This window comes from Quercus lobata, chromosome 12 (genome assembly GCF_001633185.2).
Source record: "Quercus lobata isolate SW786 chromosome 12, ValleyOak3.0 Primary Assembly, whole genome shotgun sequence".
NCBI classification, from domain to species: Eukaryota; Viridiplantae; Streptophyta; class Magnoliopsida; order Fagales; family Fagaceae; genus Quercus; species Quercus lobata.
This window is the reverse complement of record NC_044915.1, coordinates 11088614-11149561: the sequence shown is the minus strand read 5'-3', so window position 1 is coordinate 11149561 and position 60948 is coordinate 11088614. Positions and strand designations below refer to the sequence as shown.

The window sequence follows — 60948 nt, the reverse complement described above, 5'->3', positions numbered from 1 at the left end:
ACCAAGGCCTAGCCTTTCAAACCCATGCTCTACAAATGATATTGTTTAGGCCTTTTTTACGTGCGAACCCAATATCATTTTGGGTCGTTACAAATTGTGTCCTTACATTAATTTTAGTAAATTAAAAAATATTGTTGAGGTACAAATTTTTGGACCTTAATTTCATTAGCCCACTCACAAAAATACCCACACAAGCCCATAAATTATTTTGACCCCACAAAAATATCTCCCACATATTACTCAAATATTTTCCATATTATTGAGCTCCCACAAATATTTCCTATATAAAACCCCACAAATTACCTTGGGCCCTCTGACAAATATTATCCATTATATCCCACATATTATCCAACTTGGGTTTCCCACAAAAAATACTCACCATGTTACTACCAACATTGGGCCACAAAATTATGATATCTCCACAAAAAACCCAAAATCATTCAACTTGTGGGCAAAGTCCAAAGGCCCAACAAAACCTTCTTACAAAGCCCGCTACGATGCAGCAACTCTAAAGCCCGCTATAACGCAGCATCTCTAGAGCCCATTACGATACGGCAATGTTTTACAAAATTTTACAAAACCCAAATGCTAATTTGGCATCTATTTTCATAAAGCCCAAATGTTAATTTGACACTTATTTTACAAAGCCCAAGCATTAATATTTGGGACCTATTTTACAATGCCCAAATATTAATTTGGCACTATTTTACAAAGCCCAAATGTTAATTTGACATCTAATTTCATAAAAGCCCAAATGTTAATTTGACACTTACTTTACAAAGCCCAAACATTAATATTTGAGACCTATTTTACAATGCCCAAATATTAATTTGACACTATTCTACAAAGCCCAAGTATTAATTTGGCAACTATTTCATAAAGCCCAAATGCTATTTTGGCATATATTTACAAAATCAAGTATCATTTCAACACTTGCTTTACATATACTAAGTCCCTGACTCATGGGAAATATAAATTACTCATCTCTTAAAAATATTTCTTTCGCAAAATTTATGGGAACTATACCTATTTTTCCATAATCAACTAACTACAAAAGCCCATGAATATTACCCATGGCAAAACTCTTCATTTTGTAGTGATAACCAAGCCTAAAGGAGTTCAACTACAATGCCCAGCTCAACCGGCCCAGCCCACACACAAATCCTAGCAACTAGAGGTCACGTGAGCTGACTAGCCAAATTTCAGCAACTACTGAACAGCTAGAGCCCCTTTCCATCAGGTCCCAACTTGTCCAATCAGATCAGAAGAGGACACGTGTCCCTCAAGGGTTGAACCATTCTTTCATAAGCTGAAATCCCATCATTTCTCATGTGACATAAAGTTGAGAGGGATGTGACAGAAAGCTAGAAAGTTTCAGCCAGCTGTCCCTTCTTTCTTCTCCAACCTAGCCGATCAAAAACCAAGAGCAGCAATGACCAAACCATTAAAGCTCCTGAAACAACATTGATGGAGATCAAGGCATCGCTTCGAAGGATCTCGTTCAAGTACCAATTGGGTCGGTTACAAGAGCACGAGCAAAGAAGTTCAAGGATGTACTCAACGGACTCATCCAAGAGTTATGGGCTCAAGCAAACTCGTGAAGGCCCATTGAGCATGATCCACGTGGGCAACAAAAAATCGCCACCTTGATTCAAGTTCTAGAAGGATCCGGTCAAGGCTAAGAATTGGCATGAAATATTTTGAGTCTATGTAAAAAACGTTATTCTAGATTTAGGTGATTTATTTCCTTATTTTTAGGTGCATTTAATGCTTTTTAAGTCAAACTTTATTCCTAATATGGTTAGGTATCAATTAGGAGTTATTTTAGAATATATTTTCTTGTCTGTCAAGTTTTAAGGAGCCCTTAAATAGTCATCTAAGTCTGTAAACGTTTTTCAGACATTATTGATAAAACTTGTGATGTTTATTCTCTTTGGTTCTTTGAAGAACTACTCGAACTTATCGGGAATTCCCATGGCGTTCATCTCGACTTATCAAACGGAGTTTCCACCACCGTTTGTGGCGTCTTTCTTATACCGAGGTTCTTGTTTGTCATAAACAACGGGTCGAGGTCTCCCATTTGAATCTGTCCATAGAACGATCTTGGATTCCCTTTCGTTGTTGGGTCTTGTTATTCTTGACGGGGTTCACATCAAACATGAAATCAGCTTATTTTCATACTAAAAATGTGTATTTTCCAGTTCATGGACCAAACACATGAACCTCAAATGGGGAAACTTAGGGAAATGTGGTTTGGAAGACACCAAGGCTATCCTGGTAAAGTCCCTAGCAAGGGCTCTAAGGTTGACACTTGGCTTAGGGTGATCTAATTTGCCCTAGGGAGCTCTAATTCTAGTTGCATCATAATCAAGATCATTAGCCTAAAGCATGCTCTAATCCTATCAGCCAAGGCCAAACAGCATTCAATATTAAGTCAGAATCCCAACTGTTATTACCTAAAATAGCAACAATCTTCTAAAAGTTGAGCTTACCACTATTAGCTAAAATTCCAAGAACGATTCTCTAAGGATTTTCTGAGGATTGGGAAAGATTTAACAGAGATTATTTGCTAATCACCCCTTAAAAACCCAGATATAAATGGAACTCTCCATTAATGCTGAACCAACACACTAAGGAGACCAAGATACACTAAGACATATACAAGGGAAGACTTTTCCTTAACCTCTTTGTTTAAGCCTCCTCCAAGCTCATAACCATGATCATTAGCCTAAAGCATGCTCTAATTTTATCAGCCAAGGCCAAACAGCATTTAATATTAAGTCAGAATCCCAATTGTTATTACCCAAAACAGCAACAATCTTCTAAAAGTTGAGCTTACCACTATTAGCTAAAATTCCAAGAACGATTCTCTAAGGATTTTCTGAGGATTGGGAAAGATTTAGCAGAGATTATTTGTTAATCACCCCCTAAAAACCCAGATATAAATGAAACTCTCCATTAATACTGTACCAACACACTAAGGAGACCAAGATACACTAAGACATACACAAGGGAAGACTTTTCCTTAACCTCTCTGTTTAAGCCTCCTTCAAGCTCTGAAAAAGTTGTTGAGTTCTTAGTTTCAAGCCTAGAAACTAAGTTCCCCCAGCTCCTAACTCACAAACACTCCTCATAACTTTACTCATAAATACTTACTTACCCCTAGCAGAAAGCTCTAGCAGTTTTATTGTACACGTTCTCTCTCATTACTCATACGACGTAAAATATCCATCATTATTCACTATATTAATGAGTATGTCATGATACCATAATGATCTTGCTGCGCTAGCTAGGATCTCTCTCTCTCCCTTCATCTCACACTAAGTCTTCCTCATTATTTATTATAATGGAACCCACAATATTTTTACTTATTCTTTTACTATTAATGGTTATGATGTAACTGTTACTATATAATTTTTCTCTCATATTGTTGTATTAGAAGACTCTTCTCCAGATCTAACGGATAATGAGTCTGAAATGTAGATAGTTCCTTTAGTCTGTGAAATAAATAACAGCTGGAGATTTATCCTGTTTTGTTTTACTTTACCGCTGGGCTATTTTTTGTAGAAACACCTTACTGTTGGACTGTTTTCTGCAGAAATATTTTATTGCTAGGTTATTTCTTCCAGTATGTTTTTTAATCGTGCTGATGTATCCGCTGTAGGTATTGTTCATGAGCCACTCTTGTCAGTCTCAATCTAAGCCCAAGGCATAAAATATAGTGGATTTCTTGGATTTTCACCGATAACCTTTGAGTTGTGCATTAAGCCCATTGTCGAGTTTCAGTTTAGACCTTCAACCCAATATAAATCTTATTTGTCAAAAGGAAAACTTTTTCGCCCCCGACAAATATTAAAATTTTCATGGCTTATATATACTCCATTGGCTAATTCAATGAACCAACACTTTAATATAAACACAAACTTTGTTAAGGTGGAAGCCCAAATAAATAAAATCTTAATGAATGCACCGTATGGTAAAACATCATGCTCTTTTACATAAGATCTCTACTGTTATATATAAAAATATAATGCAAATCTAACTTCTTGACAGTTAATTTCTACAAAGCGGCTAATAAATCTAGTAAAATGATGTCGTATGAGTGATAGTTTTAAAAGTGACAATACATGATGCACCAACTTGACCAGAATGTTAAAGTTCAAAGGCTTAATGACCAGAAAAAAAAAGGCTAGACTTGAAGTAAGAAAATGATAATTCACCCAAACTTTGTTTTTTTTTTTGACTGAAAGAGGTAAGATTGACCCAAACTTAAGTGGGTCTAATTTGTATTTTGACCAAAAGTAATTACAAAATTAAACTTATGGTTTCAGCAAAAATGTAAATAGTATTGCTTTCCAAGGTTCATGTTAATTGCTCCAACATCTACCACCTGGATATGATCTAAGAAATTGTAAAATGGTTAATGTTGGGTTCTCAGGAATAGAATTAGATTTGAGAAAATGAATTTATAGCATCTCTAGAGAACAAAAATAAAGATCTTGTGAAAAATGGTACTTGGTTTGCATTTATCAATTGAATGATATATTAAAATGAGTTCAAACAATAAACTGAAAAGGAAATTGTATTTGTTCAGAGAGCTTTATAACGCTGCACTGTTAACTTTCATCGAAATACATAAATTTACCCCCCAAAAAAATAGGGCATGACATATAGTGAGAAGGATGTCATTTTAATTACAACAATGCAGAACTGAAAACCATAAATAAGTCTGGCCAAAAAAGAAAAAAACATAATCAAGAAGATGCAAGTTTAATGATCATCAACAATTCCGGTGCAATTGGCCATTACACAAATGTAAACCATGCAAATCTCTGTATACCATACCAAGAAAAGAAACGTAAAACAAAGGGAAAAAAAGAAGGGAAGTTTTTTAACCCCTGATTTGAATCCATCCTATTGAACTCTTGGGGAATGAAGGATCTTCAATTTTACCTCGAAGACTTTCTCTTCAATTGCCCGCTCGATCTCTTGATGGACTCAATTCTCTGAAGCCTAATTTGCTCTCTGAATTTGGCAATGAACTCATCAGCCTTCTTATCCACATCAGGTCCTCCATAATTGACACTGCTTGAAGCAACTCTCTCATTGTTTGAACTTGCTCCATTGCTTGAACTTGCTCCATTGCTTGAACTTCCTCCAATACCAGTTTTGATAAAACTCTCTCTAACATCTTCATCCTCACTTTCTGTGTCTTCATCAGAAACCATGGTCACTGTGTCAACAAAATCTTCTTTCTCTTCCTCTTCAAACTCCATGAAAGTTGGCTTTGACATCACGGGTCCACTTTCACGGCTCAATTTCTCTGTCCTGAATGAAGTTTGATCAAATCCCATTGTCTTTCTGCCTGATTTTTCCACAAAATTTGGCTGAGCTTCCTTTGGCCATGTCTCCAAATTTCCATTCATTGCATCTTCTCCGAAATCTCCGACGTTCCAGGCCCCCGCCATTGCTTCACCAGCTCTTGTTGCTCTGACTGACTTTCCCATTGACAAACCATCAACCTGGCTTCTAGGCATCGATTCCACCCCTGAATTCACTCTGCTCATCAATTTTTCACCTCTGTTTCCATTCAAGTCCTTTGGCACACTCGTGAAGCTTCGCCTTATATCCTTCTCCAATGAAAATTCTTCATTAACCGAACTAGAATACAGCTTCATCGAAGATGCTTTAGGAATCATTGGTGGGGGCGGTGGAGGTGGAGGAGGGGGAGAAGACTTGTAAAAGCTCTTCTTCTTCACCGAATCCTCTGCGTTCTTAGCTTGTGACTCTGTTGACATAGAAGGCGAAGGAGATAACTTCCTTGGCGAAGAAAGTGATGTTGAAGGAGACAGCTTTGCTGAAGAAGTAAAGGAATTGGTTCGCGATGAGCGAGAGCTTTGGGACCTTGAAGACCGAGACTCAAGCCGATTAAATTCCGATTCGTCCATTGAAGGGGGCAGAGTATACAAGAGAGGACTATCAACTTCTTCTGTCATTTCCATTCTTCCAGACCTTGATCGCCATGGAATTGGTGAAGGAAGCACATCATTTTCCATCATTTCATCCTCCAAGTCTACATGAGTTGAACCTCCAGATTCCCCGTTTCTACTTCTATTATTCGAATTGCCCGAAAACCTGTTCGAACTCAGTTTTGAATTAGACCTACTAATTGAACCTCCAGAGGAGCCACTAGATTCAAATTCATTACCAGATTCAACGACACCTGGGTCAGGCACACGTGATTTTAAGCTCCTAACAGGCAAAAGTAGTGGCTTTTCGCCGATTATTGAACTTGTACTTCTCTGTTCATCAAGAACAGAATTCTCTTGAGCTACAACCACCATTGGATCATTCCTATAGTACTGAATACTCCATGTTTGAACCTTGTTCTCATCCGACCCAGATGGAATTTCGGCCTCATCATCAAAAACCGATGATACCTGAAGGAATCTAGACACATACGAATGCGCATTATCGAATTTGGAGTTGTTAAAATCTTTCTCTGTTTCGTCGTTTCGCCGGCTAAATAGCCCGTAAGAAACGGCTATACCGACAAAAACAAGGTGTAGAAGCTCCCAGCTTCTGGTGAATACAGTTTGGTTTATGAATTCAGGGGCTTGGGAAGGAAACAGAGGAAGAATGACTAAGAAAACTGTAACTATGAGTGCTTTGTATAGAAACTGTGAATAATACTTACTTGGGTTTGTTTGGTTTTGCTCTGTAACTAGCTTTTGGTGTTTGATCATGTTGTTGGGCTCTGTATCTGCCATTGAAGAACACATATAAAAGCTTTTGTTTTGGATGCTCTTTGTGTTATATAAGAAAGAAGAAGAAGAAGAAGATGAAGAAGAAGGAGGAGGAGACTTAGGGGTTAAGGAAAAGCGAAGAAAGTGGGGGATCAAAGTTTTTGGGAGATGTGAGCAGATTTCAAGCTTAGCTTTGCTTTGCTTTTAGCGGCTCTTTCAAATTACATTTATGGCCTTTCCTTTATGCTTAATTTGCCAAGGAGCTTTTCTTTTCTCCCATTTTCTTTTTCTCTCTTTGGGAGGAGTTTGTGGCTTTGTGCAAAACCTAAATGGTGAACAACCTGGACTACTAATCCCAACTAAGAATCTGAGATTCCTGTAAGATGTGACTAGAGGCAAAAATTTCAAACCTCTTGTTTTCACTTTTCATAACTAGTCTCATATTATTATGATTACACTTCCTCAAATAAACTCACACTTTATTATAACATAACGCAGGAGTTTAGGAGAGATGATTAATAATAAGTCTGACTCTCAAGTTTATTTATTTATTTTTTTTGGAAAGGCTATTTTGTGAACTCAAAAACCTACAACTCTCTTTTAATAGAAGACGCTTGTTATCGCAACAAGATTTGACCTCTAAATTCACTAAACAAAATGATTCACTAAAAACATTTTCACCATGAAATAGAATTGCAAAATTGAAAGGATTTTGTTCGGAAAATGGCAAAATGCAAGAGAATCTAAATTGGGAATTTGGGACATCTTTGAAAATGCAAGGGGCAAATAGGTTGCGTGGATGTGGTCAGGATTCTTCTTTTGGGCTGCCTACGCTAGCTTTTTGTGGAGGTTATTAAAAATTCAAAAGGATAAAAATAAAAAGAAGAGTATTTTCATATTTTACAACTTTGGAAGGACAGCTTTTTTTTAAAATTTTTTTTTTATAGTTTTCTTATCACACTTCTTTCTCTGTTCTTCAATTCCCATATTTGTGGTGATTTTAGAATTTAGATGCTCTTAAGGGCCACGCAGTAGTGACATGGATTTGCTTAATTTAATATTTTTCTTTTTACAATTAATGGAAAAGGAATAGAGAGAGTACCATGGTCTTAGTGATTTCTACATCAAGCATAATTGGAAGATCACAACAATCTGATCCAAAAATTTGCTGACTAAGAAAGGTCTAGGTTTATTATATTCTTATTAAAATAGAATCATGCAAGCAAACTTGGGCTTTTTATACCCATGGTCCATGACAAGAGGCAAGGTATTTTGCTTTCTAGCAAATTCTATACCTTGCACCTGCCAGATGCTACTCTTATTTATTTTTGAATAATCATATTCTCTTTTCTGAAGAAAGAAGAAGAAATGCCATAACCGACAGGATGTGTGCCCAAAATCATTCGGTTAGTATTTTCTATGTTTTAGAGATAGAATTGAAGAAATTCCAAACACTAACAAAGACTGACTGGAAGTCTGGGAATCTATGTAAAGGGTAGCTCAAAACTCTAAGCAACAAAGTTCCTTGGCATATCTGGTGGTGTTAGTGTTGCATTTTGTTGCACCTTGACCTTTTCAAGGCCCAAAAAAAAAAAAAAACAAAAACAAAGCTGGTGGCCTTGTCTTTTTCTGAATTCCTTCTTGTCATATGTGGGGGTGCAAGATGTGAGGAAGTGAAAAAATAATTTGTGAGCTTATCTATGGAATTGGATGATGCTAAACTTACCTCATTGTTTATGAAATGAAAATAACCTGATTTATTATCATGAAAATAAATGTCATGTGATTTTTTTTTTTTATATACATCAATGGTTAGGGCTGAAGGCATATGAAGTTGAATGTCTTCGTTGAAATGCAAATTAGTTGAGCTATATAAGATTCTTGACATATCATATAAAAATTGACAATTAGGGGAAAGCCTAAGATTTAGGAGGGAGAGTCAAATGTTAAAAACTACCTTCTTGTTTTGAAAGAATAATTAGATTAGTGTATAATATCTATCTTATATTAAAAGAAAAATGTGGTTAAGTGGTTATTACTTATTAGTTTAGTACCAACCAACCACCCAAAAAAAAATAAAATTGGACGGGTTTATTTATCGAGAGTGTTATCACAGCTTCAATAACTGTTTCATTTATCCTAGGGAATAGTTGTACCTTAATGGAGTAGTGAAATTTCGATTCAACTCTTATATTCAACAAAAATTCGATTGAGTTTAGTCTTGAATTATATTCCACTGTTTCAAAGTTGTTCGATTAATGCAAATGAGTTATGAGCTCCTTTTGTTATTGATTTCTTTTGTAATATTTTTATAATTGTATCATGTTTTTTAAGTAATGTAACTGTATTTACATTGTTAAGAGTTTTGCAGTTTAATTAGTACCTTTTAGAGCAACCACATCAATCCTTCCAAAATGCAAAAAGGTATGAATTTTACACATTTTAACCTAAAAAACACCCACATCAATGGGTGCAAAATTGTGTATATTTACGAAAAGGCTACAGTAATTGTGCATATATGCACGGTTACTATAGTTTTGCAAATAATATTTTACTATTTTTTTCTCTCTCCTTCACCTCACTCTCTTTTTCTATCTAGTGCTTCCACTCTCACCTCTCGCTCTTTTTATCTCTGGTCCCTCACTCTCACCTCACTAATCTCCGAAGCAAGCTCGCCGCTGCCAATCGCCGCCGAAGCAAGCTCACTCGCCGATCAATTTTGGGATTTCTATTTGATCAATGGGTTTTGGAATTTTGATCTTTTTAATTCTTTATTTGATCAGTTTTGGGATTTTTTGTTTGATCAATGGGTTTTGGGGTTTTGATCCTTTTTTATTTCTTTGTTTGATCAGTGGTTGGTGATCGTGCTTGATGATGGTGGTAGGGTGGGTTGATGGTGGGTGTGGATCAAGGTCGGAGCTATCGCCAAATTTAAAATAAAAAAAATTTATATTATATATAAGTATTAAAACTTTAAATATTTAGCTACAAAAATAGAAGTTGGCCCCCCAAATGTTTGAGTTAATCCAATAATACTCTTAAAAACCAATAGATTTGTCAATTGGTATGGTAGTTATAGAGACAAGGTAGTTTTTGTTTTCTCTAATTCGTTTTTTGTACATGTTTAATATCAAACTAGACAGTTTTTGTATACTCATTGGAGTTTAAAAAATGATAAGTTCCTCTAAAAAATTATCTTGCGAATATATATATTTGAAAGTTGTTAATTTTATATACAATATATTTATAAATTATGACCTACTCTAGTATCAAAATATTAATGTTTATATTTGTGTATGTACGTTTACGCATGTGTACAATGGTTTGTCTTGATTCGAAACTAATATATTAATACCAAAATTTGGCTCCTCCAAACAAAAAATCCTTGCTCCGCCCCTGGTGTGGATTGATCGTTGATGGTGGCTTGGGTTGTGATGGGTTTGTGAGAGGGTTCTAGAGAGAAGTGTGAAGATTAATATTTTATTGAATAAGTATATAAAATAGACAAACTGATATGGGTGTTTTGTAAAAATAGGTATGTAAAATAGAAAAAATTGGTTTTTTTGGAAAAATTTACAAATTTTTTACATCTACTGATGTGGATGCTCTTAGTTTTATATATATATATATATATATATTTTTTTTTATATAAAAAATTCAGGATTTAAATCTTTTATCTCCAATTGTAACTATCAATTATAAAAATTAAAAAAAAATTATTATTTACATCAATTTTAATTTCTTTTTAATTAGCTCGAGAAAAATCTATTGGGGACGCTCCTTCCCAAATTAATTTAGTTATACTAACGCTGAGATCTGATCCGAATCTAAACCTTCGGCAATAAAAATATATTTCCACCAAAACAAACACTACAATTCCGACATATATTCGATAATCGCTATCAAAACACGGTGGACTGACTTCAATCCCACGTAAAAAGCACGATGGATAACTCAAAAGTATTGTGTTTATAGTTCGAAATATGATAAGGTTCCTCTAGTGCACTTTGCTTATCCTGAAAATTTGTAAATTTATAGGATATCTTTAACATATACCTACCTTTCTTTTCAATTAATATAAAAAAAAAAAAAAGTTTTCTTGAGAATCATCCATGCAGTGCAATGCGTTTGTTGGTGACTCACTCCTCCATTAATGCTTTAATTTTGAGCATGCAAAGAAGAATGCGAAGGGTCATTGAAAAAGAGTAATCTTTCTTTTCTTTTTCTTTTTTGAGGAAAAAAAAATGTATCTCTTTTAACAATAATTATACCAAATCACTCGTATAACAACCCAATGAATGAACCATGTAGAAAGGTTAGTAGACCGATACGTGGGACGTTTTTTAATTGCAATGAATGTGATGGTTTGTTGTAGGGCATAATAAATATTTATGTGAAGGGAGCTAGAAATGCATAGATTTTGTAAATAACTTAAATGACCAACCGAGGGAAGGATCTGCAAGTCGACAACCAAGTTGACTAAGATGACTGCATAGCTCGATCTAATTCGGTCTAAGGCCTGATTATCTCTTGACCAACTCCCACATGAACCATTCTCATAAGGGAGTATAAATTTATATTATATGACATTCTCTCATTGGGATTTTACAGCGATAATTAATTTGGTATAATTGTTACAAGTGATACCACTTTCTCATGCCTTTGCTGAGTCACTCCATTAATCATAGGTGTTAAACGGACAGTTTGGAGTAGGAAAAGGAAGTAAAAGGCAAATTAAGAGGACAATCCTCATAAGATGATGAATTGAGAAGGCATCCTTCTTTTCTATCATTTGTGGCCGAAAGTATGTAAGAAAGATTTGTAGCCAATGGATCTGATTCCCACACTTTTAAATGTTTCAAAATTTACAAGTAAGATTTAGGTATACCTTTTTTTTTTTTTTGGAGAAGATTTAACTATGAAAAGGAAATTACCTGCGTACTTATGAGGCCATCTTAATTAAAGTTAATGACAATGGTCTACTGGTTGGGCTTCTCTAACATCGTTGTAAAAACGCACTTATTATTACTTTTGTTCCACACCCATTCTATAAGAGCATCAAGGACAAGGAGTGAGTAGCATATATTATATATATTTTAGTGGTTTGTGGTTGTGATTAATATGCCTTGTACTTAATCCTTTAGTGAGTAGGAAGACGCAGAAGGAATTTATTCATCCATTGCTAAACCATTTAGGGCTTGTTTGGTTTAAAAAAAAGGGTCACTCATCACTCATCACTCAACTTTCGTCACTCATCACTCATCATTTATCACTTAAAATACCCCAACTCCCTACACCCCACCCATTTGGCACCATCACTCACTTGTCATCACTCAATATTTTTCAACTGTTTGTGGGCCTCATACCTATCACTTGGTGCAGCTTTTATTTTTTTTTTCAACCCCTAATTACCAAACTCACTGAACCTAGTGAAAAAAAAAAGAAAAAGAAAAGTTTTGGCTGACTTGACTAGTGGGTTCCTCAATGTATGTTTAATTACAGAAATGCCATTGAAAATAGAGTTATGGAAACTGAAAACACCTAAAATGTGTTTTCAGTTTCCATAACTCATCACTAAAAAATCAAAGAATTGAGTGATGGAAACAATGATCCAAAACTCATCCAAACAAATGCTCATCTATGGGACCTACACGATTTGGATGATGGAAATAGAAAATTGAGTGATATCACTCAAAACTCATCCCATCCAAACAAACTCTTACTTTTTAAAATATGACCCAAGTCTCGCTCTCTCTCTCTCTCTCTCTCTCTTGAGTATTGGTTTTCTTTTTTTCTTTGGTCAATTCAAGAGGGGGAAAGAGGTATTAAAAGTAGCAGTGATATTTATTTGTTCTACATTAGGACATGTATATATCTAATACATGAGATATGGCTTCATTAACACAATTACACATTGACTTGTGCCTTGTTAATTACTCTGGAATTTTTAAAATAAGTTTTAGGTCACACATAATTTTACTCGTGACTTTTTTTTTTTAGAGAATTTTAACCTATAACGTTCGTTCCTGATGACAACTCTCTATCATCAGACCAAGATACCAATCAGTTTTTAGTGTAGGTGGGAATTGAATTCTAAATCTCTTATTCAACTATTAGAGAGTTTACCAGTTGAGCTAACTAGAATCCACTACTCATGACTAATGTGTCAAGTTATCTTTGGTGCATTATAAAAAATATCTAATGAATATAGGAAAATAAGGTCTCCAAAACATATGGACGACCTTCTTCCCTCAGATACCCAGCATTAAGCCCTATATTAAGTAAGGAAGTTCTTCTCAAAAAAGAAAAAAGAAAAAAAGGAAAAAGTAAGGATGTAACCGATAAAAACATTCAGTGCTATAGTGGGTTACTCAACGGTCACTAGGATCCATTAAACTAGCACACATTACAGACAAGACCATAATTATCCCAATAATGGGGAGAGACATAAATGACTTCCAACTGTCATTCACTCATTCATATATAATGCCTACCCGCCTCACTAGCAAAGGGTACACAATACTATCAACAATTCTAGAATTACTTTCTTTGAGGTATCCTTACTCAAGCATTGGACACTTTTAAGCCGGTACCACACCAATACCCTCAATTAGTTTCATTTTTCATGTTTCTCAAAAAAAAAAGTTTCATTTTTCATGTTTACAGGGTCAGAAGACCTTCGACTGTAGTCTTTTTGGACAAGTAATCCAGCTAAAGATTCCTACATCAATAGTATCTGTGGTAGACCTATGTGAAAGGAGCAATGGTACATTATCTTTCAAAACAAATTTCATAATTGTTGAGTTGTCAAATTGTTAGTGATTTTTATCTAGTTATCTTAGATATTACTTTATTGTCTACCATTTACAACTCGTCATCTCAACAATTATGAAAAAAGTTGTGACTCTAGACTTATTAATGTGGAAGTAATGTTGCTCCTATCATAGGTTAACAACTCATTTCAGCAAAAAAATATATAAATAATAAAAGTTAACTACTCAAGTGGTGTAAATTTAAGTGTATCTGTAAGATTATGTAATTCTTAGGGTAAATTTTGAAGTACACTTTTAAAGTTCAGGGTTGTTTAAATTTTATATCTTAAAGTTTGAAAATTTAGATTTTATACTCTGAAGTTTCCTCCATTAGCAAAAGTAGCTCTTCTATTAGTAGACTCACTTACATGAGCGTCAAGTGACACGCTAGCACCCGAAACACACTCGAGCCATCCGACGTGTAATTTTTTGCAACGTCAGCCATCCCAAAACATCACCGTTTTACACCAAATTCAAATCCACTGCTGCCAGCCCAAGAACGACGCCATTTAGCAGAAGGAAAAAAAAATATAATAAAAAATCCACGCTAGAAATAATACTGGAGTAATTTTATTTTAGGCTAAGCTATAAATTATATACTCCGATATGTTTCCAATTAATACTTCAAGTTTTATTTTATATTTTGATTTCCGTATGAAACTTTAACAACATGCTGCCGAATTGTTACGTCTATACGTCTGATTCAGAATATTTGTAGTTTTAGTGAGAAAGATCGGCCGAAGGAGATTATAGAGAAGCTTTTGGCCGTGCGTCAAATGCAAGCTAACAATTTTTTGAACCGTATATGTTAGATTCCAGAGTGGATAAAATCAATTACAATTCAGAAAACGATTTTTTTTATTTTTTTTTCTTTTCACGAGAGAGAGAGAGATACTGCATCTTTACATAAGATTTTCAGGAAATATGCTCATACTGATGATAAGCATTTTGGGACACCTGTTCCTGTTCCTGGTTGCACTCCCAGTCAGTGTAAGTGAATTTTTTGGAGGCACTTAATCATGTTCATGTGTGAGGAGACTCGAGTAATTTGTGATTTTGTGGTTCACAGCGCTCCTAAAACTGTAGGACCTTCTGATGATTACATTGGTGCAATCTTCCACGATATCATCATTTATTTATTCGGCTCATAATGCTCAACTTTCTTACATTTTTCATTCAAGAGAAAAGTAACAACTCAATTTACATGGGAGAAAAACCAGAGTTTCAGAACTGCCTAAAGTAAAAACATTATTTGCCTTTTTCTGTACGCAAGGGGAAATGTTAAAAGGACAGAAAACTTTATCAAACATCTTCTAAGCAATTTCAGAGGTTTGTCTCAGTAGACTTGGATATCCACACTAATTCCTCCCAGATGACCAGCCCTGATCGAGCAGCTACTCTCGCTGTGCAACTTCTCCCCTGAAATCCTCTCTTGTGCACGGCAGCCGACCCACATGCATGAGATTCTTGCCAGAGCCGCCTGACCGGCAACTCGAACTCGGTATATCACACTTAAATCCGCCCATATCTCACTTCCCACAGCACCTGAATCAAGACTTGAGTCATACCCTTCAAGATCTGATTCAGTTACAACAACCACAGATCCATCATCAAATGCAATAAGATCTTGTGAAGCTGCTGATCTTGGGGCTTTCATTATTAGATCAGTCATGTGGGTGTAGATAAAAGCTTTTTTCACAATAAGATGATAATATTCCAAGACAGCCTGTAATTACAACCAACAAAGAGTTGCTTAGGAAAACAATAATTATTTTTCCCCACCTAAATATGGATTAAATTACAGAAATACACAAAAAAAAAAAAAAAAAAAAAAATGAACATCATTAATTCATAGCCCAGAAAGAAAGAATATCATTGGGTGAAAAGAAACATTTTGGTAATTCAAATCCTTAAGACCTACAGTCCAAACAAAAATTAGTTCACCAATTTTAAAATATATTTTCAAAAAGGATAAAAACTGGTTTTGAAAATATTTTTTCCAAAACATTTATACATACATACATACATACATACATACATAGATATATGTGTATATATATATATATAGATAAATAATGTAAGAACTTTATTAAAAAAAAATAGCCAAACCAATTACACTGGAAATGTACTACAGTGGCAGAAAACCCTGTTTGGTTTAAGTTATTAAAAATTGGATTTTAAAATATGAAACAAGAAAAAACCTGTTTGACTTAATTTTCTTAAAACTTTATTTCATGTCCTTCCTCACACAGCAAATCCCTCCTCGCAGACCCAAAACTTCCACACGCAACAACACAAAGCAAATTCCTCACACCCAAACCAACAACAATTACCAACAAAAATTGCAGGAAAAAAAAAATGCTTCCAACAAGCACATCATCCACCCAAATTTTTTCCACGAAACATTGCAAGAATCAGAAAAATAATAAATAATAAATAATTGAAGAAATACTGGTGTGACAGTTCAATTTGCACTGGTTGTGACTGATTTGACCCCGAATCACAAAATGGCAAATGGGTTGGATACATTCAAGTCATGACCTGTTGATCAATTCTGGGAAGAGAGAGAGAGGTGAAAAAGGTGGGGGGGGGGGGGTAAGCAATGTGCAATGGCAAGCGATGGGATTTTGCAAAGAGAGACGTATAATGAAGAAGATGATGAGAATAGATCTAGGTGAAGAAAAGAAAAAGCCCTGTCCGATGCAATTTGAAGGCATGATGGCTTTTATTTTTAAAATTGCCACTGTGCTTTTGTTAAAAATACAAAACTAATCTAGAAAACATCTACAAGATGTTCTGTTTTGGTGTCTGCAAGTAAAAAAGTGTCACCATTTTTAAGTTGTGTTTTTTGAAAACATCTAGACTAACAAGTTTTTTTTAAGTGGGACCCACACCAACCAAACAGCCTGAAAGCATTTCTTAAATGATTAACCTAAATGAAGCTTAACAATAACATGGTTCAGTTACCATGTGAGGTCAAGCACATAGTAAAATGGAAATTTAGCAGTCTTCTTCTAAACAAAGAAAAACAAGAATTCCCAAGTTTCAAAAGTCAATTCTCAGATAATGACCCAGACATCGGATGCAAAACCTTCACCAAAAATTTAATAAATACCTGCCACTGGGAGGATGCTAAAAGCACCCTCGGCCGGATTGATCTCACATAGTCATATGCAGCATCAGGTGTCATCTGCTTGTGTTGCACCTATAAAATAAAATTCAACCTCAGGATATGAGGAAAAGTTTCAATAGATTAGCAAAAAGAATTTTTCTTTGGCAGGGAACTGACCAGGTAGCATATTACAACAGTAGTGCTGCGTCCCCGTCCGGCTTTGCAGTGAACATATGTAGTTCTTCCACAAGACGCATTTTCTGCAAGATAATGACATGAGAAAGCTCAGATATTCATAGGAAACATCTTCTGGAAGGAAATTTAAGTTTTATTTATTTATTTATTATATATTGAGAATTAAATAACCACATCCCTGACATTTGGAGACAAATTTCTGCCAAATGATAAAAAAGCTGATATTGTTCTACATAATCTAAAGCAGGAAAAGGATCGTGCAAAGAATGCTTACCATGTATGAAGTTTACAGCATGGCATATATCATTAAGTGATGGGGCAAAGCAGTAGTCTCTTGTTGGTATCACCAGATGGTCAATACCATGAGCCTGCAACAATTTTAATAAATTAGATTGTAAATTATATAGAGGAACTTCATAAACATCCTCAAATTAGGATTAAAGCCTAGGATGGAAGTTTACAGATGTGCCTAGGAAAAATTAAATGATTATCAAACACATCAAAGAGAGATTTATGCCGAGGAAAACTTAAATTATCGGCATCCCACCACAATAGTTACCAGATCATATATTCAAGGTGAACAAATTAAGTTTGTTGACTATGCGTTAAACCCCTAAGGCAAAATGTCAAAAGATAACCTATTTATTTAAGTGGAAAAATGCTTGATTGAACAGGATCTTCTTTAATTGAAAGAGAATATTTTTCCCTTTAATATTTAATACTAGAAAAGAGTATTAAGAATCAGGCTGGATTATATTGGTGACCTCATCCACCAAATGTTGTTTACTAGGGGAGTGGATATGCCTTTAAATTAGAGAACGAATGGCTCTTAAATATTCACTAAACCGTCTTAAGATTATTTTCATACGGCTTTAGATTCTTCCAGAAGCAGCACAGACATGAGAAACCAAGTTATTTCTCTTCCACACAGATTTTACGTTCACATTTAAACAAAATATAGTTAGTTAAACAAGAATTATGATGACTCTCCTCAAGTATACAGGAGTACAAAACTGAATCAGCCTCTTTTGCCCTTATAATGAAGGCATTAAAGAGTACAGAAGTATCTAATGCTCATACCAGCCAGAAAGTTTCATCATTGATTAAAAAAACAATTATATATATAAACATTAAAATAAATAAATAGATAAATAAACATTAAGCCTAGTAAAGTTGATGAGCACGTTTAGGCCCCAAGGGAAGAGGGAAGGGGAGATTCAATCTAGTGACCTCTCCTTTGTGAGGCACGGTCCCCAGCCAATTGTTCTACCCCTTGGTGTTAAATTCTAAAAACATTTTAGAATTTTAACATTTAAAATTTAAGAAAAGGTATCCAGCTGCATACTGAACAAGGATAGAACACTCACATAATATAGAGATCTTGGAACCAGAGTCTCATAGGGCTCATTTAGTGTGACCACTCCGCAAACACCAAGCTCCTTTAAGCGGGGAACATCAGTAGGGAATGGAACAGCACCTAACAGTATAAACTGAAAATAGGAGCATTAGATCTGGTTTCTAACAAATAAGTACTACTCTCAAATACAAATAAAAATAAATAAACACCACAGATACCCAAAAAATAGTCACCAGTGAAACAAATGCATATGAAACTTGTAAGGAAAAAAAACTGTTTATATAATTAACAAAAACATGCATCCATTTCCCATTACTTACATATAAAAAGAAAAAAGTAGTTAACAGCAGCTAGCAGAAGCTATGGAATTTAAATTTGCAATAAAGGACTGGAAAACAGAATTAATCAGCACAGTACTTGGGAGATTTTTTTTGTAAAGGAAAAGAATACATACAATGTATAGGAATGAAAAATTCAATAAACTGCACAGCTCATACAAGAAATTCCATGAATATCAAGTAACAAGGATAAAAAAATGAAACAATTTTAACAGACCAATAATTTAGGGGAAACAACAAGAAATAAGCTGCCATATGAAGTGCAGTGAAATAATATATCCTGATAGAGACCACAAAAAATGATCATAATGAATGGTACAAATAATAAATCATAACAATTAAGGAATTTCCATTTTCTTTCAATTATACTTGATTAAAGATAGGGGCGGCCCTATTCATGAAAAGATAAGGGAGAGTCGCTTGAGATGGTTTGGTCATGTTCAAAAGAGAGTGATTAATGCACTGGTAGTGGCAAGAAAGAGTGGGTTGATTCAAGTTGAGGAAGCGAAAAAAAGTAGAGGAAGACTAAAATTAAATTAGTATTAATAATATAAAAAAGGACATGTCAATTAACAAAATAACAATGAGTACGACATCAAGTAGAATAGAATGAAGGAAAGTAATACATGTGACAAACCCAAACTAATTTATTAAGGATCAATAGCTGACCCCAAAAAAATTGGGGCTAAGGCTTTGCTGCTGTTGTTGTTATACTTGCTTCTCTGCTTTCCACTTACTAAAAAAGGACTTATGATATGTGGTCCCCATTTCTGCTCAGATAAAATGTCAATCAATTTTGAAGGAGTAAGGGGGGAGACAGATTTTGAATGGAATCAAAAGGAAAAAGTATATTTTGCATATCATAGTGGAATGATTGGCTGTAATAATCAGCCCTATATTCCATTGTAGATCTTTATAAAAAGAAAACACCAACAAAATTCCTGGCTTTTGAGCTATTTCATCTTCCTTAACATTTGGTATTAAAAACCTATGGCCATTGCTATACATTTTTTCACAAAAACAGAAATACCCACATAAAAAAAGCTAAAAAAATGCAACTCATACTCATTCAATTAAAATAAATCACAACAAAATCGTCATCACAGAAAACAATCTATATATCATTCAAAATCAATCAACAAACACTAATATGAAAAATACACCATTCATAACATTCTTCACAAAATTGCAACTCATTGCAACACACCATCCAAAATCAATCAACAAGAACAGATATCATATATATATATATATATATATAGCACATCGTATAGTGAAACAGCTATAAGGAATAAACAAATTCAAGAAAATTATACCTCAGCGACCCTATCCCACCACCTGAACTCGGCCTGAATCTTATTCCTAACAACATTGTATAGCAAAGTTGGGTAGAATAGAGCGCGAGCCCCAGCTCCGATCAAAACCCGCTTCGTATCCGAAACAACAACGCCTTTGCGCCCAAAATCGATACCTAAATCGAAACCACTATCGCCAACACACCTATTATTCACTTCTTCACCACTTCCCACCTCCCCTCCCCCCTTCAATTCCTCAATATACATAATAATATCCACAAACAGATACACAATAATCAATCACTGCAACACCGAATTCTGACACGAAATAAACCTAATTACCTCACAACATAATTACAATTCACATCACCTTAATTTTTCACACCATAACCCTAAAAAAAAAAAAAACCCTAAAATTTTCTTCTTCTTTTTTCTCTAAATTTGTGGAAGAATTTACTGAAGTAGTAGACGGGAACTGGAATTTCTACAAGGAATCGAAGAGCGGAGGATCGGGATGGAGTTTGATCTGGAATCGAGAGTTTCTGAAGGAGATCATCACCATATTTTGCGAAAAGTGGATCGATCGGACGGTGAGGATGGGGAGGATTTGAGAATTGAAAATTTGAGAGGGATTTGGGATTGAGAAAACCCTAACCCAAGGCTAGAGTTTTGCTTGGATGAGAGGATGGCCTGCGTTCTACTCCACCTTTTTGGCTCAACAAACTCTGAGAAAGAGAGAGAGAGAGAGAGAGAGGACAGAGGGAAAGGAATGGAAAATAACGTGGAGGGATTGGTGGGAAAAGAAGGTTAAAGTGTGAAAGGCGGTGAGGGAAATAATTGTGAAAGTCAGTGATTCAATTGCCACGTTGGTGAGGAAAGCAACAATGACTGAGTATTTTTTTTTAAACCAACAACGAAAGTTCTGGTTTTGTCCTATATATGCCCAATGCTGACATGGCAATAAGTTTGCGTAAGATGAGATGCAAATTTAGACAGTTTGGTAGATGAGTTTAAGTAACGTTGTTTGGGTATTTTTGATATATGTGTGAGTTAAAAAGCGTGTGAAAATATATGTAATGTTATTTAAAATGTGAAAATGTATGTTAGAGTTAATCTACCAAATAGGCCGTAATTTTATCAATTTTAAAGATATTTGTTAATAAATTATTTATGAAAAAAAAGTAGATATCACTTTTATATAAAATAAAATAAAATAATTTATCTAAAAAAATCAGTTATCTCATTTCTTTTCCTATAAAAGCTTTTAAAAGTATGTCAAAAACGGATGTGTTTAGAGCATACTTTAACAAAATCTTTTAATTTAATGAGATCCACAAGAAATTTAAGAGGAGTTCCGTGTCAACGTGCTTCGAGATCACCTCATAATTGCTCTTGGTTGTAAGAAAATTATAGGAGTGAATAAATTATTCACTGCCCTCTTCTTTAGAGCATTTGCAGTAGTAGAGTTAAAAAACTATAATGCTATTTTAGCTCCACCAATATAGCAAAATAAGCTCACAGCAGTGGAGCCAAAGCCATAATATTTGGCTAATTTGCTATAGTGCACATCTATAGATAGATGTGCACTGTAGCACTCATCTAAAAAAAAAAAATTTTTTTTAATCAGCAGCCTGATTAAAATAATCACTCCACTCAGTTTTTTTTTCATTCTTTTATTTTATATCTCACATTCTCACCGTCACTCTCAATCTCCTTCTCCCTCACTCTCAACTCTCAGATCACTCCTCCCTCACTCATCACCGTCGCCGCCACAAACCAGCCCAGCCCACGCCTTCCCTCGCCGTCCCAGCCCAGCCCAGCCCACGCCGTCCCAGTCGCATCTCCCGCACTCATCTCTCTCACCCATCGCACTCATCTCTCTCACCCATCGCCGTCCCAGATCAGCCCAGCCCACGCCGTCCGTCGCCGTCCCAGCCCAAACCAGCCCACGCCGTCGCCGTCCCAGACCAGCCCAACCCACGCCGTCCGTCGCCGCATCTCCCTCACTCATCGCACTCCAGCTCATCTCCCTCACTCATCACCGTCGCCGTCGCAAGCTCTCATCTCACTCATCAAGCTCTCCACGCCGTCGCCGTCCCCGTCCCAGCCGATCCACTTCAGGTCAGTGCTCTCTCTTTTCTTTTGTAGTGAATTTTTTCATAGCTTAATTTTTCTGGGTTATTGTGATTTTGTGGTCTCTGTATTTGGAATTTTCTGTTTGGGAATTTTCTGTTATTTTGTTGCGTGGATTCTGTGCTCTCTGTATTGGGAATTTTCTGTTTGCAGGAATTGGTTGTGTGGATTATGTGGTCTCTGTATTGGAAATTTTGTGTTTGGAAATTTTCTGTTATTTTGTTGTGTGGATTCTGTGCATTCTGTATTGGGAATTTTCTGTTTGCAGGAATTGGTTGTGTGGATTATGTGGTCTCTGTATTGGGAATTTTCTATTTGCAAGAATTTGTTGTCTGGATTATGTGGTCTTTGTAATTTGTGCGGGAAAGTTTTTATGTTTTGTTGTTAGTGTAATTTGTTGTGTTGCACAGAGCCAGAGTTACGTATGGGTGGTCTCTGTAAATTGTTGTATTGCACAAAACCACACTCTGTAAATTGTTGTGTTGCACAAAACCACATTACTGTGTTGCATAAAACCACATGAATGTATTGGGTCACTGTAATTTATTGTATGGTCTCTGTAATTTGTAATTTGTCTATAAATGTAATATAAATGTCTCTGTAATATAAATGTAAGTTTGTTGTGTAATTTATCTATGTAATTTGTTGTGTCGATATAAATGTTAGTTTGGAAATTTTCTGTGTGCAGGGAAGTTTATATATATATTTTTTGTGGCGGTGGCGACGGTGACGACGGCGGTGGAAAAAAAGTCGTCGGCGATGGCGGCAGTGGTGGCAACGGCGGCGGCGACGGTGGTGGCGGCGGTGGCGGTTGAAGGTGGTTGTGGTTGTTGTTTATTGTATAAGATATATTATTTTATTGTAGTGGATATATTATTTTATTGTAATGGATATATTATTTTATTGTAATGTTTATATTATTTTATTGTGTTAAAAGCTAAAATAGATCCACTGCTGCAGCATGTATGTAGGTAAAATAGATAAAGTAACTTTTGGTGGAGCTAAAAAGCTAAATTTTTAGCTCCACTGCTGTGGATGCTCTTAGAAGGGTTTTTTTTTTTTTTTTTTTTGGTATAAGATGATATCACATAATTTGTATTAAAATCTAATAGATAAGATATGTACACAAAAATAACCATCCACTAACATCCTTGTGAGTAACGATAGAATGTTGATGTGGTTATTTTGTGCACATGTCTTTCAATTATTGGTTTTGATATGATTATTTTATATTAAATAATTTTTCCTCTTCGTATGCATCATGCATATGGTAATAAAAAGTAAAAACTCAAGAAGTTTAGAGACATGACAAAATTTGTAATAACTTTCACAACAGTTTACCATGGCAAGTTTAATAGAGGATAATAAAATAGTCTCAGTGTGAGTCTATATATGTTAATCAATAATAACATGCTACCTTATCAGTAATAAAATTTGTTGCGTTTAAAGCCTAGCTCAATAAAAATATGTAAAAATTATTCATTTTATCCTTAAAATATAGTACATGTTTTATTTTCATCATTATTTTTTTTTTTTTTGAAGTTTTACTTTCGTACCTAAAACAATGTTTTATTTTGTGTGAAATATTTTACATATCCAAATAAGTTGTAATGCAAGTTTGATCACACTTTAGTAGTGGAAAAGTGTTGTTATAGTTTTGAAGAAATAGAGTGAAAGAGAAACTAAAACAAGTGAAAAATACATTTGTTGTGATTTCGTCACTCTTTCGTAAGACATTAGCTTTTTTATTATTTATTTTTTTGAGAATCCGTAAGACATTAGCTTGAGCGAGGGGCTAACATTCATTAGTATTTCTATTAGGCACTTGCTCAACTGAGTCTGAGTGTTAGGTGAGATTAATTATAAATTCTGTAGATTTTATTGTCAAACACAGTTGCATCACTTCATATTTAAATGTTTGTGGACGTCAAGAGATTGTCTAGACTAAAGCGTTCTTCTAAATTTCTATTTGTTATAACATATCATTTGTGACTTTTCATGGTCTATATATAATTATATATTGTTTAAACTATCATTATTAACTGGATATTGATTTCACTTATGAAAATCATAAAATTTTTAAAACACAAAATATCACATGGGAATCTTCAAAATTGCTATTTGTAAGATCTAGTAGGTTTGTATCACTAAGAAAAATTTGTATGGGGGCAAATATTGCCTAAGGACAGCGTCCATTAATGCCTTTAAGCCATTGTTCTTTGTTTATTTTATTGTTTACTCCTCTGTTCTCCAAAAATCTTCAATAATATTTCATAGAAATGGAAAGAAGGATATGAAGAGACTTTCATAGTGATGCATCAAGCATTGTGAAGAACATTACGAAGATCCAATGGAACAATACTTAAAGAAAGAAAGATTGATCAATGGCAAACGAAAAATGACGCCTCTTTTTAATTGTATATGCATCGGAGGAAATGTTCATGATTGAACATTATAGGTATGATATAGAAGCATTTTTAAAATGTTAATAAATGTTCTTAAAAGAATAATCTAAATAGTCTCAAAGGCTGTGTCATTTGTTGAAAGAATGACCTGAAATTCATGAATGCAGATTCTTAGAATCAAAAGAAAAGGAATAATAGCAAATAGCAATGCAAGTGTGGCAAATGCTATTAAAGAATTAGTTCATGTAAAATGATGTGTGCGTGATCATCATGGTGTTATATGAGTATTTCATGTGTCAAAAAAAAGAAGAGTATTTCATGTGTGATTTGATTCTAGTGCAACATTGCATGTGTGCAAAGATAAGATACAATTCAAGGATTATGTTGAATCCAACCGCTGAACAAAAGATTAATGGTAATGAATTGTGGATTAATGGCAATGAATTGTGAATAGTGAAAAAAGTTAGTTTCAACTAACATTCTTTGTATACCAAGAAGTTGAATTCTTATTGTGAAGGAATGTGAATCTTTGAAAAGGATTATTCTAATCTTTGTTTGTTTACATTCAATGTTATGAGATTGCAAAATATGTTGGTATATTTAAGTCAACTTTTATGGCATGAAATCATCATTGTTATGTTCAACATATTTTAACTTCGCTAGTTGAAACATAATGGGGAATTGCACCATGTTAATCTTAAGAAGCACTTGGAGTGGTAGATGGCTCAGTATGCAAGCATCGTTTGCACAGCTGATAATTTAGAAAGCACAAGGCAGGAGTCTGTGGTTGCTACTTGCTACTAAGAGTGGGGAGCTCAAGTATGTTTTCTAACTACATATACAGGAAGTTGTGTGACTATCGTTTGCACCACATCCATCAATAATGAGTCTGTGTGCATGTGTTTATGGTTTATGTGCTCTATGATTTGAATCTGTTTATCCATCAAGCATTGTAATTTGAACCTTGATTAATTAACTACTCATATTAAGAATTGAACTCAATCAATTAAAATTTGGTAGTTAAGAGGATCAAAACAAAGTTTTTCACATGCAATAGGAGAGGTTCACAGAAAATGGATAGCATGATTACAAGCATATGTTCAAGAAAAAAAGTAAAAAACAATGGGCCTTATAAATTTGCACTTGTACCAGATATGAATTATCCCTTAACCATATGAATGCCAATAATGATGCTATGTTTTCATCGTTGTATAACAAACTTTGTTCTTGCATATGGAAACATGTTTCCACAACCATAAACTGAGTGCTTCAGCAAGCTTCAACCAGAGATGTCGAGGCAAACGTGGAAAAAAAAAAAAAATACAACTGTACATGAAAACAATCCCCACCAAACGTATAGATTGATTTATGACTTAATTAAACAGGGTAATCTAAATCAAGTGTGAGACACTGACTCCTCCGTGAGCCCAAGAAGTTCATTGATGAAGCTCTTAATTGATGAGGGCCACGAATAAGATGATGATCCTTAAAGAATCAGTTAAGTCGATGCAATTTGCTCTCTCTTGTTGCCTTGCACAACTATGCCATGGACTCTGCGCACCCTAATGTTACTATCCTTTTCAGAGCTGTTCTTTCTTGATGCACTACCGTCCAAATAAGGCACAACATACTTTTGCATATCACTTCTGGAGATTCCAAGATGATTTCCAGGAACACTAATGTACTTGACCCTTCCAGCTTCATCTAAGGTTTTCAAACCAATCCAATCCTCTATGTAAAGCGGTGTCTGCACAACGAGTGACAAAAAACTAAGATACCACATAAGCTTAAAACACAAAAATATGTTGTAGCACATATGAAGTTTTATATTATAGTGCTTAATTAAGGTGATAAAAACTTCTTTATGTTCCAAGGAAAAAAAACTGATGTCTTTATCATGCTAAGCTCATGTTATACACTGCAGAACTATGTCCTGGCCCTTGATTGTGCCACATAACTCTCACAGCCAATGGTTTGCATTGTCTGCTACAAATTTCTTCTAAAGAGTAGGACAACCCTTAATTAATTTTTCACCTTGAGATTCAATGCCATGTATCATCAATTTATTGTGACAAATAATCTAATTGTTTCCTTCACATTCTCAATGGTCAAAACAAAGTCATCCCTTGCTTCACCTAAATGCACTGTTAGCATTGTATTGTTTTTCCAACATTGTAGTAACCAACGTGTCTTTGGTCATGCTTTTGTCATGATTTAAAAGTTGCAGCTGTCGTTTACTCTTAGTAAAAGTGCTAATACTGGCAATTTAAATGTCTTAGCATTTCAGCTAAATGATGGCTATGTCCTGCTATGGGTATCTGGGCATTGATTGGGTTGGTAATTGCAGTTATGTAACTCTCTCTCTCTCTCTCTCTCTCTCTCACACACACACACACAGAAATAACAGTAAATAGACCCAGGTTCATTTAAAATAAATGAACTGACACCCATTTTTGGCAATGGGATTCCATGTCAGCAAACATTAAAATTTGGAAAGTAAACTAGCGTTTCAAGATAAAAATAATACCTGTTGCGTAGGTAAAATTGGCTTGAAGGCCCCATCTGGATAATATCCAAACCAGGCAGTTTCCTTAGGTATCAAAACAGTGTCATGCTCAAACTGTTGAACATACAAGGGGAAAAAAAAGGATGGAGAAGGTTGAGAGACGGCATCATAACCTAAAATTTTCTATTTCTGAGAAAATCTAAGAAATCTGAGAGGACCAAGAATGCTGCTAAATGGACATGTACCTCACCAATTTGCCATGATAAGCCTGTTCAAAAAATGAAAACAACTGAAGAAGAAAAATACTTTACCATAATAAGCACCAAGTTCTGTAAGTTAATGAACCGTTCCTTATAAGTGGAGTTTCTCTCGTCAGGGAGTTCATTGTTAAGCTTTGGAAGAAATCTGCATTTCTCTAAATAGTTCGGAATAGCCTGGAAATGTAATAGTAAATTCTGATGTTTAGGTTTTCCGCTATTTCAGAAAAGACAGAAATATGATACAGTGCAAAATTATCAATGCATATAGATGCATGGCTATATGACCAAGGCCAAGAAAACCACTAACGCCCCCTTTGACTACAGGATAATTTCAAAAAGAACACTGAGCCAAAAGCAATTGAAAAGAAGATCACTGCAATATTTGTAATGGTTCATCAGATTATACTACTCACATTTGGTAATTTGAGGTAACCACTGGGAGCTAAGTGATCCTGTGATTTTAGAAATCAAAGGTCATGCCTTATTAGAGACATCATAAGATAACAGAATTTGACAGCAAAAGAGTGACAAGAAGAAAGAATCCAACTTCAATAAAGGAATAAAAATGCTATAGAAGTTAAGAGAGAGAGAGAGAGAGATTTATACTTGGACATAGTCAGTGTAGATCTCAGACTTGAGTAGTCTGTCTGCAATAATGCACAGAACACCAGACTGTAGAAGCAAAAAACCACATAAGAATATTGGACAGAGCTCAAGATAGGATTAAAGAAGTTAATTTAAGAATGAATCTACTCCTTACCATGTCTTTTGCCATGATTGTCCTAGGTTCTCATTATCCGAGACAAGCATTAGTAGTTAAATAAATGGTTGTCAAAATTTAACAATATATAACTTAAAAGTTCTCCAGAATAGACTTCAATGACAAAATGCAGAAGAGTGGTAGAAAATGAAGACAACGGATATTCTCTCACCCCATACTTTTCCCTAAGTCTTAAAATTATGTTTTTGAATTATTTAAACAATGTGATTGAGTGAATTGATGTAGGACATCTGGTGAGACGTAGATATTCACAATAAGCACAGGGACACTGCTAATTTGGTTGGACCATTAGAAGTGCATACAAAGAACAATAACAATGATCTCTAGATAAAATTATTTACATTATATTTTATAACAACTCTAACTTCAGTAATACTTACACCACATAGAGGAACGGAAGCAGTACCAGCATGAGGTCCTCCTAGAGATACAAAATTTTTAACCTGTTTTCAGAATTAATAGGGACAATCCCATTACTTTAGTCCAAACATGTATGAGGAAAAAAATCTCATTGAATACTACAAACAATATTATATAGAGGATATCCACTATTTTTTTGTTAATTTAAAAAAGCAATGTTCTGTAGATAGTTTATGAACCTATGCAACATATGCTCGGAGTATGCAAGGATGAGATAGCCCTTATTTCATTAGCGAAGGAATAACAATTTCCCATATACACAGCTTAATGCAAGAACAAAATGATGTAATTTCATGGCTGAAAATGAAGAAAAAACCTATTGGTCAATTACTCAAGAAGGGTTGACTAGAACTTGGGATGGCATTTAACAGCAGAATATAGATGACATGATAGTTATTTATAGAGTATTCAAAATTTTCAAGAAAAAAAAAAATCTTGCACAGAGACTTGGATTGATTTTGTGCTTCATCTATCACAAATTTATTTCATCGTCATTTCAAATTACACAGGTGTTAACTCTAAGCTACAACTGTCTGTTTATTGATTTATATTTCAGGCAGAATCAATGGTTATAACCTCACATTTCCATCTCCCACTACTGAACAGGGAAGAAAAGAAGAACCCCAAAAAAAAAAAAAAAAATATATATATATATATATATATATATATATATAAGGAAAAGCAGTACAGTTTATCAAGTCAAAATGCTTTCAAAAAATTTATACATAAATCTAACAGATTATTATCTTATAAAAATTAAAAAAAAGTTATCCAGCAGAATAATGAACTTTTGACCACCATTCATTATTAGGCATACAAATGTATAGTCAACAAAAATAAAAAATGTAAAAGGTGATTATAAAAAAGTTCATACAATGGGTTGAACAATGATTTGAAACACTAAACTAGCACAGATTATCATAAAGACTGGTTCTTACAGGAGGTCCTCCGCTGCAAAATTCCAAAACACCTCGACCTATTAAATTACCCTGTTAAATCAAATAAAGTGAAGAATGAGAACAAGTACATAGAGGCTGCCTGCTGAGAATCAAAAGCCAATATATGTTGCAATTTCTATGAAATATTTTAATGGTATCAATTTCAAATTTCTTTCATTATTCCATTAAATTTGTGCCAGGCCATATAAGCCTTTTAATGTGCCATGTCAACACTCAATTTTCCATGTATGCAATTTCTTTAATGTCAAACTAACTGAAGGTCGAACTTAATACCTATTACAAAATTCCGGGACTAAGCTGATTTCAACTTTCTTAATTTGGGGTAAGAAAATTGAACGACCAAATTTCAAGGTCAAAAAGTGAATTTAACCATTAATTTACTACTAGATAGCAATGAAATGAAAAATTAATGCAACATGATAAGTAGATTAGCACATTCTAAAAAAATATATTTTTCCCCTGATAAGATCAGAGAAACAGAAACTGTTTCTGACTGTACCAAGCATGATTAGAGAGCATCCCACCTAAAACCATAAGGTGCAAACTAACATGTATTTAACATTTTGATTTATTTAGTATGTATTAGGATCACCTTAACACATAAAAATGACAAGGAGACCTCAACCACAGCAATTATCCTTGAACAACAGCAAATTCAAAAAATCATCCCCTAAAGCTTGAATGTAAGTTGTTCTGTAAATCCAATAAAGGTATATAATAAAAGTTAAGACAGGCTACCTAGCACAATAAGACAAACTAAACAACAAGTGTAGTTATGTAGATCAAGCAGATCAAGGAATAACATTGAGTTCACCTGAGTGATACAATTCGGGTTGGAATCACCAGAAGTTCAAGAGGAAGCTAAAATGAAACATGCTAGAGGTGGTGGAAAAAGATAAGATGATATATTATTTACTGGAGAGGTATGATTTTCATGGAATAAGATGGTAAAGAAGGAAATCGAGATGCTGATCCTGTTGTTGGGAATTAATATTTTACAGTTGAGTTGATTTGAGTTGAGTTTATGAGCAATGACTCATTTATTCAATGTCTAGTAGCCAAGGTAATTTGCCTCAAATCCTCAAGGTCATTTGTCACTGTTAGTTTCTCATTTTTTGAGATATGTAAAACTGCAAGAAAGGATCCCTGAGAGGACTTTGAAAATCTGAGTGGGCTTTTTAATTAAGGTGCATTCAAAGAAGCTATATACAACTCATTTCTTACATGCTAAAATACATTATATGTACAAGGTTATGTTGATTAATGAATCACCAAGCAAAACAGAGGATGCACAAGTACAAAACAACATATAGGAACAGACACACAAACCAGAGAGAGAGAGAGAGAGAGAGAGAGAGAGAGAATTACTTAAAAGAAGCAAATTTATTTTGAATTATCAAATGAAAAAAGGGATAATGAATTTAAACATGTTATGTTCAAGCGATTAATGAAAGTATATAGTGACATCTCTTTTATTGAGAGGGGCGAGATTAAGGAGTGGTTCTATTTAATAAGTTCCATAAGTACTGAGTTTCAGTTCCAATTGATTGTATTATGTAAAAATTGGATGACTTTTAAGAGTTTGATACTATGTCGTAAGAAAAAATGAATACACTATTAAATAAGTAAACAAATGATCATTACATAAATCATGTTACTTTACAAATGCATTTGAAACGGGAAAATCTGATTCTCAAATCACCTGGGAGAGACCAACGATGTTGTAACCCTGTTTCAGTTCATTCATTTCCATCACCTGTAGTATAATAATGACCTTGAATTAGTTGAAGGGAAATACAAACCTCAAGATCCACGAGAGGTAAACAGCCACTCTAACCAAGAGAGAGATATCACCTTGTCACAAACAGTTTTAGCCTGCAAAAATGTAAAATAATTTAAATTACAACCGTGCAATGTAAAACATAACTTCCAAAAAGATGGGCCTAGTTCTATTAAGCACATGCCTGTTCCTCAAGAGGCATAAACCAGGAATCCCATGTTCCATCTCCAACTTCTCTGCAGTATGGAAAGAAATGAACATATGGAGGTAATACACAACATTTGCAACTTTACTTCAAAAAAATTGACAAATAATGAAACAACCACTTGGGTGAACTATTATACAGAGTCCTGGAATAAAATGTCCCAAAAGTAAAATATACTTAATGACTTTTAAGATAAAAATGGTTCTAGAAAATTTTGAAAATTCCCATAACACATACGATATGTTTGTGCATGTGTGTGTGCATGTGCACACGATTACTTTTTGTCCCTTAAATCATAGACCAATTTGAAATTTTATGAGTAAATCCAAAAAGTAAAAAGGATATTAAAATAAAAAAGGAATAACACAATTTTATTTAGCAAAAACTAGTTGATGAAGTAATGGGTAGTTTTTCTATGACATTCTGCATATGTTGTTTTCTATGCCCTATAGATTTTGTATTCCAGTCAATTTGGATGCTAGGAGTCATAGACTCCTTATGTAGATACATAATCATCTACAATGATATAATGAATTAAGAGTGAAAAATCATGCCTCCTTTGACCCTCTATGACATTAATGATTCCCCAAGTACTATCTTAAACACTGAAAGCTAAGTCAATTTGACATTTTGAAGCATAATTTACTTTTTTACTGTCCAATTTCAAGCATGCATCACCGCAAGGGAAGTATCCAAACTCAGAAGGTTAAAGGAGTTAGATTAATGTAAAAATGGACAAACATTAAATATAAATATCCCTTTAACCTCCTTCAACTAGATGAGAATAAGACTAGCCTATGTGCAGATTGAACACCTACAACAAGGCTTTAAGAGGATAACATTTTATGCATATAAGTTCTTGGTTTATTATCAAATAAATGGAGCAGCTACACAAGGACCACAAGAACTGAATCACAATCATATATAACAAACTATTTTCTTGGATACAATTTGACCCATCCTCAGCAAAAATTGTTCAAGAGGATAACATAGAGAATTTCTTTTAACATTATGAATGTATGATGTTGTGGGCACTTACAAGCAATATCCTTCAGTGCCAGAATAGTTGCTCAGTAGCTCAGTGAACTGTTTAACTCCTCGATTGGAGCACTGATCTCCAATGCCTGTCATGAAAATTAGTATAGAATAACGACTTCACAGAGCATAAAGTATTAACAACAATACGAATCAATATATAACATCATTTACAATGATCAGCTAATCCATTAAAGCACTAAATTAGGCAATATTTCTGAAAACTAACAAGGGAAAAATAAATCTAAAATACTAAAATCCCCATAAAGAAATGTTTTAAGTTTGATTCTGATACCCATCCAGAAATTTTAAGAGAGGAATTGTAAAATCTAATGAATAGACGTATGAAACTCAGGACTGAAAATACTGAAACTTCGTATAAAATACAACAAAAATTATGTACTGATTAGAGCATCATTAAGATGAGTACAATTATGTACTCATGTTAATGATTTTTACCCTCTTTGTTTGGTGAAGCACATTAATAAACCAACAAAAATTTTGTAGATGCAGCTAACTGCAACTCTAAAAATCTGCTTTATACTAAAAGATTAACAGAGCTTGTACTTGTCTGCTAAGATGAATAATCACACAATAAGCACAATTGTAAATAAAACAAGCATTATCGTTCCTTTTGGCTAATTTTTTCTTCTGCTTCCAAAAGCAAAGCTTACTTTATATAACTAAAAACTAATTTGCATAAATTGTAGGAGAAATATGGAGATTATGGGACCCTCCGCCACAACCAACATGTATGTTTTCAAGCTTTTGCAAAGTAGATCAGTCAAGTAGGGTGTTGTGTGGTGTATCCAAGTGAGAAAAGAAATTTTATCAGTTATGATACCATTCTGCAATCAGTAGTTCAGTACATACCCTCTTTTCTCTATATGCCATTTTCTTCTCCTATTCCTCAGCAACTCACAAATATTGAATTTGCTACATTATCAAACCCCTGAATTAAGATTTTTGTTAATACATCCTCAAGTTCTATTGAGCTAATATCTCTAATTCTCTATGCTCCACTCTCTTCCTACTATTTTGGAGATTTTTAGTACACCCACAAAAAAAAGACTTGCAAAACCTATTTGTTAGTTACCTTCGTAAGACACTTGTTGAAACATGATTTTGAATTGACTTTACTAGTTTAATTTATCAAAAACAAATAATCATATCCTGACCGATCCTATTACAGTTTAATTCACATGGAAACTGGAAGACTCCTAAATGATCAAATAAAATGAAGACCCACTTGATTTCTTGCCTCAACATTCAGCTTTACACTTACAGACACGCATATACACACACGTGTAAACACCGATTAAAGATAGAATTTTAGATTGCAGATTCTATATAACAAAAACTACTATCACAACAAAGAACCTTCCTTCATAGCAACAAAGACATCAATTTGTTCATACCCAGTAAACCCAAAAAAAAAAAAATTGAAACAGAAAATCCAATAATACCCAAATACAAAAACATATTCAACAAACAATCTAATTAAAGAGAAACATGTAGAAAAAAAAATTAAAAATTTACCATGAAGTACTATGAAGGGTATTGAGTATGAAAGTTGGAAGGTCATGAAGACCAAGATGGAGATGGAGGCAATCATTGATGAATGAAAAGCCATGAAATTTATGAGTTTTTGTTAAAGAGAAGTTTTGAAGGATTTTTTTTTTTTAGGTTTTAAGATTTGGTTGTTTTGGTAGGTTGGCTTGGAGTGTTAAGGTAGTTGGTGTGGTGGTGGTGAGTGATTGGTGAAGAAAAACGCAAAACATGGAAATCTGGGAGGGAGGGACGAATGGGATATGAGAAAGAGATACTGTTACTGTTGCTGTAGCATTTATTGTCATCATCACTCATCAGTTTCCTCCTTCAAGTCACCAATAGGTAATCACTTGGGGTCGGATTTGAGTGTCGGATTGTGGCAACTTTGGATTCTCTGCGGCCATCTTCCTGTTTGTTACTATGTGGCTTGGCATGTCAGTTTTTATTTTTTTAATTTATTATTTATTATTATTATTATTTTTTAATTGCAAGTTACACCTAAAATTTAAAGTTATTTAAATTTTATACCTTAAAACTTGAGAAATAAAATTTTACATCTTAAAGTTTGGTTCTGATAGCAAAACCTCCGTTAGTTTTGAATGTTGGCGTACTGATGTGTTTGTTTGTCCCTGCCCCCCCCCCCCCCCTGCCCCCCCCCCCCCCCCCCTTCTTCCAAATTAGCCTCCTAATACAACTTTGTTTTGGAAACACCAACAATACTCTTTGTTTAAGTGAAATGACGTCATTTTAGGAGGTTGATTTGGGAAAAAAAAAAAAAAAACACACACACACACACACACACACATTAACATGCCAACATATCACTTAACAATCAAACCAACGGAGAGTGAGGTTTTGCTAACAAAACCAAACTTCAGGATGTAAAATCCAATTTTTCAAACTTCAAGATATAAAATTCAAGAAACATCAAACTTTAGGGATGTACTTTACAATTTTCCATTTTAAAAAAAAATTATTTACAATTCTCTTGTTTCAATGCTTCTGTGAAAATAGTTTTTTTGTTTTTTTTTTCCTGATAGTATCAACTAAAAATGTGCCAACGGAAAATTATCTTCTAACTTTCTTTATTTAACTTAATATAAGATAGAATTGTTTATCGCTAAAATTTTCTAGAAAACAACTCAATCTCACACAAAACTAAATAAGGAAGACAATTATATCTAACACTTAATTATATAAGGGAAATTAAGAGAGTTTTTTTTTTTTTTTTCTAATTTATTTTAAGATTGTTACCAAATATAGGAAAATGAGATAGTTTTCTAGAAAATGCTTTTTTTTAATTATAAAATAATTAACTTTCTAGAAAAATGTTAATGTTGAAACATTTTCTTTGATTTATTTTTAGTTCTTCTATATTAGAAAAAAACAACTTATTTTTAGTTACTTAAAAATAATTTGTATTTTGAAAAATAAAATTTAAAAAGTTATATGTACATATTTATTATGAGTTCCAATTAACTTATTAATAGAGTTTATTGTCTTCAGATATGAATCTTGCATATATGAGAATAAAACGTAGTATCGTCTTAGGTTGATAATAAAAAGCAATCAACTGTATGGGTTCATCACACAACTTGTGTTGTTAGTTATTGATACAATTGTTTGTTACAAACACAGTTTTTATTTTTTAAATTTATTGAAGTATCATTGTATCAAGTAAGATTGGTCTAACATCACAATCACACATCACCACTACTACCGCACTTTCTTTACATAATTAGAACTTTTCACTTTAGTAAATTGTGAAAAAATAAAAATAAAGATGTGAGAACTGAGAAGTATGTGTAAATACACCGTCTAGCTCTACTTTTAGTGGAATTAAAAAGCTTTAGCTCCCATAAAGCTTGCACTTGTTTTTCAATTTTGTTAAAGATTTTTTTTCCCAACTTTAAGATGAAAATTAGGTATAAGCTAAAGGTTGGAGTTCTACTATGTTGTTAAGAGGGGCTAAATAATTATACCCACAATCGGCAAGAATTAACTGAACCAGAGCCGTAGTATTTGAAATTTGTTTTCTCACTACCACGTGCAATGATCACTTTACAAGTATAAGTACTTGTGACGTGTGGGGGGTAAGTGCTAGGGTTTAAGTCTTCATGAGGGAGTTTTACACACATATACACTTAGAGTAAGCCATAGTAGAATTTCTATTAAGTATTAAAAAAAAAAAAATCTATTTTCTCCAAAAGTTGGTTCAATTGACAGAGAGTTGACAACTGATAACCCCAATTAGATTGGGTAGAGTATCGAGTTTTCCATATGGAAATTCGACAAACCTAACTTGTCTAAAGAGCTTTACCTAGCTAGTATCAACTTCTTTTGTCACCATCTTCTCCTTGTGTCAAGTATCAACTTCACGTGCAATTGTTCCTTTATAACTTGATCTTTGTGCACCGTTGTTCCTTTATGCATGGCTTGATTTTTGCATGTTGCCATTTCTCTTTGGCGAAGATCTCTACTGATGAGGATAATTTTTGATTGATCGACATGGGTGCCGAACCTTCCTCATGTGCCAAACCTTTCTTGTCTGATCATCGGCCTTACACCTAAACTGATCCTAAAGGGATGACTGACCATCAGATTGGGTTAGCGATCCAACCCCCAATCCCGATGACATATCACCTTAGAGTTTCCCGTGGAATTTGTGTGGGGTCCGCTCATATGTCCTTACATGGAAATTACTTGCATATCACGACTAAAGATCCCACCTCACAATCAGATTTCTTATATGTGGGAAGGTGATCCCAAATATCTTGGGATTCTTCTCTCTATAAGGAAATTCCCCCGTATCAAGGGATTTGAGTCAGCTCTCCACCACTATATAAACCACAAACCCTTACTTTCTTGAGGTACGTGAATTCTCCTTAACTCTAGCACTCTTGAGTTCTTGGAAATTTTTCTATCATTGACTTAACCTTCGAAAAGTTTTTGGCCGGCACCCCATTGGTGCTCTCTGATTGGTTATTCTCTTTTGTTCTTTAGGTACACCTATTGGTATGTGTGTGGACGATCAACTCACTGCTGATTTTTGTGCATCATCATCTACTAAATTCACCACCATCACATGGTGCCACCACCCAAATCACAAATTTTGGAGATGACCCTCGAGTTCAACCGATCCAACCATTGCTTTAAGCTCATCAAATCGGTCGACAACGATTTCAAGTTCTTCAAACTCGATGTGATTGAGTCAGTCGATGGGTTGACAATAAATTAGAGTCTGACTGACTCATGAAGAGACACTAAACTTGATTTCTTCTCCTGCCGCTTTATTTATTTGACCTTGCACTTTGTTGTGCGTAAAGAATGAACATCTTCTAATTTTAGCACAACTATGCATTTTTATGGGAATGCTTGATAAACTATAAAATTGGTTCAAATATGATAAAAGTTTAACAGATAATAAAATTAGTTCAACTTTGAACTGTTTTTATTTTATATTTAGTGTATTTAGACTTTAGTTGGAACCAATTTTGGTGGGAACTAATATTATGCCCTTGCAATGCTTGTAAACAAAAGAAAAATATTTCAATAATATATTAAAATTGAATAATAAATAGATAGTAAATATAAATAATAAAATATTTTTAAGTCACATGATAAATGCATATAGTGTAAGTCTAAGGGTATGTTTGATTTGGGTGAAAACAGAGAGGATGGAAAATAGGGAGAGGAAAATAGGGTGGAAAATGATATTTTCCACTGTTTGGTTAAAAGGGGGAGGGGGAGAGAAAAGTGGTGGGGCCCACAAGTTTTCTCTCCTCCTCTTTCAAAATACAATCTCTCCAAATTGGAGAGAAAATTGGAGTGAAAAGTGGAAAAAATATTTGGACAAAACTGCCCCCACCTCTAATTAACGTTTTTGGCTTTTTTTTTTTTTTTTTTTTTTGGACTTTTCCTTTGTAACGTTGGATTGCTCTTTTTTTTTTTCTTTTGACCTTTCCTTTGTAAGGTTGGCTTTTTGTTTTTGTTTGTTTTTTTTTTCTTTCTTTGGTTTTGTCAGGTGGTGGGTTCTTCTTCTTTTCCTTCTTCTTTTTTTATTTTTTATTTTTTTTATTTTTAATTTTAATTTTTATTATTTTTTTAAGAAAACACTTTTGGATGATTTTTTATACTATTTTTTGAAATGTCCACTTTCATCTATACACAATTTTTTTTAAAAAAAAGTATAATGTATTACTTTTTGTTTTATTTAAGAGGGACATAATGGTAAATTTATACAAATCTTATTTTCAACCAAATTAAAAAGTTTTCCATCCCTCCACTTTTCCACCCTCTCAACCAAACACAAATGAGGAAAACTAAAAAAATTTCTATCATCTCACTTTTCCATCCTCCCAACCAAACGGACCCTAAGTTTTGAATCTTTTGATAAAAAAACTAAATATAATAATTTTATAAAAAAATATATAATATAAATAATGAAAAAACTTTTAAATATATTGAAGCCTTTGATAAATGAGTTTTAATCAAAGTAGTATTTTAATTTTCTTAATAAAATTTTTGGCAATAGACTTTCAATTGAAGTGACTATGTTAATAATTTAACTTGTAGTACTTTTTTTTTTCTAAAAAAAAAAACTTGTAGTACTAGATCGAACTACATAGTGCAAGCATGTTATGTATGCCCAAACTTTTATTATTAAAACAAAAAAAATATGGTAGATTATTAAAACAATATAGAATAAATAACGATTTCTTTCAACATAAAAAAATTCTCGTTAGTAGAATTTTAATGAAATAGCATTTTTATACATTTAGAAATTTTGGCAATGACTAAGAGAGAATGTGTAATTTTTTAATTATTAGTACATCACATGACATAAGGAGAACACATTCATTTGGTATAATCACAAGGCGCAGGAAACAACTTCCTTCTAGTGATGGCTAATCTTGAGAAAGAGAGTGAAGGAACCATGTGGTGTGTTTGGTGGTCAGGATCAAGTTATACAAGGTGTAACTTTTATGCCATTCAATAACTTTAAATGATGTTAATATTTTGAAAATTCTATTGTTGAATTACATGTTATATATGTTTAATATGCATAACAGATTTCATATCAATCAAATATTATTTAATATTCGATCGATAAATTCATGTTTTATGCAAAATTTATAATATAAAAGGTAGAATTTTAAACATTTTATACATAAGATAGTTATTAATCTCTAATTATCTTAAAATTTTTCAAGCGTGAAGGACATAAAGATAAGATGTGATCTAGATGTGGATTTGTCAAAATTTGCATCCAATAAAAAAAATATTGAGTGGTGTAATATTGTTTAAAGTTACACTTGATATAACTTGAACCCATATATATATATATATATATATAATTTGCATTAAGATACTAATTTGGGATTTTTTTTATGTTAATTAAATATTTGTTTTCATATTATTCTTTTAACCATGTTATTATTAGGTTTGCCATGTTAACATTCCCTTAGTCCTTAGCTAAGTCATTGAATTCTGTAGGTGAGATAACGGCAGTTACTAAAATGAAATATGATAAAAAAATTCAAGGACTAAAATGAAATATATAAAAACAGAAGGATTAAAATGAACACACCCCCTGAATACAAGAATGAAAAGTTTATTATATAATACATATTTCAATTTAGGGTTTAGTTTGAAACCACCTCAAATTATATAAGAAATATGTAATTTACTAATTTCTTTATTAAATAGTAATCATTTGGTGCAATCACGACATTTATAACTTAACTTGATCTCGTCAGACATCTTGGACTCCTTTCATTTGTCAATTGTCAAACAACTTTTGAGAAGTCGGATTGAGTTGGAATATCTCATACAACAAAATGAAGTAAGGGACGTCAGCTATCTCCTACTCGACCTCATCATGCTCTTGTTGTGAAGAGGCCTCGTGAAGGCCCTTATGAGACGTCACATTGATGATTAATGGCCCCCCTTCTTTGTGTGTTTCACACCTTTGGAGGCATGGTTTTCTCGGCTCCAACTGCTTGACTCCCACCCCCCCATGTCAACTACTTAGGATTTATTTATCTTTGAAATTGGAGAGTAAGGTGAGTGAAGTTAAGTTTAAGACAAAAAAAAAGAAGACTGCTAGAAGATTAGTTATGTTCTGTGGTATAAAATATTTTTAAAAAAAATATTTTTTATAAAATTAGTGTAACTAAAAGAAAATGTTAAGATGGATAAATAATAATACAATGAAATCTAGGATTCAAAATGTAGAGATTTGCTTAAAGATAAGGACAACCATTCTTGAAGATGTAAGCCCCTTGGTTCAAGTTCCATTAATTTCAATAAGGGTCTCCAATGATGGATTGCGATAAAACGGACTAGGTTGTCCAGTGTTTGTCCTGCCTACACTTGGTTTGGAGAGTAAGCCACATGCCTCATGGGTCACAGTGGAGAGTAGGGATCACCACTTGATTTTAAATGGATTGAGAATCACTTTGAACCCAGTTTGTAAAGACCTTACTCTTAATAATTGAAAGATCAAATTTAACAATAACTAATAGTTAGTGGACCGAATTGACAATTTAACTAGTGTTAAAATATGCATATCGAAATTTTTATTAAAAAAAGAAAAGAAAAGAAAATTGAATTGCTATAAAATAAAAGTGAATATTTGAATTATGAGTAAACTCGGCCCAATAGCAAATAGGCAGGCCGAAAGTGGAAAAGGGTTATTTACTCTCTTTTTTCAGCCAAATAGCAAGGATGGCGAGGCTGAAAAAAGAAAAAAAGAAAAAGAAAAAGAAAAAGAAAATAAAACTGTACATGAAGATAATCCCCTCCATATGGATAAAGTGATCTAGGGCAAGATTTAAGTAAAGTACTTAGGCTCAGGGACAGAGCCAGAACTTTGAGTTAGGAGAGGCGGTTTTACTGTTGGCTGTGTGTAATGATTCCAACCTCTGATTCTGCTATTTAATTGCTAAGATTTTTTTTTTTTTGGTAAGAAAAAAATTATTTTTGTTTAGAATTTTTTAAAGGGCAGGGTTATTTATTTTAGATAAAATTAGTTAATTGAACTTAATTTTGTTTTTAGTTTTACTGGTAATTTTTGTTGTTGAGCTTTTTTATTTTTGGGCTTGTATATTTTGGTTTAGATTTTAGATCTATAAATTTTTTTATGGTCACTAAAATGAAGAAAAAGCTAGAGCTGCAAGTTTTTTATAAATTACTTATGTAATAAGTGGTTACTGTAAGTAAAAAAATGATGTGAGAAGTGTGCCCATATGCGAACCAATAAAAATTTGCTTCCAAAAATGTTATAAAAAAATTTGTGAGTATAGCATTATTTTTAAAAGAATCAATGATATTGTTAAAGGGAAATAAAATGTAATTTTATAGAACAAAATTGCTAAAATTAATACACATATATATAATAATATTTTTAAAAAAAAAAATTTAGGGGGACAGTAGTTCCGCCCTTGTACTTATGTGCTATTTTTTAGGTTCCTCTCTTAAGATTTTGCCATATGGATTTTTTCTTATGGGATGAAAGTATATTTTTTTAATTAAGTAGCCACGTCTTAAGAGAGAAACTTAAGGAACAACATCTAAGGTACTATACTTAAGTTTTATCTATTAATTTATGGTTTAATTAAACAGGGTAATCTAAATCAAGTCAGGCAATGACTCTGCAAGCCCGAGAAGTTCGTTGATGAAACTCTTAATTGATGAGGGCCACTAATAAGTTGATGATCCTTTGAGAATCAGTTCATATGATACGCTCTCCTCAAATTGAGGCACAGTTTGCTCTCTCTTGTTGCTTTGTGCAACTATGCCATGGATTCCGTGCACCCTATCACCATCCTTTTCAGTGCTGTTATTTCTTGATGCCTTAGAATTAACTTGTACAAAAATTTGGGTTTATTTTAACATAAGAACATACTTTTTTTATTTTTTTATTTTACGTAACTTCTTTTCAAAAACACCAACATCAGATTATTTATTCTACATTCTATTTTATTTAATTAATCATATTTCATTCTTATTATTATTATTATTATTATTATTATTATCTTCATAAATAGAGAGAGATTCTAATGAGACATAAGAGCAAGAGGAGAGAGAAAATAAAATAAAATATTGAAAAACAATGTGAACAATGCTCGTGTATATAATTATGGTTACTATAGCAACTATGTATTTTTACATAATTTTGCATGGTCTAGTCATGTGGGTGAATTTTGAGTTTAGTTGGCTAAAATGTGGTCCTTAGAGCACCCACACTAGATGTGCTAAATGTGCCAAATGTCAAATATTTGGCACATTTAACACACCAAATACCAAAAAACACCAAATATCAGATGTTCTAAATTTCATAATTTTTACAACATGCTACAGGGTCATCATATATTTGGCATGGTACAAAAATCTGTGGCATATGATTTTTTTATTTTTTTATTCCTCTTTCTCTATCGGTCGGTCAGTCCCCATGTTCTAAGCTTTTAATTTTGTGACATCTGTGGCTACAGTCCCCAATCCCCATCTGTGGCTACAGTCCCAGGTTTTAAAATAAGAATTAAGAAATAATATTTAAATGAAGTGGTAAAAATATAGAACATCTGATAAATGAGATATTGTAAAATGATATGGTAAAATAATAAAGTAGGCTTTTGATGTGGTAAAATGACATAATTTTTACAACAGCTGCTACGGATGCTCTTATTATATTATACAGGCATTGATGCAAGTGTTCTTACCCTACAAATAAGGCAGAACATACTCTTCAATATCACTTTGGGAGATGTCAAGATGATATCCGGGAACAGTTATGTACTTGACCCTTCCTGCTTCATCTAAGGTTTTCAAACCAATCCAATCCTCAATGTAAAGCTGTGTCTGCACGACGAGTGACAAAAACTAAGATACCACTTGGCTCAAAACACAAAAAACTATGTTGTAGAACATATGAAGTTTTAGATTATAGCGCTAAATTAAGGTGACATAACTTCTTTTTGTTCCAAGGAAAAAACAACTGATGTTTTTATCATGCTAACTCGTGTTATACACTGCAGAACTATGCCCAGGCCCTTTATCATGCCACACAACTCTCATAGCCAATGGTTTGCATTGTCTGCTATAAATTTCCTCTAAAGATTTAGACAAGCCTTAATTAATATTCCAGCTTGAGATTTAATGAAATGGATCATCAATTTATTGTTACAAATAATCTGATCGTTTCCTTCACATTCTCAAATTCACCCAAGAAATGGTCAATCAAAATCTTCCCTTGCTTCATGGAAACGAACTATTAGCATTGTATTCTTTCTCCAGCTGTAATAATAACCAATGTCTCTCCAGTCATGCTCTTTTCAGGATAAAAAAGTTGCAGCCATCATTTACTGTAAGTGAAAGTGCTCATATTGGTAATTTAAATGTCTTAGCATTTCAGCTAAATGATGACTGTGTCAGCAAATCATTCAAATTTGGAAAGTAAACTAGGTTTCAAGTTAAACACTATACCTGTTGTGGAGGTAAAATTGGCTTGAAGGCCCCATCTGGGTAATATCCAAACCAGGAGGTTTCCTTAGGTATCAAAAGAGTATCATTCTCAAACTGTTGAGCATTCAAAAAAAAAAGGACGGAGAAGACTGAGAGACGCTTCAACTTTAAATTTTCTTATTCTGAGAAAATTTAACCAATCTGAGATGACCAAGAATGTTACTAAATGGAAATATACCTCACCAACTTGCAATGATTAGCCTGTTAAAAAAAAGAAAAAGAGAGAGAGAGAGAGAGAGAGAGACTTTACCATGATAAACCCAAGTTCTGTAAGCTAATGAACCGTTCCTTATAAGTGGAGTTTCTCTCGTCAGGGAGTTCGTTGTTAAGCTTTGAAAGAAATCTGCAATTCTCTAAATAGTTGGGAATAGCCTGGAAATGTAATAGTAAATTCTGATGTTTTGGTTTTCATCTATTTCAGAAAAGATGGAAATATGATAAGGTGTTAAATTATCAATGCATGTAGATGGATGGCTATATGACAAAGGCCAAAAACTCAGTTTCGCCCTCTGAGACTACAGAGTAATTTAAAAAAAGAACACTGAGCCAAAAGCAATTGAAAAGAAGATCACTGCAATATCTGTAAGGGTTCATCAGGTTATACTACTCACATTTGGTAATTTGAAATAACTGCTGGGAGCAAAGTGATCCTGCCATCAAGAAATCAAAGGTCACGCTTTGTAGAAGCATCTAAGATAACATAATTTGACAGAAAAAGAGTGACAAGATGAAATTAACCAACTTCAATAAAGGAGATCAAATGATATAGAGGTTGAAAGAGAGAGAGAGAGAGAGAGAGAGAGATTTATACTTGGAAAAGGTCAGTGTAGAGCAATGGCTTGATTAGTTTGTCCACAAGAATGCATTTAAAAATTAAACCCAGACTGTAAAAGCGAAAAGCCATATAAGAATATTAGACAGAGCTCAAGATAGGATTAAACAAATTGTAAAATTTATATAAGAATACATCTATTCCTTACCATGTCTTTTGCCACTAGTCCTAGGTGATCATTATCAAAAACAAGCATTAACATTTAAATTAATGGTTCTCAAAATTTAACAATATATAATACGCAGCACTAGCCATTAACCCAAAAAAAAGGAAAATTTGAAGTCTCCAGAATAGGCTGCATTGACAATATGCAGAAAAGTGGTAGACGATAACAACAATGAATCTTAATATTATGAGGAAACAAGTTCTCAAAGAAGACTAAGAACAGCATTATATAGAGGATATACACTAACTTCAAAAAAAAAAAAAATCAATGTTCTGTAGATAGATTTATGAACCTATGCAACATACGGTCAGAGTATGAAGTGATGAGACAGCACTAATTTACATTAGCTAAGGAATTCCAATTTCCTATATACACAGCTTAATGAGAGAACAAAATAATGTAATTCCATGGCTGAAAATGGAGAAAAAAAAAAACTACAGGTGAATTACTCAAGTATGGTTGACTAGAACGTGGGATGGCACTAACAGCGGAATATAGATGATACCATAGTTATTTAGAGTATTTAACATTTTGAAGGAAAAAAAAAAAAAAAATCTTGCACATGAACTCACAGAGATTATTTGATTCATCTATCACAAATTTATTTTATTATCATTTCAAATTACACGGTTGTTACTCTAAGCTTCAATTGTCTGTTATATTTCAGGCAGAATCAATGGTTATAACCTCACATTTCCATCCCCCATTACCAAACAGGGAATAGAAAAAGAACCCAAAGTGAAGGAATACAAAGAAAAGCAGTACAGTTTATCAAGTCAAAATGCTTTCAAAAAATATATACATAAATCTAACAGATTGATATCTAAAAAATGTTATTCAGCTAAATAATGAACTTAAGAACACCATTCATTATGCTGATTTCACACAATTTAGGCATAAAAATGAATGTTAAAAAAAAAAAAAAAATCATCATAACAAAGTTCATGCAATGGGTTGAACAATGAATTAAAAACACTGAACTGGCAAAGTTTACCATAAAGACTGGTTCTTACAGGAGGGCCTCCATCGCAAAATTCCAAAACACCTCGAACTATTAAACAACCCTGTTAAATCAAATGAAAATTAAGAATGGGAACCAGTAAATAGAGGCTGCCTGCTGAGGATCAAAAGCCAATATTAGTTGCAATTTCTATGAAATTTTCAAAGGTATCAATTGACAATTATGACTTTCCGTCTTTGTTCAATTAAATTTATTCCAGGCCACATTAGCTTTTCAATGTGCCATGTCAACACCATTTGCTACATATGCAATTTATTTAATTTCAAACTGACTGTTAGTTGAAATTAAAGGAAAATACTATCACACACATAGCACACACCAAAAATACAAGAGAAAATGTGACTTGAAGTCAAGATTTTGTGTGAATAAACAGTACTCCGAAATTAATACCTTTTACAATTTTCAGGGACTAAGTAAATCTCAACTCTCTAAATTTGAGGTAAGAAAATTGAACTTGGACCAAATTACAAGGACAAAAATGATTTTAACCATTAATTTACTAATAGACAGCAATGAAATGAAAATTTAATGCAACTTGAGAAGTAGAATAGCACATTCTATACTAACATAATTTTCCTCTGATGAGATCAGAGAAACAGTAAACCTGTTTTTGAGGATACCAAGCATGATTAGAGAGCATCCTACCTAAAACCACAAAATGCAAACTAACATGTATTTAACCTTTTCATTTATTTATCATGTATTAGGACCACCTAGACACATAAAATGACAAGGAGAGCTTCACTTCATCAATCATCCTTGACCAACAGAAAATTCAAAATATCATCCCCTAAAGCTTGAACATAAGTTGTTCTGTAATTTTAATAAAGGAATAAAATTGAAGTTAAGACAGATTACCTAGCACAATAAGACAAACTAAACAATAAGCATAGTTACGTAGATCAAGCATATCAAGGAAGAACATTGAACGCACCCAAGTGGTACAATTGAGGTTGGAATCACCAGAAGTTCAAGAGGAAGCTGAAATGAGATGTGCTAGAGGCGGTGAAAAAAAGGCAAGATGATATATTATTTGCTGGAGGGGTATGGTTTTGTGGAATAGGATGGTAAAGAAGGAAATCCAGAAGCTGATTCCACATTCTTTGAGAGACGTGAGAAACTGCAAGAAAGGATCCCCAAGAGGACTTTGAAAGTGATGATGCTGAAAATACCACCAATAGGTCACACAGCACTCACAACTCGAAGCGAACCTGCACGACAAAAACAATCGAAAGAAAACCTTAGAGAGCACCAGTGTGGTGCCGGCCAAATACTCTCCGAAGGTCAAGTTAGAACTATTCTCACAACTTTAGAGTGCTAGAGAGGGTAAATTATGCGTACCTTGATTTGCGAGGGTATTGAAACTTTTATAGTGGAAGAAAATCGGCTTCCCTTCCTTGGACTAGAAGTCTTTTCCTTATGGGACTCTTCCTCTAACAATCCCAAGCGTGATGGACAAGTATTTCCTTGTAGAGTGGATTTTTCACTAAGGCGGATCTTCTAGAATTCTCTTTGTGCGAACATCCTGATTTTCCTAGGGTTCCCTCGGATTCCAAACGTGTACACCAAGTATTTTAAGTGACGCTAAGTCCTCGGCCCACGCTTAATATTGGCCCATGAGTCCGAATCCATCAGGCCCAATGTTCCACGATTTCTTACCTCATCAATTGCCCCCTTCACCCTATGGTCCGTCATGTTTTTAAGTGGTCGGATCATTAGGGTGACGGTTAAATATAACTGGGCATGACGATCAAGGATTGCTAATGGTGACGGTTGAAAACTATGACGTTCCCAGATGGAACATATTGACGGATGAAGCTTCATGAAGTTGACGGCTCCTTAAAGGGTACGATCCATGGACGCGTGTTGCCAGGTTGTCACATTAATGAGGCAGGCCACGTGTCATTCTTGGATTGGATGGTGTATCGGATCGAAGCGTCACTTCGTCTTTTGTGTATTTCTCATATATATATAGCGTACCTCTCTTCCCTCATTTCCAATATTTTCAGCAAGAAATCGTTGTCAGAGCGGAGTCGTCAGCCTTGTCAAAGCATTTTGTTGAGAATCTATACCCGTCGGCTATTTCATCCGTCAACTACTCTTTGCACAGTGTGGTAAGTGCTTCATTCTCGTTTTTCATCATCATATTTTTTTTTCAATGTTACATTTTGTCTACATTTTTGTTAGACCTACACACCCGTAAAAAATTTTAGACCCGTCAGTCTTAGGTTTTATCGTCAATTTGTAGGAAATGTCTAGTGCGTCAAGTAACCAATCAGTGGTCCGTGACAGGACGGAATACGAGGAGGTATACCCGTCCGGTCATAAAGACCAAGAGAGTCCCGGCGAAGATAGGAGTCCGTTTGCTTCTTCTTCATCCTCAACAGATGAGGATATGGAGATGGTTGAAGAAGAAGGTTCTTCTAGTGACGACGGGGATCAAGCACTGGAACCCGTTGTTGGTGCTGGTGGACTTAGGGAGTTCATCATGCTACCAGAGTGGACGGTGCATAGATTCACATCCGTCATCAAGGAGAGACACTTCAACACCTTTAGGACAAACTTCCAAATTCCAGACAACATTTCCATCCGTCTACCATATGTGTTGGAGAAGTGTTACTACGAAGGCGTAGAAGGTGTCGGAGTGTACAAGCAGATGCTGAAGGCAGGACTTCGGTTTCCGCTAAGTACACTTCATAGAGAACTCTTATATTATCTGGGACTGTCCGTCACCCAGATATCTCCAAATGCCTGGAGGGTCTTCATAGCGATGGAAATCCTCTATGGAGCAATGACGGACGGACGTAGGAGATTGATGGTGCGTGAATTCCTTCATTGCTACCGTCCAGATGAGATCGATAGATCAAGGGGGATGTACAGTTTTGCTAGTAGAAGCCCTTTGTTGAAGGTCATCTTTGAGACTCCCGACTCAAATAGAGACTGGAAGAGTCGTTATTTTTTTCTAGAGGGTAACACGTGGATGAACCGTCCTAGGGAGACGGAGTACATGCCTGTTGACACAACTTGGGGAGTAATACACCCTTCACATATGCACCCATCCAAATTTTATAATCCTTTTCAAATCGTCCATTATAATTTTTATAACCGTCTATTTCTCTGCAGGTAGACGGCGCCCACAAGTTAGTGTTGAGGAATTTGGTTTCCTTGAAAAGATTTTCCAGAAGACTAAGCCGGAAGAAAGGACCTGGGCCAAGTTAGTGAACCCAAAAACAATACACTAGTATTGTGACGGTCCAGAACCTACCTGTGAAGCCATTATATACGACGAAAGAGTCCACAAACGTAAGTCCGTCAACTTTTACTTTCGAAATTAGTTTTTAACTTGTGTAAATAGCTTCATCCGTCCTGTATTACAGAAATGGACGACGCAAAGAGAAGGGCACTGATAAAATCGCTAGCCGCCAAACAAAAGGAGACGGGTGAAGTTGTGGTTCCCAAGGGGTTGGGGTCGTCGGCGAAGAGGAAGTAGCCGCCCAAGTCTGACCGTCCACATAAGCAGCAGAAGGTTCCTTTGGAACCCGTTGTGGGCTTGATGGTTGAGGGAGCGAAGACCGTCACCCCAGCAAAACATGGATCCGACAAGGGCTTAATGCAGGTCCCGTTCGTCAGCCAGGAGAAGCCTCCTCCTCTTCTCCGTGATGACTCGAAATTTGCATTGGAGAAACTTTCGTCGATAATTTCCACGGAGGATTACGAGGATCTGGGAAATCATTCGACGGAGGCAATGGGGGAGACGGGTCTTTTCGCCGTTGCACAGGTAATTTTCATCCGTCAATATGTGTCCGTCCACTTTTCTTAGCCTTCTGTTTAACACCCTTTTAACTTGTTTATTTCAATCCTTGGTTATGATGAAGGGCTTGATGGACCGGTGCCTAAACCGTGAGGCGGCTTTGGAACGTGTACGGGCAAAAGCTGAGCAGACGGAGGACGAACTCGGTCAACTTCATAAGTGGAAGTCCACAATAGAGAAGAAGTTCGACCTGTCTGAGAAGACTAGGCAAGAGTTTGAGCAGAGGACGGAGGAAGCTGGGAAGGCCTTGAAGGGTAAAGACGAGGAGATAAAGGACTTGAAGGAAAAGCTCCATCAAGCCAAGGAGGACACTGTCAGTGAGTATCGAGACTCCGAGGCTTTGTTGAAAGAGCTGGGGGGATCGTTCCTTCAAGGCTTCGACGATGCACTCCGTCAGCTTAAAAAAGCCTACCCTGACCTGGACGTGTCAATGATAACCGTCAATGATCAAGATCAGACATCTGTTCTGCCCGCCGCTTCAGTAAATACGGACGACCTTTTTGGTGAAGATGCTGTTCAGGGTGACGGAGAATCTGTCCCGTCGAAGGATGCCCAAGTTGCCAACCCAAAAAAGTAGATTGATATTACTTATCTTTTTGTAATTTATTTTGAGAACAATCTGTCCTCTTTTTTATTGTATTAAACACTTGCCTTCTGGGCTTTTTATTCGCTTATTAATGTTATACTTTATTTTTATGCTTTGTATTGTTGTTTGGAACTTGTTTAAAAGTCCGTCCTCCTCATGAAGGAGAGATTTTTAAGAAAATACTCGTCTATCCGAGTATACTCCGTCCACATTGTGGACTTCTATTATTTTTAGTGTTGATTGATCCGTCCATTTGGATGATCCGTCTACCTTGAAGACAGGTATGGTCTGTCAACTTTTCAAAATCTTGTTGTCCGTCCATTTTTGGACTTGTAACTTTCTGGACAGTTTTTTCATCAGCTTAGTGATCCGTCCATTTTGAGGACAGATATTCATTACCTCAGTGATCTGTCCACTTTGTGGACTTGTAATTATGTTCATCGTTTAGGTGATCCGTCCACTTTGAGGACAGTTTTATATCTCTTTAATGATTTGTCCACTTTGTGGACTTGTAATTATTTTCACCGTTTTGGTGATCCGTCTACTTTGAGGACAGTTTTATATCACCTTAGTGACCGTCCACTTTGTGGACTTGTAATTACGTTCACTGTTTCGGTGATCCGTCCACTTTGTGGAGAAAGTAAATTATTCCACCGTTTAGGTGATCCGTCCACTTTGTGGATAGTTCTTTCACGCTGTTGGTGATCCGTCCACTCTGTGGACTTATTTTGGATTCGTCCATTTTGGACTTCCAATCGTTATCCTCGTGGGATGGTCTGTCTATTTTATGGACATGTTTTATATCCGTCCATTTTGGACTACATTCGTCACCCTTGTAGGGCGATCCGTCCACTTTGTGGACTTGCTTTTTGTATTTGTCTTGTTGGGACTATATTCGTCACCCTCGTGGGATGATCCGTCCATCTTGCGGACTTATTTTGTGTCTATCCCTTTTGGACTTCAAGTTGTCACCCTCGTAGGATGATCCGTCCATCTTGTGGACTATAATAACAAATCCATGTAGAAAATCAAAATTGTATCTGATTATTATTCTAAATAGAAATGCGTAAGGGAAAAGTGCCTGCCCCCTTGGGCTTTAAAAAGGCACTACTAGATTGTAGCAAAAAATAGTTGAAGAAAAACTAATAATTAAAAAACTTAAAATAAACTGGTCAATCGGGGGCCCGTTGCTGTTTGCCGTGTTACTATCACTGGTAGTACTTTCTCAAGTGCTTGGCGTTCCATGGATGAGGCAGCTTCTTTCTGTCCGTCGTCTCCAGGTGGTGGGTTTCTTTCCTTTACCATGATGTAACTCAGTAAGGTCCTTCCCAATTGGGGCCGAGCTTTCCCTATGTAGGGTCTCTAGCTGCTTCCATGACCTTCCTGAGTACGAGATCTCCTACTTGGAAGTCTCTGTGTCAGACCCGAGAGTTGTAGTGTCTGGCCATGCGATCCTGGTATCTAGCGAGCCTTTGCTCTGCCGTTGACCTAACCTCGTCTATCAGGTCCAACTGTAGCCGTATTGTTTCATCATTCCTGCTCTCGTCATGGTTGTGAACCCTGTAACTTGTGAGCCCAACTTCAGCCGGGATGACCGCCTCGCTCCCGTACATTAGTCGGAATGGCGTCTCTCCAGTTGGGGTCCTCGCCGTTGTCCTGTATGCCCATAGTATGCTTGGTAATTCTTCAGGCCATATGCTCTTTGCCCCCTCGAGCCGAGTCTTGATAATTTTAAGCAGGGATCGGTTCGTGACTTCAACCTGGCCATTAGCCTGAGGATGGGCGGGTGATGAGTAGTGGTTTTTTATTCCTAGCTGGGAGCAAAACTCCCGGAAGTAGTCGTTGTCGAACTGCCTCCTGTTATCTGAGACAAGGACTCTAGGAATACCAAACCTGCATATGATGCATCTCTAGACAAAACTTCTAATGTTCTTCTCCGTGATGGTGGCCAAAGCTTCCGCCTCTACCCATTTTGTGAAGTAGTCAATACCCACTACCAAGAACTTCAGCTGTCGTACTGCCGTTGGGAAAGGTCCCATAATGTCTAGTCCCCACTGAGCGAACGGCCATGGAGCCGTCATCGGGGTCAGCTCCTCGGTTGGCTGTCTAATAATATTGCTGAATCTCTGGCATTTGTCGTAGCTCTTAACGTAAGACTTGGCATCCTTCTGCATGGTTAGCCAGTAATACCCAGCTCGTATTAGTTTGTGCACCAACGACCTCTATCCAGAGTGGTTCCGCATATCTCTTCGTGTACTTCCCTCATTACATAGTCTGCCTCTTCAGCTTCCAGGCATCTTAGATATGGACGGGAGAAACATCTCTTGTACGGGATGTCTTTTATCAAGACGAACCTCGCCGCCTAGACCTTTAGTTTCCTTGCCGCCTCTTTCTCGTCCGGCAGTAACCCGTTCTTCAAGTATGAAATTATCGGTGTGGTCTAGTTACTTTCGGAGCATATCTCCTGCATGTTGCCGGGGTTTATCAGTGGAGAAAGTTGAACGAAAGAAAGTACATTACCCGGTGTTATCATATGATCTGCTGAGGCGGTTTTGGCCAACCGGTCGGCGAGCTCATTTTCTTCCTTGGGAATTTGGATGACCTTGGCTTCCAGGTCGTTGATTCTCGCCCTTACTTGATCAAGATATCTCTTCATCCTTTCTCCTTTGCATTCATAATCTCCGTTCACATGATTGGTTATGACCTGAGAGTCGCAGTAAATGATTATGCTCTTGGCTCCTGCGGCTTTGGCTAGGTCAAGGCCTACTACCACTGCTTCGTATTCCGCTTCATTGTTGGTGGTGGGGAAGTCTAGACGGACCATACATTCAATCCTGTCTCCTTCAGGTGACAGCAATACGATACCGGCTCCCCCGGCTCGCCTATTGGATGATCCGTCGGTATATATGCTCCACTGAGGGGACTATTCTGCCCCTTTGTCTGCGTCATGAGTAAATTCTGCTATGAAGTCTGCTACGACCTGTCCTTTAATGGCTGCACGTGGGCGGTATTTGATATCAAATTCGGTCAACTCTATCGCCCAGAGCGTCAGTCGACCCGCAGCTTCAGGATTGCTTAATGCCTTTCGCAAGGGCTTGTCGGTCATTACGTTCACAGTATGGGCTTAAGCTTACGAGCCGCTGTGACTAACACAAAAGCGAGCTTCTCCATAGGTGGGTATCTTTCTTCGGCGCCGCGGAGCGCCCGACTGGCGTAGTATACAGGCTTCTGTATCTTGTCCTCTTCTCTGATTAAGGCCGCGCTGACTGTGACAGGGGAGACAACCAAGTAGAGGAAGAGTTTTTCACCTGGTTGCGAGGGACTCAGAAGAGGTGGTGAGGATAGATAGGCTTTTAACTCCTCGAATGCTCACTGACACTCGTCTGTCCACTCGAAAGACTTCTTTAACGTGTGAAAGAAGGGCAAACACTTATCCGTGGCTCTCGACACGAATCTATTTAATGCCGCTATCTTCCTTTTAAGGCTTTGTACTTCCTTCACATTTCTCGGAGGTGCCATCTTTATTATGGCTTGGATTTTGTCCGGATTAGCCTCAATCCCCCTCTGAGATACCATGAATCCCAGGAATTTTCTTGCTGTTACGCCGAATGCGCACTTTCCCGGATTGAGCTTCATGTTATAGGATCGAAGCGTGCTGAATGTTTCCCTAAGATCTTCTAGGTGGTCTTCCTCCTTCCGGCTCTTCACTAGCATGTCATCGATGTAGACCTGGACATTCCTCCCGATTTACTGCGCGAACATCTTATTCATCAGCCTTTGGTATGTCGCTCCCGCATTTTTTAGGCCAAATGGCATTACCTTGTAGCAGAAGAGGCCTTGACTGGTCACGAACGAAGTCTTCTCCTGATCGGCCTCGTGCATGCGGATCTGGTTATGACCTGAGAAAGCGTCCATAAAGCTCAGTAACTGGTGTTGGGTCGTCGAGTCTACTAGGACATCGACCCTTGGAAGGGGATAGCTATCTTTGGGACACGCCTTGTTAAGATCGGTGAAGTCCACGCACATCCGCCATTTGCCGTTCGCTTTTTTAACCATTACTACGTTCGCTAATCAATCGGGATAGTAGACTTCCCTAATGAAGCTTGCCTCTTGTAGTTTGCGGACTTCTTCCGCTATTGCTTGGTCTCGTTCCGGGGTGAACACTCTCTTCTTCTGTCGGACGGGTGGAAAGGAGGGCAATACATTCAATTTATGTATCATGACCGAAGGATCGATTCCTGGCATGTCGTCATGACTCCAGGCGAACACATCTTGATTGCTCCTTAAGAAAGCTATGAGCTCTTGGCGGATTGCGGGTTTGGCGAGCGTTTCGATCTTGGTTGTCCGGTCCGGATTGGAGCTGTCGAGAGTTATCTCATCTAGCTTCTCTGTTGGTTTTGCCACCGTTCGGTGCTCTTCTATGTTTAAGGTCTGGATTTGGTCTTCCATCTCCATCATAGCCACATAGCATTCCCGTGCGGCCATTTGACTTCCGCGGAGCTCTCCTGCTCCATAATCCGTAGGAAATTTGATCATTAGGTGGTAAGTTGATGTCACCGCCTTCCACGAGTTGAGCGTGGGTCTTCCGAGGATAGCATTGTAAGCGGACGAGCAATCGACCACCAGGAAGGTTACGTCCCTAGTGATTTGCTGGGGATAATCGCCTACTGTCACTGGTAACGTGACCGCGCCCAAAGGGAATACCCGGCTCCCTCCGAAACCAACGAGCGGGGCGTTCGTCGGCATCAATCGCTCCTTGTCAATCCTCATTTGCTGGAACGCCGGATAGTACAAGATATCGGTTAAGCTGCCATTGTCGATCAACACCCGGTGCATGTTGTAGTCTCCTACCTGCATGCTGACGACGAGGGCATCATCGTGTGGATGGTGTAGGCGTTGTGCATCTTCTTCTGAGAACCCGATAATGGGGCCTTCTCTCCTTACTATTTTCGGCACAGTGCCCGTCAACTGGACGCTCTGCACCATCCGGAGGTACGTTTTGCGAGCCTTTTTTGAAGACCCGGCTGCAACTGTTCCTCCAATTATCATCCTTATGTCCCCTATGGGAGGTCTTGGTCGCTCGTTCTCTCGCTAGGGGTGTTGTTCTTGCGGGGGTGGTGTTCTTGCGGGGGTGGATCCGTTCTCTCCTTGCCGATGAACTTTTGCAGCTTTCCTTGTCGGATAAGGGCTTCAATTTGCTGCTTTAAATCATAGCAATCGGCTGTGTCGTGACCATGGTCACGGTGGAAGCGGCAATATTTGTCCCTAGATCGTTTGTTGGGATCACTCTTCAGCTTTCCCGGAAACGTCAGGGCCCCTTCGTCCTTAATCTGCATTAGGACTTGGTCTATTGGGGCGGTCAACGGGGTGAAACTTGTGAACCTTCCGCCCATGGGTTTAGGGCGTCTCTCCTCCCTTCGGTCTCCCATTCTGCCTTTCTTTCGCCCCTGGTCCTGTCGGGGGTCTTCTTGTTTGTCTCTTTTCTTGGGCCTATCTTCTCGGGCTAATAGCGCGTCTTCAGCATTCATATATTTGGTGGCCCTGTAAAGCACCTCTGACATGGTCTTTGGGTCGTTTTTGTATAGGGAGAACAAAAACTTACCCCTCTTCAGCCCATTCATGAATGCTGCTACCAGTATCTTGTCGTCGGCTTCGTCGATCGAGAGTGCCTCTTTATTGAAGCGTGATATGTAGGCCCTTAATGTCTCCTCTTCTCGCTGCTTGATATTCATTAAACAAGCTGTGGACTTCTTATACCGATGTCCTCTAATGAAGTGCGTAGTAAATTGAGCGCTTAGCTCCTTGAAGGTGCTGATGGAGTTGGGTGCTAGCCGGCTGAACCAAATCCTTGCTGCGCCCTTTAGGGTTGTAGGAAAGGCCCTGCACATAATTGCGTTTGCCACTCCCTGAAGGTGCATCAGGGTTTTGAAGGTCTCTAGGTGATCTAGGGGGTCCTTGACCCCGTCATAACTATCCATATTTGGCATGCGGAACTTACTTGGCAGGGGGAAGGAGTTGACGGTTGTCGTAAATAGCGAGTCAGTCCGGTTGACAAGGTCGTCAAGATCACTGGACACTCGTCCCTTGAGAGCGTTCATCATCACTTCCATCTGTTCCTTCATCGCCTGCATCTCCGTGATGATGGGTGACGGAGCCGTATCTGCCAGAGAAGGAATGCTAGTGTCCCGTCGCTCTGGTCTGCTTGGGGCGTTGCTCTCCTGTGGTCCTTCGTGATTCCTCCTTTCAGCGCTGGTCCCTTCTTGATCTGCTCCTTGGTTATTGGTCGCCGCATTTTTCTGGTTCAGCTGCTCTTCTAGGTTGTGGTTTTGTTTGGTGAGGCGCTCCACGGCTGTGGTGAGCGTCCTGACCTGTCTCTTAAGAGCAGTCGTAGTGGCTTCTTCTTCTTGAACGTTGTTAGTGGTCGCCATTGAGCGAGTGAGTACCATGTAACTCTTTTGTCTAGGAAGCGATAATGTGCTACGTTTCCCACAGACGGCGCCAACTGATGATGCCAAAAATACCACCAATAGGTCACATAGCACTCACGACTCGAAGCGAACTTGCACGACAAAAACAATCGAAAGAAAACCTTAGAGAGCACCGGTGTGGTGCCGGCCAAATACTCTTCGAAGGTCAAGTTAGAACTATTCTCACAACTCTAGAGTGCTAGAGAGGGTAAATTATGCGTACCTTGATTTGCGAGGGTATTGAAGCTTTTATAGTGGAAGAAAATCGGCTTCCCTTCCTTGGACTAGAAGTCTTTTCCTTATGGGACTCTTCCTCTAACAATCCCAAGCGTGATGGACAAGTATTTCCTTGTAGAGTGGGTTTTTCACTAAGGCGGATCTTCTAGAATTCTCTTTGTGCGAACATCCTGATTTTCCTAGGGTTCCCTCGGATTCCAAACGTGTACACCAAGTATTTTAAGTGACACTAAGTCCTCGGCCCACGCTTAATATTGGCCCATGAATCCGAATCCGTCAGGCCCAATGTTCCGCGATTTCTTACCCCATCAGAAAGTATTCAAAGAACCTATGTACACAACTCATTTCTTACATACAAACTCATGGGTAGAAATCACCCTTGAAAACCGGCTTACAAGGGATGGGTGCCAAAAAACTTATATACACATGATTAAGTTTGCATTTAAGCCATGTGGGACACTTGGATTGTAGCATATCATGTTAAAATTGGATGACTTTTAAGAGTTTGTTACTATGTCATAAGAAACAATGAAGACACTGTTAATGAGTAATCAAATGATCATTACGTATATCATGCTACATTACAAATACATTTAAAACAGGAAAAACCTGATTCTCAAATCACCTGGGAGACACCAACGAAGTTGTAACCCTGACTCAGTTTGTTCATTTCCTTCACCTGTAGTATAATAGTGACCATGAATTAGTTGAAGGGGAAACGAAAAACAAACCTCAAGATCCAGGAGAGGTAAACAGCCAAGCTAACCAACAGAGATATATCACCTTGTCGCAAACAGTTGCAACCTTCAAAAAAATGTAAAATAATTCAAATTACAACCATACAATGTAAAACATGACTTCCAATAAGATGGGTCTAGTTCTATTAAGCACATGCCTGTTCCTCAAGAGGCTCGAAAATGGAATCCCATGTTTAATCTCCAACTTCTCTGCAGTAAGGAAAGAAATGAACACATGACATGGAGGCAATAAACTGACATTTGCAACTTTACTTGAAAAAAAAAAGTTGACAAATAATGAAACAACCACATGGGTGAACTATTTTAGAGAGTCATGGCATAAAATGTCCCAAAATTAAAATATACTTGAGTTGCCTTTGGGATTAGAGTTTAAAGTTAACTTTTTTTAATATTTAGCTTATTTTTTTTATTTAGCTTATTTTTGCTATTATTTATGAGTTTCATTGCACTTTTTGATACTATTTATAGGTTATATTGTACTGTTACAACTAGATTTTACCTTTATATAGAGTATTTTCAGTAAAAAATTTTTAGTTTTAGTTAAATAAAGTTGTTTTCAATTAGACACTTGATGAATGACTTTTAAGATAAAAAGAAGGTTTCCAAAAATTTTGAAAATTCCTAGAACACATATAATGTGTTTGTGTGTGTGTGCGCACATGACTACATTTTGTCCATTAAATCATAGAACAATTTGAAATTGTATGAGTAAATCCAAAAAGTAAAAATGATGTATAAAATAAAAATGAAATAACACAATTTTATTTAGCAAAAAATAAAAATAACAAATGGTTATTGAAAAATAATAAAAAAATAAAAATAACACAATCGTTGACAATTTTTTTTAATTTCCTACAAAAATAATATTAATACTTTTCTAAAATAGTTCATTAACAAATATTCTAAGGACACCCGTTAATTAAATACTTTAAAATTTAGTTGCACACTAAAAAATGAGTTGGTGCTGAGTTGAGGTGAGAACTTAATCATGACCCCTAATTTGGATAAGTCATGATTAGAGATGACAATTGAGCGGGTTAGGTAGATTTTGAATTGAATCTTAAATTCGTCGGCTATATAATTACTCGTTAACCCATTTATTACCCATATCCACCCAACCCATTTATAATTCATTTATATTATTTAACCTATTACTTGCCCAACTTATTTAATAATCCAATTCATCCATTTAACTCATTAAAATCAAAGACCTGACTTATCAAAAAAAAAAAAAAAAAAGACTTGAAATTTCCTACAATCTCTCTTTAGTTTCTCGGCATCCAAGCAGAACTTAAAGAAAATGAATGACTTAAAATTTCTCATTCTCATGCTAGAAAACAAAATAATAAAGTCTAACACAATAATACATTAAATGGTGAGTTTTAAGAGAAAAAATCACTATAATCTTTGTCTTAAAAATTGTTAAAATAATTAAAAATTAAAACAAAAAATAGCATGAAAAATACTGAAAGTGAAGAACATCTTCCTCCATACCATTTCTTATATTTTCTTTTGCTAAGTAGAAGTTTTCTCTGCAACCAAACACGACTTTTACAAATCAAAAAAGAAAAATTTCAGATTCTTTACAAAGATGAACAAGTCCGTCGTGATCTGGCTCAATTGATCTCCCTGAGTACAAGGCCGTTATCCAGCGAGTCCGTTGAGAACGCTGCTGCCGACCCAGTCCGATGACAAGCGAAGGAGACCCACTCACAGAGAAATAGAAGAAGAAGAACGACTAAAAGGCTAAGTCGTGGAGCTCGATCTATCTCGTTTATTGCTGGTACAATCTGAGAGCTTAAGAGGTGTTTGGAGGAAAAGAAAATTTTGATTGGAAGATGAAGGAAAAATGAAGAGAGAGAGAGACCTGTGAGTTTAGTTTTAGGGTTTAGAATTTTTTTTTTTTCGTTTAGAATTTAAAATTATAAAAGTTAAAAAAAATAAATAAATGGGTTGGGTTGGGTCATGATTTGAATACATGCAAGTTCTTTAGTTTATCAAATAAATTGAACTACTACATGAGGACCACAGGAACTGAATCTGAATAATATATAACAAACTATTTTTTTGGATCCAATTTGACCCACGATCAGCAAAAGTTGTTTTGAGAGAATAACAAAAAGAATTTTCTTTTAACATTATGAATATATGTTGTGAGCGCATACATGCAATATCCTTCAGCACCAGATTGATAGCTCAGTTGCTCAGTGAGCTCTTCACCGGAGCACTGACCTCCAAAGCCTGTCATGAAAATTAGAATAGAATAATTACTTTACAAAGCAACCATATTAACAACAATAAGAAATCAACATATAACATCATTTACACTAATCAGCTAATCCATTAAAGCACTAAGACAATATTTTTGAAAACTGACAAAGGGAAAAAAAGAGAGACTAAAATCCCCATAAAGAAATGTTTAAAGTTTGATTCTGATATAGCAGTCAAGAAATTTTAAGAGAGGAATTGTAAAATCTAATGAATAGATGTATAAAAACTCAAGACTGAAAATACTGAAACTTCTTATAAAATATGAAACCACTTATGTACTCATTAGAACATCATTAAGATGAGTACAATTTATGTACTAATCTTAATGATTTTTTACCCATTGGTGAATCACATTATTTAACCAAGAAAACTTTTGTAGATGCATGGGACTCAGAAATCTACTTTATAGTTTATACTATAAGATTAACAGAGTTTGTACCTGTACCAATTGAGCTCAACTTGTCTGCTAAGATAAATAATCACACGATTAGCACAGTTGTAAATAAAACAAGCATTATCGTTCCTTTTGGCTTATTTTTCGTTCTGCTTCCGAAAGCAAAGCTTACTTTATATAACTAACAACTACTTTGCATAAATTGTAAGAGAAATATGGAGATTATGGGACCCTTTAATTTGCCCACAATCAACATGTATATGTTTGCAAGCTGTTGCAAATCAGATTAGGGTGTAGTGTGGTGTATCCAAGTGAGAAATGACATTTTATACCACCCTGCAATTAGTATTCAGTCTCTTTGGCATTTTATCATTTGTGGTACCATTCTGCAATCTGTACATACCCTCTTTTCTCTATATGCCATTTTCTTCTCCTTTTCCTCAGCAACTCACAGATACTGAATTTCTTACACTATCAACCCCCTTTAAGATTTTTGTGAGCTCCTCGCTAAGTTGTATTGAGCTTTACTAATTTTAATATTAACAGAAGAAATACACATGAACTGCAGAAGGATTTTAAAATCTCTAATTCTCTATGCTCCACTATCTTCCTAGTTCCTACTATTTTTGCAGTTTTTTAGTACACCAACAAAAAATAACAGACTTGCAAACGCCTAACAGGACCGTGTCAAATGAAATACAGGGATGCTTGATGTTTGTTAGTTAGTACAACACTTGTTAAAACATGATCTTGAAGTTGACTTTATAAGTTTAATTAATTAAAAACAAATACTAATATCCAAAGTAATCTAATTGCAGCATAATTCACTGATATATTATGTTAACTGGTAAGAATTCTAAATGATCAAATAAAATGAAGACCCACTTGATTTCTTGCCTCAACAGTTAGCTTTACACTTACATACACGCATATACACATTGATTAATGATAGACTTTTGTTTGGATTGCAGTTTCTATATAACAAAAACT

General features: G+C 35.7%; 3 protein-coding genes and 1 long non-coding RNA gene across 6 annotated transcripts; all 4 read right to left on the bottom strand.

The window, feature by feature from the left end:
- Nucleotides 1-4609: 4609 nt before the first annotated feature.
- On the bottom strand, nt 4610-7018 carry LOC115970042 (uncharacterized protein DDB_G0284459-like). Of its 2 annotated transcripts, XM_031089703.1 has the most exons (2): nt 6698-7016; nt 4610-6450 (listed from the first exon to the last, which is right to left on the bottom strand). In XM_031089703.1, exon 2 carries the CDS (start codon nt 6342-6344, stop codon nt 4950-4952), a length of 1395 nt encoding a protein of 464 aa, XP_030945563.1. In that variant the 5' UTR covers nt 6345-6450; nt 6698-7016; the 3' UTR covers nt 4610-4949. The 2 variants fall into 2 exon arrangements, with proteins under 2 accessions (XP_030945563.1, XP_030945562.1); XM_031089702.1 differs by having other exon boundaries at nt 4610-7018.
- A 7644-nt stretch (nt 7019-14662) lies between these two features.
- Nucleotides 14663-20637, bottom strand: LOC115972535 (putative dual specificity protein phosphatase DSP8). The gene is made up of 6 exons (XM_031092858.1): nt 19877-20637; nt 18233-18355; nt 17140-17233; nt 16848-16930; nt 16674-16763; nt 14663-15284 (listed from the first exon to the last, which is right to left on the bottom strand). Exons 1-6 carry the CDS (start codon nt 20120-20122, stop codon nt 14895-14897), a joined length of 1026 nt encoding a protein of 341 aa, XP_030948718.1. The 5' UTR covers nt 20123-20637; the 3' UTR covers nt 14663-14894.
- A 4881-nt stretch (nt 20638-25518) lies between these two features.
- On the bottom strand, nt 25519-34277 carry LOC115972536 (palmitoyl-protein thioesterase 1-like). The gene is made up of 12 exons (XM_031092860.1): nt 33879-34277; nt 32344-32428; nt 31284-31335; nt 31174-31194; nt 31022-31075; nt 29299-29349; nt 28321-28383; nt 27766-27831; nt 27573-27611; nt 27211-27333; nt 26921-27013; nt 25519-26140 (listed from the first exon to the last, which is right to left on the bottom strand). Exons 1-12 carry the CDS (start codon nt 33970-33972, stop codon nt 25892-25894), a joined length of 990 nt encoding a protein of 329 aa, XP_030948720.1. The 5' UTR covers nt 33973-34277; the 3' UTR covers nt 25519-25891.
- A 9405-nt stretch (nt 34278-43682) lies between these two features.
- On the bottom strand, nt 43683-45478 carry LOC115972554. 2 transcript variants are annotated; one of them, XR_004087496.1, is made up of 4 exons: nt 45408-45478; nt 44227-44299; nt 44027-44065; nt 43683-43787 (listed from the first exon to the last, which is right to left on the bottom strand). It is a non-coding gene; the product is annotated as an uncharacterized LOC115972554 (long non-coding RNA). The 2 variants fall into 2 exon arrangements; XR_004087495.1 differs by having other exon boundaries at nt 43683-44065.
- Nucleotides 45479-60948: the final 15470 nt, after the last annotated feature.

Bases quoted from the DNA above. Each gene is read 5' to 3' on its own strand.
- LOC115972535 (XM_031092858.1), bottom strand. From the start codon at position 20,122: ATGTATATTGAGGAATTGAAGGGGGGAGGGGAGGTGGGAAGTGGTGAA. The intron at 18,356-19,876 runs GTATAATTTTCT...TCCTATTTTCAG, and splicing joins GGTGGGATAGGGTCGCTGAG to TTTATACTGTTAGGTGCTGT. The intron at 15,285-16,673 runs GTATTTATTAAA...TTGTAATTACAG, and splicing joins TAGCATCCTCCCAGTGGCAG to GCTGTCTTGGAATATTATCA.
- LOC115972536 (XM_031092860.1), bottom strand. From the start codon at position 33,972: ATGGCTTTTCATTCATCAATGATTGCCTCCATCTCCATCTTGGTCTTC. The intron at 29,350-31,021 runs GTGATTTGAGAA...TTGATTTAACAG, and splicing joins ACATCGTTGGTCTCTCCCAG to GGTAATTTAATAGGTCGAGG. The intron at 28,384-29,298 runs GTAAGAACCAGT...TTCTGAAAACAG, and splicing joins TTTGCAGCGGAGGACCTCCT to GTTAAAAATTTTGTATCTCT.
- LOC115970042 (XM_031089702.1), bottom strand. From the start codon at position 6,782: ATGTGTTCTTCAATGGCAGATACAGAGCCCAACAACATGATCAAACAC.